Consider the following 72,089-nt stretch of genomic DNA (forward strand, 5'->3'; position numbering starts at 1 on the left):
TCTGAGTACAGATAATGTATAGATGTGACCTGCAGTCCTATGTAACACCACAGATAACACAGTGATAACTCTCTGAGTACAGATAATGTATAGATGTGACCTGCAGTCCTATGTAACACCACAGATAACACAGTGATACTCTCTGAGTACAGATAATGTATAGATGTGACCTGCAGTCCTATGTAACACCACAGATAACACAGTGATATCTCTCTGAGTACAGATAATGTATAGATGTGACCTGCAGTCCTATGTAACACCACAGATAACACAGTGATATCTCTCTGAGTACAGATAATGTATAGATGTGACCTGCAGTCCTATGTAGCACCACAGATAACAGTGATAACTCTCTGAGTACAGATAATGTATAGATGTCCCCTGCAGTCCCATGTAACACCACAGATAACACAGTGATAACTCTCTGAGTACAGATAATATATAGATGTGACCTGCAGTCCTATGTAACACCACAGATAACAGTGATAACTCTCTGAGTACAGATAATGTATAGATGTGACCTGCAGTCCTATGTAACACCACAGATAACACAGTGATAACTCTCTGAGTACAGATAATATATAGATGTGACCTGCAGTCCTATGTAGCACCACAGATAACAGTGATAACTCTCTGAGTACAGATAATGTATAGATGTCCCCTGCAGTCCTATGTAACACCACAGATAACACAGTGATAACTCTCTGAGTACAGATAATATATAGATGTGACCTGCAGTCCTATGTAACACCACAGATAACACAGTGATAACTCTCTGAGTACAGATAATGTATAGATGTGACCTGCAGTCCTATGTAACACCACAGATAACACAGTGATAACTCTCTGAGTACAGATAATATATAGATGTGACCTGCAGTCCTATGTAACACCACAGATAACAGTGATAACTCTCTGAGTACAGATAATGTATAGATGTGACCTGCAGTCCTATGTAACACCACAGATAACACAGTGATAACTCTCTGAGTACAGATAATATATAGATGTGACCTGCAGTCCTATGTAACACCACAGATAACAGTGATAACTCTCTGAGTACAGATAATGTATAGATGTGACCTGCAGTCCTATGTAATACCACAGATAACACAGTGATAACTCTCTGAGTACAGATAATGTATAGATGTGACCTGCAGTCCTATGTAACACCACAGATAACAGTGATAACTCTCTGAGTACAGATAATGTATAGATGTGACCTGCAGTCCTATGTAACACCACAGATAACAGTGATATCTCTCTGAGTACAGATAATGTATAGATGTGACCTGCAGTCCTATGTAACACCACAGATAACAGTGATAACTCTCTGAGTACAGATAATGTATAGATGTGACCTGCAGTCCTATGTAACACCACAGATAACAGTGATAACTCTCTGAGTACAGATAATGTATAGATGTGACCTGCAGTCCTATGTAACACCACAGATAACACAGTGATATCTCTCTGAGTACAGATAATGTATAGATGTGACCTGCAGTCCTATGTAACACCACAGATAATGTATAGATGTGACCTGCAGTCCTATGTAACACCACAGATAACAGTGATAACTCTCTGAGTACAGATAATGTATAGATGTGACCTGCAGTCCTATGTAACACCACAGATAACAGTGATAACTATCTGAGTACAGATAATGTATAGATGTGACCTGCAGTCCTATGTAACACTACAGATAACAGTGATAACTCTCTGAGTACAGATAATGTATAGATGTGACCTGCAGTCCTATGTAACACTATAGATAACAGTGATAACTCTCTGAGTACAGATAATGTACAGATGTGACCTGCAGTCCTATGTAACACCACAGATAACAGTGATAACTCTCTGAGTACAGATAATGTATAGATGTGACCTGCAGTCCTATGTAACACCACAGATAACACAGTGATAATTCTCTGAGTACAGATAATGTATAGATGTGACCTGCAGTCCTATGTAACACTATAGATAACAGTGATAACTCTCTGAGTACAGATAATGTATAGATGTGACCTGCAGTCCTATGTAACACCACAGATAACACAGTGATAACTCTCTGAGTACAGATAATGTATAGATGTGACCTGCAGTCCTATGTAACACCACAGATAACACAGTGATAACTCTCTGAGTACAGATAATGTATAGATGTGACCTGCAGTCCTATGTAACACCACAGATAACACAGTGATAACTCTCTGAGTACAGATAATGTATAGATGTGACCTGCAGTCCTATGTAACACCACAGATAACAGTGATATCTCTCTGAGTACAGATAATGTATAGATGTCACCTGCAGTCCTATGTAACACCACAGATAACAGTGATAACTCTGAGTACAGATAATGTATAGATGTGACCTGCAGTCCTATGTAACACCACAGATAACAGTGATAACTCTCTGAGTACAGATAATGTATAGATGTGACCTGCAGTCCTATGTAACACCACAGATAACAGTGATAACTCTCTGAGTACAGATAATGTATAGATGTGACCTGCAGTCCTATGTAACACCACAGATAACACAGTGATAACTCTCTGAGTACAGATAATGTATAGATGTGACCTGCAGTCCTATGTAACACCACAGATAACAGTGATAACTCTCTGAGTACAGATAATGTATAGATGTGACCTGCAGTCCTATGTAACACCACAGATAACAGTGATAACTCTCTGAGTACAGATAATGTATAGATGTGACCTGCAGTCCTATGTAACACCACAGATAACACAGTGATAACTCCCTGAGTACAGATAATGTATAGATGTGACCTGCAGTCCTATGTAAGACCACAGATAACACAGTGATAACTCTCTGAGTACAGATAATGTATAGATGTGACCTGCAGTCCTATGTAACACCACAGATAACAGTGATAACTCTCTGAGTACAGATAATGTATAGATGTGACCTGCAGTCCTATGTAACACCACAGATAACAGTGATAACTCTCTGAGTACAGATAATGTATAGATGTGACCTGCAGTCCTATGTAACACCACAGATAACACAGTGATAACTCTCTGAGTACAGATAATGTAGATGTGACCTGCAGTCCTATGTAACACCACAGATAACAGTGATAACTCTCTGAATACAGATAATGTATAGATGTGACCTGCAGTCCTATGTAACACCACAGATAACACAGTGATAACTCTCTGAGTACAGATAATGTAGATGTGACCTGCAGTCCTATGTAACACCACAGATAACAGTGATAACTCTCTGAGTACAGATAATGTATAGATGTGACCTGCAGTCCTATGTAACACCACAGATAACAGTGATAACTCTCTGAGTACAGATAATGTATAGATGTGACCTGCAGTCCTATGTAACACCACAGATAACACAGTGATAACTCTCTGAGTACAGATAATGTATAGATGTGACCTGCAGTCCTATGTAACACCACAGATAACAGTGATAACTCTCTGAGTACAGATAATGTATAGATGTGACCTGCAGTCCTATGTAACACCACAGATAACAGTGATAACTCTCTGAGTACAGATAATGTATAGATGTGACCTGCAGTCCTATGTAACACCACAGATAACACAGTGATAACTCCCTGAGTACAGATAATGTATAGATGTGACCTGCAGTCCTATGTAAGACCACAGATAACACAGTGATAACTCTCTGAGTACAGATAATGTATAGATGTGACCTGCAGTCCTATGTAACACCACAGATAACAGTGATAACTCTCTGAGTACAGATAATGTATAGATGTGACCTGCAGTCCTATGTAACACCACAGATAACAGTGATAACTCTCTGAGTACAGATAATGTATAGATGTGACCTGCAGTCCTATGTAACACCACAGATAACACAGTGATAACTCTCTGAGTACAGATAATGTAGATGTGACCTGCAGTCCTATGTAACACCACAGATAACAGTGATAACTCTCTGAGTACAGATAATGTATAGATTAGATAGATAGATAGATATGAGATAGATAGATATGAGATAGATATGAGATAGATGATAGATTGATAAATAGATAGATATGAGATAGATAAATAGATAGATATGAGATAGATAAATAGATAGATATGAGATAGATAAATAGATAGATATGAGATAGATAGATCCGCACTGCACTTTTCGCTGTACACACAATTTTGCTCCATCATCCAACTTGCACATTCTAAGTAACTTGGATGATTTTCTCAGTCCTGCAATAATACAGAATATAGCAGCAATCTGGGAGGGGGGGTGTAGTTGTTAACCCCTTTAGTGCCCGCTCATTAAGGACATTCAGCCCCCTCCCCCCTCTCGCCGTTACACGCTACACACAACAGTGAAACCGAGCGAAATCTGTCAAATATTTAATTAATGTACAAAAGATCCCAGAACGGGAGAACACAACGGCAGCACGGAGACCCCCGAACAACTCCCCCTCTGATAAGTAATTAGTATAAATAGTTAAAAAAATTGTTCTATTGAAATGTTTTTACATTTACAAAAATAAATGACTCCTTAGAATAGAATAGTAACAAAAAATAAGAAAAAACAAACAGAAAAGGTGACTTTTCCAATTCTGTTCCGTCCTCCTCCGTATAGGACGACCTGCAAATCCCTGACAGAAAGTTATTGTCTCCAGGAAATATAGAAGGATTTCTAAACAAAAAAACTATAAAAAGCCATAAAATTCTGATGAAAAAGTTAGAAAATGTTGTTGAAAAAGTTTACTATCTCGTGTGTCTCAACTAAAACTAGAAAAGGCTGAATATAATAATATAGATGTAATAAGGAGCAAACAATCTGGAAAACGTAAGAATCACCAGATGTCGCCTTGTTACATTTAAGTTTATTTTATAAGTTTTTCTATAATGATACAATTTACATTCTCTTCTAACGATTACGGAAAGTCTAATAAATCCCCGAGGAAGCTGCCGGATCGTCACACAGAGGACGCCGCGCCTGTCACAGGAGCTTTTTCCATATTGTCGATTTTTTTAAACAAATTTTTATATAAAATTTCAATTTCCTTCAATATTTTAATTTACCAAATTGAACAGAATTAAACCCAATGAATAAAATTCGAGAACAAATGAAATTCCGTCAATGTGTCTTTATTTCATGTGCTGAGATAGAAATATCTGAACGAATCCTCAATTAAATAGAGATGAAAAAAACAGAAGAAAAAAAATACAACGAGGGCGAAGAGGAAATCCAGAAAATATTTCTCCTCACAAACTCCCTAAACAAACAAACAGAAAATAACATTCTCCCCATATGGAAACAAGGTTACAATGTGCTTCATTGACTGAAAGAAATTCCAAATTGAAAATTCCAAATTGAAATAAAAAAAAAAATTTGCTAAATTTGTTTTTGTTTTTTTTGTAACAATAGTTTAACACAAAAAAAAACATGTAAAAACTCTGGATTTATCTTTAAGACTTTTCTCTTTTATTTTGTAACATTTACCACAGTCAGACCTGGAGCAGAATATACAAAAAAAAAATGGACTCTGCTAAATTATTATTATTACTTTTTTTTTTTTTTTTTTAAGATGAAACATTAAAAAACTCTAAGTTTTCAAAACTCAGGCCTCGAAAAAAAAAACGCACAAATCATGGCTCAATATCCATCAGGAATTCCTAAAAACGACCCCGGCTTCTGCTGATTCGGGACACCTGCGTTTGTTACACCTTGACATGAAGCATCGTTTTTCAAAATTCATTTTTATTTTTAGATTTTTTTTTTCTATTTTTTCATTATTTTTTGTTTGCAGAAATAATTCACATTCGCATAAAGAATTTAAATAACATTTGTTTCCCAAGGGTCAATTATAATTTTTTTTTTAATCATTATTATTATAATTATTATTATTTATAAATAAGACCGGTGCATAGAATACAAAGCAGCCCCCAAATATTTCATGAATATATTACTCTGTGGGCCCCGGAGGGTCTCTTAGAATGTACGATTATGACTGAACCTTGTAACAGCATAGATCATTTCTGTAAATCTCTATAAAACAACCCTATGACGTCTCCCATTGATTCCTCTATATAGTGCATTAAGCTTTCAACCCATCCACGGTAATTGACTTAATCATTTAAATATTATTTGCATGCTAATTTACATACAAACTTTTCCTTAAGACTTTTATGTTTTCATTTTTTTTGTTTGTTTTTTTGTGTTTTTTTTTTTACAGAATTTTTTAAGTCACTTAAATCAACAAGCAAAATATAGGCTCAGAAGAGAGAAAAAAAGGCAAATAACCAACTAAATTCTACGATTCTGTACAAATGGACACCTTAAATAATAAAGAATAATAATATAATATACTCTGTCTGGCTCAGGTTCAATTAAATAATAAAATATAGATGAGGGAAAAGGGGACAAGGGAAGTAAAGACTGTTCATTCGCTCAAATCAAATTCGTTTTTTTAGTTTTTTGGAAGTCTCAAGATAGAAAGACATACTTGGTGAATTATTTTGAAATTTTTGTTTTTGTCCCATGTTGTTTTAAGTATTTGTTTCCCGACTGGCATTTTAAGAGAAGGAGTCCAAGGAAAGGGAAGTTAAGACTTTCGAGTGTCTGGATCATTTACAAGATGCACAGTTTTCTCAAAAACAAAAAATAAACAAAAAAGGTTTGTGAACCTGGGAGGAAACAAGCCGAGGAGAAAAGAAAGACAAACGAATGGTACAATCTACATCGTCATGCATCCTTGTCTAGTAGAAAAGGGGACCTCACATTGCCATACATGACCTGCATGCAGGATTTTGCTAAAAAGTCTAGTTTTTGTATTAATACCCATAGAAATTGAGTTCCTTGGATGGTGTCTGGTCGGACGGTTCTTCACCAGTCCTGAAGGTTCTTGTCGTCCTCTTCTTCACTGATCTCCTGGTATTGCTCTGCACGGTTTCGGACTCGGGTCTAACGTATGAATTTGACCAAAAAAATTAAGACTTCAGTTCTGGCTCAAAAAGCAGTCCAGTTATAGAGGAGACATAAGTCCTGCCTAAATAAAAAATAAAATAAATAAAACAACTGTCCATCTCAGTAATATCCTATATACAAGTCACTGTAAGACGTGAGCGGTCACATCAAGGAGCCGGGAGATGTCTCCTACTGTCTGTCCCGATATACGGTGGTGGTGGAGTAAATGCATTGCTGGATACAGTCGATAAATAATGTAGAATTTACTGTATTTGGCTACAAGTTCTTTACCTCTATGTACAAGGAGTCTGGGTGCTCAGGGGGGCACAGAGTTCACATGAAGAAGTCTGCCGAGCCTTTGCCGGGGTTGGGCTGTTGCGGGGACTCTCTGGCTGTGAAGCTTCTGCTTGCCAGCTTCTCGTATTTATCTTTGTACAGATCCCTCTCCTTGGCCAGCCGGGACACCTCTTGTTTAAGTTGTTCCACTTGGCTCTGGAGCTGACACTTCTCTGTCTCCAGGATGTGCCTCTGCTGCACCCTTTTGTACCTGCACGACTGGGCATAGCCTCTGTTCTTTAAGGTCCTTCTCTTCTGCTTGAGACGTATGACCTCTTCCTTGCTGAAGCCCCTCAGCTGCCGGTTGAGCTCTCTCACGGACATGCTGACCAACTGCTCATCGGAGAACCTTTCTTCCAGCCTTAGATGGTGGTGGTTGTGGGTGTGCAGGTGATGGTGAACTTGGTGGTGGTGACCCGATGGTGTCATCTCATCCCCTGGATAATGTTGACCCCTGAAGCCATCGTAGCCTTGGTGGTGGTGGTGATGTGGGTTTCCTATCAAAGCCTCCACGGCATCTTCAGGAGTCAAGTTGAGGGCTTCAGGGTTGATGTGGTGCTGATAATTAGACATCCAGTACAGGTCCTCCAGTTGGGGCTTATTGGCAGCGTTGGGGTTGTTGGGGTTCACGTTGGGTTGCCCCCCAGGACTTGGGGCGCAGAAGCTTGGCGAAGAGGGCACCGAAGAACAAGGGGTGCTGATCGGAGTGGAAGACAATGATCCTGGTGGCAGGCGGTGGCAGAACCTCTCGGCTTCTGGGGGTTCCTTCTTGACCTCAAATTTCATCAGATCGAAATCGTTGACGTACTCAATGGCAAGAGGGCTGTTGGGCAACTCTGCGCTCATAGCCAGATCAGAGGCCATCTCAGTCCATATAAGAGTTGTCACTGTCACTGCTTACAATTTAGGAGCTCCACGCCCCCTAGATGGTGCGTCTGTACCCAACAGCCTGCAGGAGGATGAGCCTTCTTGTGGGATCTGTCAGCAGCTGGCTACTACACTCCAGTCACAGCCCCCAGCCCCTCCGTTCTGATAGGGGGGTGCAGGCAATGGGATAAAGTCTTCTGCAGGGTCCAGGTGATGAGATGTGGGGTGCTGCAGGATCCAAGCGATGAGATGTGGGGGGCTGCACAGTCCAGATGATCAGATGAGGAGGGATGCAGGGTCTTGAGCGGTGGTTAAAGCTGACTATCAGGAAGTTTGCAGAACAGGGTCAGCTCTGCTGCATGCTCCTCTGGTCACCCTCCAGTCCAGGCTTTAAGATCAGGGCTCTGCAGATTCTCTCTCTCTCTCTCTTGTTTAGAAGGAAAGTTGCTTCTCCTGAAGTTTGCAGAGCAGCATGTGTGCATGTGCTACTCTGCTCAGCTGCATGCTCTGCTGTTCTGCATGCTCTGCTGGGTGTCGTGCATGCTCTGTGTGCTCTGCTGCATGCTCTGCTCTCTCAGGACCGTGTATACTGACAGCATCTGCCGCCTGCTCAGCCTCCCCAGCCCCTGGTTGCTGTTTGCAGGGTCGCAGCCTACGCTTCTTCTGAAGGCTCTTAGGAGCACTCTGCCCTTTAACAAGGCAACATGCCTGGCCACACCCTCTTAGGTGTGGGGATCCCGGGCCTGGCCAATCACAGCCCCCCATAGTACTTTACATTTACATATCAGTGTAGAAGGGGCTGTCAATCTCCCGGAGGGAACAGCTGGAAGGAGAAAAGAAGAGCAGGGGCCCTCTAGTGGCTGCAGGCTGGTACTGCGCATGCACAGGTAGAACCCAGGATTATCCTCCTCCTCATCATCATCATCCATAGTTCCTTTACACTCCCCTATCAGCCAGAGCCGCCTGATTCATGAATACAATGACAGTATTACAGTGAAGACTGACACTGGGGAAGATAGGGAACAATGTGACTCTACATAACAAAACTAAGGGCACTGCAATGGCGGTCCTCATGAGTTGTCAGTGGGAGCCTAAATGCACGACTATGCAAGGGATTTGGAGCATTGCATCAGAAAATGGAGCTCTGACTGCTCTAATACATAGAAAGGACTCACCAGGGTTGGGCCGCTCACCCCACAGGGATCAGTCTATCCTGGTTCTGGGGTCCCCGGGCCCCTACGTTGCTCTCTGGGCTCACCCTACAGGCATTGGTCTATCCTGGTTCTGGGGTCCGCGGGCCCCTACGTTGCTCTCTGTGCTCACCCGGCAGGCATTGGTCTATCCTGGTTCTGGGGTCCGCGGGCCCCTACGTTGCTATCTGTGCTCACCCTGCAGGCATTTGTCTATCCTTGTTCTGGGGTCCGCGGGCCCCTACGTTGCTATCTGTGCTCACCCTGCAGGTATTGGTCTATCCTGGTTCTGGGGTCCGCGGGCCCTTACCCTGCTATCTGTGCTCACCCTGCAGGTATTGGTCTATCCTGGTTCTGGGGTCCGCGGGCCCCTACCTTGCTCTCTGTGCTCCCCCTCATCGTACGGTTCGCTTGTTGTTTTCTGTCTGATAAGAGGGTCGAGGGTCCAGACGCCTAGAGCCATTGTTGACCAAGTAAATATTGAGACGTCTCGGGTTATAGACGATAAATTCTTCTTATCTCCCTGTTCTTCAGACCCCAGAGGTGTCACCGGGGGCAAAAACTTACTTCATCCCTCTCCGCAGTCTTTAACCCCTTCCTGGCGTCGCTGTTGGGCATTATTTCCCGTAACCAGTTATACGCATACGGCGCAGAGGTTTAACCCCTTAGATATGATGGTCAATACCATCTCACCTTCTATGCCAGTGTTTCCCAACCAGACTTACTCCAGCTGTTGCAGAACTACAACTCCCAGCATGCCCAGACAGCTGTTGGCTGTCCGGGCATGCTAGGAGTTGTAGTTTTGCAACAGCTGGAGGCGTCCTGATAGGAAATTACTGCAAATATCCTAGGTTTTCAAACTGTGGACCTCAAACTGTTGCAAAACTACAACTCCCAGCATGCCCGGACAGCCAACCCCTGTTCTTTTTTTCAATTCTTCTCAATGATAAAACTAGGAGAAAGTTTTTCCATATATTATATGTACCAAAATGGTGACATAAAAAATACAACTCCTCCTGCAAAAACTTCACCAGTACAATAAAACATAATGGTGCAAAAAGAGAGAAAAAGTACAGCGTCCTGAAACCCAAAACAGGCCACGTCCTCAAGGGGTTAAAAAAAAAGTCTTAAAACCAAAAGAGATGGCGGACGTGGAGATCTCACGCCGATCAGATGAACGATCAAAACAGTCGCCACCGCGAGGAAAATCACAGAGAAAAGGACGAGAGCAAAATATTCTGAGAAGAAAGTAATAAAATAGTAATAAAAGAGTAATAAAAGAGTACCAAATAGTAATAGGATAAGAAACACAGAAACAAAACACACAGCAGCACAGTAAGAGTATAAAATACACAGCATAATTATAGATATAATAGTATCACATAATAGTATAATATCCATATAGTATAGTAACAATAAATAGCAGCACAGTGTAGTAGTAATAGTATCATATAATAGTATAATATCCATACAGTATAGTAATAATATATAGCAGCACAGTGTAGTAGTAATAGTATCATATAATAGTATAATATCCATATAGTATAGTATAGTAATAATATATAGCAGCACAGTGTAGTAGTAATAGTATCACATAATGGTATAATATCCATATAGTATAGTAATTATATATAGCAGCACAGTGTAGTAGTAATAGTATCATATAATGGTATAATATCTATATAGTATAGTAATAATATATAGCAGCACAGTGTAGTAGTAATAGTATCATATAATAGTATAATATCCATACAGTATAGTAATAATATATAGCAGCACAGTGTAGTAGTAATAGTATCATATAATAGTATAATATCCATACAGTATAGTAATTATATATAGCAGCACAGTGTAGTAGTAATAGTATCATATAATAGTATAAGATCCATATAGTATAGTAATTATATATAGCAGCACAATGTAGTAGTAATAGTATCATATAATAGTATAATATCCATATAGTATAGTAATTATATATAGCAGCACAGTGTAGTAGTAATAGTATCATATAATAGTATAATATCCATACAGTATAGTAATAATATATAGCAGCACAGTGTAGTAGTAATAGTATCATATAATAGTATAATATCCATACAGTATAGTAATTATATATAGCAGCACAGTGTAGTAGTAATAGTATCACATAATAGTATAAGATCCATATAGTATAGTAATTATATATAGCAGCACAATGTAGTAGTAATAGTATCATATAATAGTATAATATCCATATAGTATAGTAATTATATATAGCAGCACAGTGTAGTAGTAATAGTATCATATAATAGTATAATATCCATACAGTATAGTAATAATATATAGCAGCACAGTGTAGTAGTAATAGTATCACATAATGGTGTAATATCCATATAGTATAGTATAGTAATAATATATAGCAGCACAGTGTAGTAGTAATAGTATCATATAATAGTATAATATCCATACAGTATAGTAATTATATATAGCAGCACAGTGTAGTAGTAATAGTATCATATAATAGTATAATATCCATATAGTATAGTAATAATATATAGCAGCACAGTGTAGTAGTAATAGTATCATATAATACTATAATATCCATATAGTATAGTAATAATATATAGCAGCACAGTGTAGTAGTAATAGTATCATATAATAGTATAATATCCATATAGTATAGTAATAATATATAGCAGCACAGTGTAGTAGTAATAGTATCATATAATAGTATAATATCCATACAGTATAGTAATTATATATAGCAGCACAGTGTAGTAGTAATAGTATCATATAATAGTATAATATCCATACAGTATAGTAATAATATATAGCAGCACAGTGTAGTAGTAATAGTATCACATAATAGTATAATATCCATACAGTATAGTATAGTAATAATATATAGCAGCACAGTGTAGTAGTAATAGTATCATATAATAGTATAATATCCATATAGTATAGTAATAATATATAGCAGCACAGTGTAGTAGTAATAGTATCATATAATAGTATAATATCCATACAGTATAGTAATTATATATAGCAGCACAGTGTAGTAGTAATAGTATCATATAATAGTATAATATCCATACAGTATAGTAATAATATATAGCAGCACAGTGTAGTAGTAATAGTATCACATAATAGTATAATATCCATACAGTATAGTAATTATATATAGCAGCACAATGTAGTAGTAATAGTATCATATAATAGTATAATATCCATATAGTATAGTATAGTAATAATATATAGCAGCACAGTGTAGTAGTAATAGTATCATATAATAGTATAATATCCATACAGTATAGTAATAATATATAGCAGCACAGTGTAGTAGTAATAGTATCACATAATGGTGTAATATCCATATAGTATAGTATAGTAATAATATATAGCAGCACAGTGTAGTAGTAATAGTATCATATAATAGTATAAGATCCATACAGTATAGTAATAATATATAGCAGCACAGTGTAGTAGTAATAGTATCATATAATAGTATAATATCCATATAGTATAGTAATAATATATAGCAGCACAGTGTAGTAGTAATAGTATCACATAATGGTATAATATCTATATAGTATAGTAATAATATATAGCAGCACAATGTAGTAGTAATAGTATCATATAATAGTATAATATCCATACAGTATAGTAATTATATATAGCAGCACAGTGTAGTAGTAATAGTATCACACAGTAATATTGTAATATCCACAGATAATTTTATAGAGAATAGTATAGTATCATAGGATACAGTATAGTAATAGTATCATAGGATACAGTATAAAGTATAGTAATAGTATCATAGGATACAGTATACAATATAGTAATAGTATCATAGGATACAGTATACAGTATAGTAATAGTATCATAGGATACAGTATACAGTATAGTAATAGTATCATAGGATACAGTATAGTAATAGTATCATAGGATACAGTATACAGTATAGTAATAGTATCATAGGATACAGTATACAGTATAGTAATAGTATCATAGGATACAGTATACAGTATAGTAATAGTATCATAGGATACAGTATACAGTATAGTAATAGTATCATAGGATACAGTATACAGTATAGTAATAGTATCATAGGATACAGTATACAGTATAGTAATAGTATCATAGGATACAGTATAGTAATAGTATCATAGGATACAGTATACAATATAGTAATAGTATCATAGGATACAGTATACAATATAGTAATAGTATCATAGGATACAGTATAGTAATAGTATCATAGGATACAGTATACAGTATAGTAATAGTATCATAGGATACAGTATACAGTATAGTAATAGTATCACAGGATACAGTATACAGTATAGTAATAGTATCATAGGATACAGTATACAGTATAGTAATAGTATCATAGGATACAGTATACAGTATAGTAATAGTATCATAGGATACAGTATACAATATAGTAATAGTATCATAGGATACAGTATACAGTATAGTAATAGTATCATAGGATACAGTATACAATATAGTAATAGTATCATAGGATACAGTATACAGTATAGTAATAGTATCATAGGATACAGTATACAGTATAGTAATAGTATCATAGGATACAGTATACAGTATAGTAATAGTATCATAGGATACAGTATACAGTATAGTAATAGTATCATAGGATACAGTATACAGTATAGTAATAGTATCATAGGATACAGTATACAGTATAGTAATAGTATCATAGGATACAGTATACAGTATAGTAATAGTATCATAGGATACAGTATACAGTATAGTAATAGTATCATAGGATACAGTATACAGTATAGTAATAGTATCATAGGATACAGTATACAGTATAGTAATAGTATCATAGGATACAGTATAGTAATAGTATCATAGGATACAGTATACAGTATAGTAATAGTATCATAGGATACAGTATAGTAATAGTATCATAGGATACAGTATACAGTATAGTAATAGTATCATAGGATACAGTATACAGTATAGTAATAGTATCATAGGATACAGTATACAATATAGTAATAGTATCATAGGATACAGTATACAATATAGTAATAGTATCATAGGATACAGTATACAGTATAGTAATAGTATCATAGGATACAGTATACAGTATAGTAATAGTATCATAGGATACAGTATACAGTATAGTAATAGTATCATAGGATACAGTATACAGTATAGTAATAGTATCATAGGATACAGTATACAGTATAGTAATAGTATCATAGGATACAGTATACAGTATAGTAATAGTATCATAGGATACAGTATACAGTATAGTAATAGTATCATAGGATACAGTATACAGTATAGTAATAGTATCATAGGATACAGTATACAGTATAGTAATAGTATCATAGGATACAGTATACAGTATAGTAATAGTATCATAGGATACAGTATACAGTATAGTAATAGTATCATAGGATACAGTATACAGTATAGTAATAGTATCATAGGATACAGTATACAGTATAGTAATAGTATCATAGGATACAGTATACAGTATTGTAATAACATATAGCAGCACAGTGTAGTAGTAATAGTATCACACATAATAGTATAATACCCATAGTGCACAGTAGTTATAACATGTAGCAGCACATTAACAATGTTATATATACAGATATAATAGTAATAGTATAATAGGATACTGTATACAGTATAGTAATAACATATAGCAGCACAGTAAGAGTATCACACAGTAATATTCTAAAGTACACAGCATAATAATATAGAGAATAGTATAGTAATAGTATTACATAATAGTAAAATATCCATAGGATACAGTATAGTAATAACATATAGCAGCACAGTAATGGTATAATATCCATATAGTATAGTAATAACATATAGCAGCACAGTAATGGTATAATATCCATACAGTATAGTAATAACATATAGCAGCACAATAATGGTATAATATCCATATAGTATAGTAATAACATATAGCAGCACAGTGCAGTATAAACAGTATCATATAATAGTACAATATCTATAGGATACAGTATAGTAATAACATATAGCAGCACAATAATGGTATAATATCCATATAGTATAGTAATAACATATAGCAGCACAGTAATGGTATAATATCCATACAGTATAGTAATAACATATAGCAGCACAATAATGGTATAATATCCATATAGTATAGTAATAACATATAGCAGCACAGTGCAGTATAAACAGTATCATATAATAGTACAATATCTATAGGATACAGTATAGTAATAACATATAGCAGCACAATAATGGTATAATATCCATATAGTATAGTAATAACATATAGCAGCACAATAATGGTATAATATCCATATAGTATAGTAATAACATATAGCAGCACAGTGTAGTATAAACAGTATCATATAATAGTACAATATCTATAGGATACAGTATAGTAATAACATATAGCAGCACAGTGTAGTATAAACAGTGTCATATAATAGTACAATATCTATAGGATACAGTATAGTAATAACATATAGCAGCACAGTAATAGTATAATATCCATACAGTATAGTAATAACATATAGCAGCACAATAATGGTATAATATCCATATAGTATAGTAATAACATATAGCAGCACAATAATGGTATAATATCCATATAGTATAGTAATAACATATAGCAGCACAATAATGGTATAATATCCATATAGTATAGTAATAACATATAGCAGCACAATAATGGTATAATATCCATATAGTATAGTAATAACATATAGCAGCACAATAATGGTATAATATCCATATAGTATAGTAATAACATATAGCAGCACAGTAATAGTATAATATCCATACAGTATAGTAATAACATATAGCAGCACAATAATGGTATAATATCCATATAGTATAGTAATAACATATAGCAGCACAGTAATGGTATAATATCCATACAGTATAGTAATAACATATAGCAGCACAGTAATGGTATAATATCCATATAGTATAGTAATAACATATAGCAGCACAGTAATGGTATAATATCCATACAGTATAGTAATAACATATAGCAGCACAGTAATGGTATAATATCCATATAGTATAGTAATAACATATAGCAGCACAGTAATGGTATAATATCCATATAGTATAGTAATAACATATAGCAGCACAATAATGGTATAATATCCATATAGTATAGTAATAACATATAACAGCACAATAATGGTATAATATCCATATAGTATAGTAATAACATATAGCAGCACAGTAATAGTATAATATCCATACAGTATAGTAATAACATATAGCAGCACAGTGCAGTATAAACAGTATCATATAATAGTACAATATCTATAGGATACAGTATAGTAATAACATATAGCAGCACAGTAATGGTATAATATCCATACAGTATAGTAATAACATATAGCAGCACAGTAATGGTATAATATCCATATAGTATAGTAATAACATATAGCAGCACAGTAATAGTATAATATCCATACAGTATAGTAATAACATATAGCAGCACAATAATGGTATAATATCCATATAGTATAGTAATAACATATAGCAGCACAATAATGGTATAATATCCATATAGTATAGTAATAACATATAGCAGCACAATAATGGTATAATATCCATATAGTATAGTAATAACATATAGCAGCACAGTAATGGTATAATATCCATACAGTATAGTAATAACATATAGCAGCACAGTAATGGTATAATATCCATATAGTATAGTAATAACATATAGCAGCACAGTAATGGTATAATATCCATACAGTATAGTAATAACATATAGCAGCACAATAATGGTATAATATCCATATAGTATAGTAATAACATATAGCAGCACAGTAATGGTATAATATCCATACAGTATAGTAATAACATATAGCAGCACAGTAATGGTATAATATCCATATAGTATAGTAATAACATATAGCAGCACAGTGCAGTATAAACAGTATCATATAATAGTACAATATCTATAGGATACAGTATAGTAATAACATATAGCAGCACAGTAATGGTATAATATCCATATAGTATAGTAATAACATATAGCAGCACAGTAATAGTATAATATCCATACAGTATAGTAATAACATATAGCAGCACAGTGCAGTATAAACAGTATCATATAATAGTACAATATCTATAGGATACAGTATAGTAATAACATATAGCAGCACAATAATGGTATAATATCCATATAGTATAGTAATAACATATAGCAGCACAATAATGGTATAATATCCATATAGTATAGTAATAACATATAGCAGCACAGTGCAGTATAAACAGTATCATATAATAGTACAATATCTATAGGATACAGTATAGTAATAACAAATAACAGCACAATTCAATAGAGAACACTATAGTAACCGTATATTATGAGAGGAATTATTAGAGTAATAATAGAGAAGCAAAATACTATGTATATTGTATAGTAACAACATACAGCAGTAGGGGGTAGGAGTAAACATAACATAACTATTAGACCCCGTTCACACCTGTATTAAGAAGATAAAATAACCCCTGGTGCAAAACACAGAAGAAGAAGGTGGAGAGAAGATGTTCTGGACCCGGCTCTATGGGCTACAAATCCTGATACCAAATACCAAGCGATAAACAGAAGAGGGAATGAGGCCTAAAGTGTAATATCCATGTAGGTATAATATATAGAATAGGTCAGCACATCATTATAGTATCATACAGTATAGTAAATATACAGCAGCACAGTGTGGCGGTAGTATAAAATAATAACAATCTTTATATAAAGTAAAGACATTATAGGGATCAGCAAAGTACGGTAATAGTAATTATTAGTATAGTCATAGTTACATAGTAATAGTATAGTAATAGTTACATAGTAATAGTATAGTAATAGTTACATAGTAATAGTATAGTAATAGTTACATAGTAATAGTATAGTAATAGTTACATAGTAATAGTATAGTAATAGTTACATAGTAATAGTATAGTAATAGTTACATAGTAATAGTATAGTAATAGTTACATAGTAATAGTATAGTAATAGTTACATAGTAATAGTATAGTAATAGTATAGTAATAGTATAGTAATAGTTACATAGTAATAGTATAGTAATAGTTACATAGTAATAGTATAGTAATAGTTACATAGTAATAGTATAGTAATAGTATAGTAATAGTATAGTAATAGTTACATAGTAATAGTATAGTAATGTGAATTCGGGTAGAAAAACAGACATGGTGCACATCTACAATCTTGTATAATGATCTGATTGCTTCTCAGCATAATATCAAAAACTAACAGGTTGTTACTATACATTTTTGATCAAAAAGTACAAGCCCACTCGCCACGTCAAGGCCACCTATTTTGAGTGGGTCCCTAACGTCCCTAGCATAAAATGGCGCAGCACCGAGCGGCGACCACCACCGCCGCGACACCAATGCCCACAGTGGGGAGCGACCCACCGGCAGAGCGGCCCCAATGCCACTCAAACCAGTCTTTGGGCCGCACCCCCCCGCAGACACGGCGCCACGGCAGTAACGGACACCGCACAGCACCACACCAGTGTGAACAAGGTGTAATGGCTCACTTACCATGCTCTCCCAGTCAGACTGGGAGGCTGCTAGGAAAGTAATAGTTACATAGTAATAGTATAGTAATAGTTACATAGTAATAGTATAGTAATAGTTACATAGTAATAGTATAGTAATAGTTACATAGTAATAGTAAAGTAATAGTTACATAGTAATAGTATAGTAATAGTTACATAGTAATAGTATAGTAATAGTTACATAGTAATAGTATAGTAATAGTTACATAGTAATAGTATAGTAATAGTTACATAGTAATAGTATAGTAATAGTTACATAGTAATAGTAAAGTAATAGTTACATAGTAATAGTATAGTAATAGTTACATAGTAATAGTATAGTAATAGTTACATAGTGATAGTATAGTAATAGTTACATAGTAATAGTATAGTAATAGTTACATAGTAATAGTATAGTAATAGTTACATAGTAATAGTATAGTAATAGTTACATAGTGATAGTATAGTAATAGTTACATAGTAATAGTATAGTAATAGTTACATAGTAATAGTAAAGTAATAGTTACATAGTAATAGTATAGTAATAGTTACATAGTAATAGTATAGTAATAGTTACATAGTAATAGTATAGTAATAGTTACATAGTGATAGTATAGTAATAGTTACATAGTAATAGTATAGTAATAGTTACATAGTAATAGAATAGTAAGAATTACATAGTAATAGTATAGTAATAGTTACATAGTAATAGTATAGTCATAGTTACATAGTAATAGTATAGTAATAGTTACATAGTAATAGTATAGTAATAGTTATATAGTAATAGTATAGTAATAGTTACATAGTAATAGTATAGTAATAATTACATAGTAATAGTATAGAAATAATTACATAGTAATAGTATAGTAATAATTACATAGTAATAGTATAGTAATAATGATATAGTAATAGTATAGTAATAGTTATATAGTAATAGTATAGTAATAATTACATAGTAATAGTGTAGTAAGGGTTACATAGTAATAGTATAGTAATAATGATATAGTAATAGTTATATAGTATAGTAATAATTATATAGTAATAGTATAGTATAATATTGATACAGCATAGTAATAACATACAGAACCTCCATATAGTACTAAACACAGACTCCATAGTCATAGTATAATATCATTATAGTAATAGTATAGAGAAAATAGTAATAAAATCACAGAGCAATGGTGTCATGTTCAGGAGAACAGTAAAGCAATTATATCACATAGTGCAAGTATAATATCCATGTAATGTTATATAGTCAGGAGGAGATAATAGTCCAGTAACAGTGTATAGATAGTAATGGTTATATAACATAGTGACATCGCAGTATAGTCAGAGTATTATAGGACTGGAGAGTTCGAGCATTTCCCAATATAATAAACCATTGCAGAGTGCAGGACTAGAGAGAAGAACAGTGATAGTGCAGTCTAGTGGTGGGAGAGAAGAGCAATAGGGATAGTAATAGTGCAGTACAGTGCTGTAATACTGTAATATAATCATAGTATAAAGAACTATAGATTATTGGGCAATACAGTGATGTAATAGTGTTATATAATGATAGTATAAAATATTATAGATAATAGTACAGTACAGTGCTGTAATACCGTAATATAATGACAGCATAAAGTATTATAGATAATAGTGCAGTACAGGCTGTAATACCGTAATATAATCATAGTATAAAGAACTATAGATTATTGGGCAATACAGTGATGTAATAGTGTTATATAATGATAGTATAAAATATTATAAATAATAGTGCAGTACAGTGCTGTAATACCGTAATATAATGACAGCATAAAGTATTATAGATAATAGTACAGTACAGTGCTATAATACCGTAATATAATGATAGTAAAAAGTATTATAGATAATAGTGCATCACAGGCTGTAAAACAGGACGGCAGTGAAGAAGCATTAAAAAGCTATAGAGAAAAATGAAAAATATGTAAAAAAATCCGATAAAATCTGCAAGAATAGAGACAGAAATACTCATTGCCAAAGAGAGTAAAACTATCCCCAAAATGTTCTTTAACTATATAAATAGCAAAAAGGTCAAAAATGAAAGTGATGGCGCTTTAAAAAATGATGAGGAAGAAATTATAAATGGGGATCAAGAAAAAGCAAATATACTAAACCAATTCTTCTCCACTGTATTCACTGAGGTAATGAAATGCCAGGTGAAATACAGCGAGATAAGGTAAACTCCTCTTTACAGGTCACCTGTCTAACCCAGGAAGAAGTACAGGTCACCTGTCTAACCCAGGAAGAAGTACAGGTCACTTGTGTAACCCAGGAAGAAGTACAGGTCACCTGTCTAACCCAGGAAGAAGTTCAGTGCCGCCTACAAAAAATCAAAATAGACAAATCATCAGGTCCAGATGGCATTCACCCCCTTGTAAGTAATGTAATAGACAGACCCCTATTTCTAAGGCTAAGTTTCCACTTGTTTTTTTTTCTGGCAGTTTTTGGAAAACTGCCACTGTGTTTTTTGAGCCAAAGTGTAAGTCCTTCATTTATATGTCCTATTCCTTTTGAATACACTTCTTGCTTTGGCTCAAAAACTGTCAGGAAAGAGGACAGTGCGCTGTGTATAGTAAATAACACAATAGAGGACAGTGCACTGTTACAAATGGATCTGGATAGGTTGGAGGTTTGGGCTGGGAAGTGGCAGATGAGGTTCAACACTGATAAATGTAAGTTAATGCACATGGGGGAGAAAAATCCGGGCTGGGATTATGTATTAAATGGGAGAACACTTGGGATGACTGACATGGAAAAGGATTTGGAGTCTTAGTTAACAGTTAATTTAGCTGTAGTGACCAGTGTCAGGCAGCTGCTGCCAAGGCATATAAAATCATGGGGTGCATCAATAGGGGCATAGATGCCCACGATAAGGAAATAATTCTACCGCTGTACTAATCACTAGTCAGACCACACATAGAATACTGTGTACAGTACTGGTCAGACCACACATAGAATACTGTGTACAGTACTGGTCAGACCACACATAGAATAGTGTGTACAGTACTGGTCAGACCACACATAGAATACTGTGTACAGTACTGGTCAGACCACGCATAGAATACTGTGTACAGTACTGGTCAGACCACACATAGAATACTGTGTACAGTACTGGTCAGACCACGCATAGAATACTGTGTACAGTACTGGTCAGACCACACATAGAATACTGTGTACAGTACTGGTCAGACCACACATGGAATACTGTGTACAGTACTGGTCAGACCACACATAGAATACTGTGTACAGTACTGGTCAGACCACACATAGAATACTGTGTACAGTACTGGTCAGACCATACATGGAATACTGTGTACAGTACTGGTCAGACCACACATAGAATACTGTGTACAGTACTGGTGAGACCACACATAGAATACTGTGTACAGTACTGGTCAGACTACACATAGAATACTGTGTACAGTACTGGTCAGACCACACATAGAATACTGTGTACAGTACTGGTCAGACCACACATAGAATACTGTGTACAGTACTGGTCAGACCACACATAGAATAGTGTGTACAGTACTGGTCAGACCACACATAGAATACTGTGTACAGTACTGGTCAGACCACACATAGAATACTGTGTACAGTACTGGTCAGACCACGCATAGAATACTGTGTACAGTACTGGTCAGACCACACATAGAATACTGTGTACAGTACTGGTCAGACCACACATGGAATACTGTGTACAGTACTGGTCAGACCACACATAGAATACTGTGTACAGTACTGGTCAGACCACACATAGAATACTGTGTACAGTACTGGTCAGACCATACATGGAATACTGTGTACAGTACTGGTCAGACCACACATAGAATACTGTGTACAGTACTGGTGAGACCACACATAGAATACTGTGTACAGTACTGGTCAGACTACACATAGAATACTGTTTACAGTACTGGTCAGATCACACATAGAATACTGTTTACAGTACTGGTCAGATCACACATAGAATACTGTGTACAGTACTAGTCAGACCACACATAGAATACTGTGTACAGTACTAGTCAGACCACCCATGGAATACTGTGTACAGTACTGGTCAGACCACACATGGAATACTGTGTACAGTACTGATCAGACCACACATGGAATACTGTGTACAGTACTGGTCAGACCACACATAGAATACTGTGTACAGTACTGGTCAGACCACACATAGAATACTGTGTACAGTACTGGTCAGACCACACATGGAATACTGTGTACAGTACTGGTCAGACCACACATGGAATACTGTGTACAGTACTGGTCAGACCACACATAGAATACTGTGTACAGTACTGGTCAGACCACACATAGAATACTGTGTACATTACTAGTCAGACCACACATATAATACTGTGTACAGTACTGGTCAGACCACACATAGAATACTGTGTACAGTACTAGTCAGACCACACATAGAATACTGTGTACAGTACTGGTCAGACCACACATAGAATACTGTGTACAGTACTGGGCAGACCACACATAGAATACTGTGTACAGTACTGGGCAGACCACACATAGAATACTGTGTACAGTACTGGTCAGACCACACATAAAATACTGTGTACAGTACTGGTCAGACCACACATAGAATACTGTGTACAGTACTGGTCAGACCACACATAGAATACTGTGTACAGTACTGGGCACCAGTGTACAAGAAAGATATAGTGGAGCTGGAGAGGGTCCAAAGACGGGCAACCAGGATAATACGGGGAATGGGAGGACTACAGGACCCAGAAAGATTATCAGAATTAGCGTTATTTAGTTTAGAAAATAGAAGGCTTAGGGGAGACCTAATAACTATGTATAAATATATCAGGGGACAGTACAGAGATCTCTCCATGATCTATTTATACCCAGGACTGTATATATAACAAGGAGGTGACCTAATAATATATATAATATATCAGAACAGTACAGAGATCTCTCCATGATCTATTTATACCCAGGACTGTATATATAACAAGGAGGTGACCTAATAATATATATAATATATCAGGACAGTACAGAGATCTCTCCATGATCTATTTATACCCAGGACTGTATATATAACAAGGAGGTGACCTAATAATATATATAATATATCAGGACAGTACAGAGATCTCTCCATGCTCTATTTATACCCAGGACTGTATATATAACAAGGAGGTGACCTAATAATATATATAATATATCAGGACAGTACAGAGATCTCTCCATGATCTATTTATACCCAGGACTGTATATATAACAAGGAGGTGACCTAATAATATATATAATATATAAGGACAGTACAGAGATCTCTCCATGATCTATTTATACCCAGGACTGTATATATAACAAGGAGGTGACCTAACAATATATATAATATATCAGGACAGTACAGAGATCTCTCCATGATCTATTTATACCCAGGACTGTATATATAACAAGGAGGTGACCTAATAATATATATAATATATCAGGACAGTACAGAGATCTCTCCATAAACTATTTATACCCAGGACTGTATATATAACAAGGAGGTGACCTAATAATATATATAATATATCAGGACAGTACAGAGATCTCTCCATGATCTATTTATACCCAGGACTGTATATATAACAAGGAGGTGACCTAATAATATATATAATATATCAGGACAGTACAGAGATCTCTCCATGCTCTATTTATACCCAGGACTGTATATATAACAAGGAGGTGACCTAATAATATATATAATATATCAGGACAGTACAGAGATCTCTCCATGATCTATTTATACCCAGGACTGTATATATAACAAGGAGGTGACCTAATAATATATATAATATATAAGGACAGTACAGAGATCTCTCCATGATCTATTTATACCCAGGACTGTATATATAACAAGGAGGAGACCTAATAATATATATAATATATCAGGACAGTACAGAGATCTCTCCATAAACTATTTATACCCAGGACTGTATATATAACAAGGAGGTGACCTAATAATATATATAATATATCAGGACAGTACAGAGATCTCTCCATGATCTATTTATACCCAGGACTGTATATATAACAAGGAGGTGACCTAATAATATATATAATATATCAGGACAGTACAGAGATCTCTCCATGATCTATTTATACCCAGGACTGTATATATAACAAGGAGGTGACCTAATAATATATATAATATATCAGGACAGTACAGAGATCTCTCCATGATCTATTTATACCCAGGACTGTATATATAACAAGGAGGTGACCTAATAATATATATAATATATCAGGACAGTACAGAGATCTCTCCATGATCTATTTATACCCAGGACTGTATATATAACAAGGAGGTGACCTAATAATATATATAATATATCAGGACAGTACAGAGATCTCTCCATGCTCTATTTATACCCAGGACTGTATATATAACAAGGAGGTGACCTAATAATATATATAATATATCAGGACAGTACAGAGATCTCTCCATGATCTATTTATACCCAGGACTGTATATATAACAAGGAGGTGACCTAATAATATATATAATATATAAGGACAGTACAGAGATCTCTCCATGATCTATTTATACCCAGGACTGTATATATAACAAGGAGGTGACCTAACAATATATATAATATATCAGGACAGTACAGAGATCTCTCCATGATCTATTTATACCCAGGACTGTATATATAACAAGGAGGTGACCTAATAATATATATAATATATCAGGACAGTACAGAGATCTCTCCATAAACTATTTATACCCAGGACTGTATATATAACAAGGAGGTGACCTAATAATATATATAATATATCAGGACAGTACAGAGATCTCTCCATGATCTATTTATACCCAGGACTGTATATATAACAAGGAGGTGACCTAATAATATATATAATATATCAGGACAGTACAGAGATCTCTCCATGCTCTATTTATACCCAGGACTGTATATATAACAAGGAGGTGACCTAATAATATATATAATATATCAGGACAGTACAGAGATCTCTCCATGATCTATTTATACCCAGGACTGTATATATAACAAGGAGGTGACCTAATAATATATATAATATATAAGGACAGTACAGAGATCTCTCCATGATCTATTTATACCCAGGACTGTATATATAACAAGGAGGAGACCTAATAATATATATAATATATCAGGACAGTACAGAGATCTCTCCATAAACTATTTATACCCAGGACTGTATATATAACAAGGAGGTGACCTAATAATATATATAATATATCAGGACAGTACAGAGATCTCTCCATGATCTATTTATACCCAGGACTGTATATATAACAAGGAGGTGACCTAATAATATATATAATATATCAGGACAGTACAGAGATCTCTCCATGATCTATGTATACCCAGGACTGTATATATAACAAGGAGGTGACCTAATAATATATATAATATATCAGGACAGTACAGAGATCTCTCCATGATCTATTTATACCCAGGACTGTATATATAACAAGGAGGTGACCTAATAATATATATAATATATCAGGACAGTACAGAGATCTCTCCATGATCTATTTATACCCAGGACTGTATATATAACAAGGAGGTGACCTAATAATATATATAATATATCAGGACAGTACAGAGATCTCTCCATGATCTATTTATACCCAGGACTGTATATATAACAAGGAGGTGACCTAATAATATATATAATATATCAGGACAGTACAGAGATCTCTCCATGCTCTATTTATTGTAAGAGCAGTGAGACTGTGGAATTCTCTGCCTGAGGAGGTGTCATGGTGAACAGTGTAAAAGAATATAAAAGGGTCTAGATGCATTTTTGGAGAATAATAACATTACAGGTTATGTATATTAGATTTATAGGGACAGAATGATGATCCAGGGATTTATTCTGATATTTGGAGTCGGGAAGGAATTTTTACCTCTAGTATGAGTGTTTTTTGCCTCCTCTGGATCAACTCCGTAGGGACTCATTAGGGTTATAGGTTGAACTTGATGGACTCTGGTCTTTTTTCAACCTTATGAACTATGTTACTATGTTACTGTGATATAATGATATCATAAAGTATTATAGATAATATTAAAGTACAGGCTGTAATACCGTAATATAATAATAGCATAAAGTATTCTATATAATAGTACAGTACAGGCTGTAATACTATTATAGTATAAAGTAATATATATATATATATATATATATATATATATATATATATATATGTGTATATATAAAAGTAGAAAAGCGCAGCACTCCTCCAGTACGTGAAAAAAAGTGGATTTATTTGCTCACATGTAAAGCAGCAACGTTTCTGTCCGACTATAGGACCATTTTCAAGCTTTAAAATGGTCCTATAGTAGGACAGAAATGTTGCTGCTTTACATGTGAGCAAATAAATCCACTTTTTCTCACGTACTGGAGGAGTGCTGCGCTTTTCTACTTTTATACTACGAGGACTCTGATCAAGTCTGGGCGCTGGCACCCCATATGGATTGGGATAAGTAGTGCTGCAATACCATTTTGTGTGTATATATATATATATATATATATATATATATATTAGTGCTTTCTAGTACAAGGGGGGAAGAGCATCTGGGATGAAGAGTAATAGTGCATCCTAATAACAGTGCATTACAGGGCTGTCATAGTGTAACATAATAAAGGGTATAAAGTAATATATACAGTTTAATAGTGCAAAATAGTAATATCCCAGTACAGTGATATAGAAAAGGCTGTGATAGTGTAGCGTAATGATGGTATAAAGTTATATATATATATATATATATATATATATATATATATATATATATATGCAATGGATAAAGGCAGCACACCACGATAATGTAATCCAAAAACTGTGAATTTATTCCATGATGTAAAAAACAACGTTTCGCCGAAACGTTGTTTTTCACATCATGGAATAAATTCACAGTTTTTGGATTACATTATCGTGGTGTGCTGCCTTTATCCATTGCATATTCAGTAAGAACCGGAGCACCGAGGTTCAATAGGCCTGCACCCATTCCACTATTCTGGATGTGCTGCTTTTTATGGACTTTCTATATATATATATATATATATATATATATATATATATATATAGATCACAAACATAGACCGCAGCACACCAGATTAACGTGAAGTGGTATTTATTCCAACCAACGGATTATATATATATAATAGTGCAGTACATTGATATAGTACAGTGCCATATAATGTAAATATTAAGTAATATATAATAGTGCAGAATAGTTGTATAGGCTCCTGTATATGTGTGTATATATATATATATATATATATATATATATATATAATAGTGCAGTACATTGATATAGTAAAGTAAGTGCCATATAATGTAAATATTAAGTAATATATAATAGTGCAGAATATTTGTATAGGCTCCTGTATATGTGTGTGTGTATATATATATATATAATAGTGCAGTACATTGATATAGTACAGTGCCATATAATGTAAATATTAAGTAATATATAATAGTGCAGAATATTTGTATAGGCTCCTGTATATGTGTGTGTGTGTATATATATATATATATATAATAGTGCAGTACATTGATATAGTACAGTGCCATATAATGTAAATATTAAGTAATATATAATAGTGCAGAATATCTGTATATGTGTGTATATATATATATTCCTGTAGTAGATGCAGAGATTTCTACAAACATGTAGGACACAGAATGTCTGCGGGGAATCTGTCCCGTATGCGTTCTCGCTAACTGCACCATAAATGTATAAAATATTATAGTCACAGTATAGAGGGATAGCAGTATATAAAATACTATGGTAATAGTGCAATATAGTAATAAAACTAAAACAGTAAAGCAGAGACCTGGTATAAAGCAGTAAAGAGTATTAATACCCATCTAACAGAGGGGCACACGGGGGATATCCTCAGATTAGGACCCACCCAGAGGTTGTTTAACTTCTCACAGTTGATGATTTGTCACAATGGTTTACAGCCCTGGCCAAAGTTCTCCAACCAGTTGCCAAACTACAACTTCCAGCATGCCCTGACAGCCTTTAGCTGTAACGAAATGCTGGGAGTTGTAGTTTTGCAACCTCATAGACCAGTGGTCTTCAACCTACAGACCTCCAGATGTTGCAAAACTACAACTCCCAGCATGCCCGGACAGCCAACGGCTGTCCGGGCATACTGGGAGTCGAAGTTTTGCAAAAGGGGAGCCTTGATTTACCTTTCATGATCAGTGTGGATCCTCTGGAGGAGGCAGACAGGTGTTTGGCTGTCCGGGCATGCTGGGAGTTGTAGTTTTGCAACATCTGGAGGTCCACAGGTTGGAGACCACTGTCGTAGACAATGCTGTCTGGATCCCACAACTGATTTGTGATGTGTACAGCAAATAAAAGACACTGTAACAGAACATAGTGAAAGAAAACTGTGCTGACAAAAGCCTCACTGCACCGATACACTGTAACAACATTTTAGGAGCTGGTCAGAGGACTGCACTGACACACTGAAACAAACAAAATTTTTGCTTTTTTTGGAGAGGACTCTCTGCACTAATACATTGTAGCAAACTGTCACCTGTGCAAAGTATTGGAAGAGAAGGGGCTTCTTATTGAGCCTTCCCATTCACTGGCAGCAAGCAGAGATCCTGAAAATGTCGGTAAAGCGTAAACACAAAAGAGAGTTGTAGAACTTTTCGTAAACTTTCCCCCAATGTGACCGATGGATTGTGGATAATTTTGCGGTCACGTTATTGGATTCATTACATTTTGGGGACTTATCCTATAAGCTCCATGGACCATATAATGTACGGGAGATTTCCTGGTGACTATTCTAATCCAGGCCAGTCCATTGGCAGGTGGGTCTCACCCATTAGGGGCCCCTGCCTGGTATACGGCCGGTTCAGGGAGGGTTCAGCACCTGCGGGCAGCAGTGTTGGGGCAGTAGCCTGCGGGGCTGACATAATATGTTGTATCCACATTAATCTCCATGTGTAACAGGAGACGCAGCGCACAGTCCGGGCGACCAGATGAGGATTATACACAGAGATTTAACCAGGGGCCCAACAACCAAATCCCCAAAAAATCTCATCCTATATACTGTACAGTCCTCATATATACAGCATGACATCATTATCTCCTGGTGATGTCATCAGACAGGTAAGTGCAGCTTATACAATAAGGTCCTGGGGTTTACACCTACAGCAATATGAGAAATGAAGAGAAAGGAATCAGATCAACACATAAGCAACACAAAAGAATGGAAGAAGGTCATGTGATGGGATAGAGTAACGTAAAGTGAACCTCACACCATAAGAATGCTATCTAATCTGAAAGCATCATCATATAGAGCAGGAGGAGCTGAGCAGATGATATATATAATACAGTACAATCTGCAGGTATCATGTTATAGAGCAGGAGGAGCTGAGCAGATGATATATACAATACAGTACAATCGGCAGGTAACATGTTATAGAGCAGGAGGAGCTGAGCAGATGATATATACAATACAATCGGCAGGTATCATGTTATAGAGCAGGAGGAGCTGAGCAGATGATATATACAATACAGTCTGCAGGTATCATGTTATAGAGCAGGAGGAGCTGAGCAGATGATATATACAATACAGTACAATTTGCAGGCATCATGTTATAGAGCAGGAGGAGCTGAGCAAATTATATATATAATACAGTACAATCTGCAGGTATCATGTTATAGAGCAGGAGGAGCTGAGCAGATGATATATACAATACAGTATAATCTGCAGGTATCATGTTATAGAGCAGGAGGAGCTGAGCAGATGATATATACAATACAGTATAATCTGCAGGTATCATGTTATAGAGCAGGAGGAGCTGAGCAGATGATATATACAATACAGTACAATCTGCAGGTAACATGTTATAGAGCAGGAGGAGCTGAGCAGATGATATATACAATACAGTACAATCTGCAGGTATCATGTTATAGAGCAGGAGGAGCTGAACAGATAATATATACAATACAGTACAATCTGCAGGTATCATGTTATAGAGCAGGAGGAGCTGAACAGATAATATATACAATACAGTACAATCTGCAGGTATCATGTTATAGAGCAGGAGGAGCTGAACAGATAATATATACAATACAGTACAATCTGCAGGTATCATGTTATAGAGCAGGAGGAGCTGAGCAGATGATATACACAATACAGTACAATCTGCAGGTAACATGTTATAGAGCAGGAGGAGCTGAGCAGATGATATATACAATACAGTATTGTATATATCATCTGCTTAGCTCCTCCTGCTCTATTACATGATACCTGCAGATTGTACTGTATTGTATATATCATCTGCTCAGCTCCTCCTGCTCTATAACATGTTACCTGCAGATTGTACTGTATTATATATCTTCTGCTCAGCTCCTCCTGCTCTATAACATGATACCTGCAGATTTTACTGTATTGTATATATCATCTGCTCAGCTCCTTCTGCTCTATTACATGATACCTGCAGATTGTACTGTATTGTATATATAATCTGATCAGCTCCTCCTGCTCTATAACATGATACCTGCAGATTGTACTATATTGTATATATCATCTGCTCAGCTCCTTCTGCTCTATAACATGTTACCTGCAGATTTTACTGTATTGTATATATCATCTGTTCAGCTCCTCCTGCTCTATAACATGATACCTGCAGATTGTACTGTATTGTATATATCATTTGCTCAGCTCCTCCTGCTCTATAACATGATACCTGCAGATTGTACTGTATTGTATATATCATTTGTTCAGCTTCTCCTGCTCTATAACATGTTACCTGCAGATTGTACTGTATTGTATATATCATCTGCTCAGCTCTTCCTGCTCTTTAACATGATACCTGCAGATTGTACTGTATTGTATATATTATCTGTTCAGCTCCTCCTGCTCTGTAACATTATACCTGCAGATTGTACTGTATTGTATATATCATCTGCTCAGCTCCTCCTGCTCTATAACATGATACCTGCAGATTGCGCTGTATTGTATATATCATCTGCTCAGCTCCTCCTGCTCTATAACATGATACCTGCAGATTGTACTGTATTGTATATATCATCTGCTCAGCTCCTCCTGCTCTATAACATGTTACCTGCAGATTGTACTGTATTATTTATATAATTTGCTCAGCTCCTCCTGCTCTATAACATGATACCTGCAGATTGTACTGTATTGTATATATCATCTGCTCAGCTCCTCCTGCTTTATGACATGATACCTGCAGATTGTACTGTATTGCATATATCATCTGCTCAGCTCCTCCTGCTCTATAACATGATACCTGCAGATTGTACTGTATTGTATATATCATCTGCTCAGCTCCTCCTGCTCTATAACATGATACCTGCAGATTGTACTGTATTATATATATAATTTGCTCAGCTCCTCCTGCTCTATAACATGATACCTGCAGATTGTACTGTATTGTATATATCATCTGCTCAGCTCCTCCTGCTCTATAACATGATACCTGCAGATTGTACTGTATTATATATATAATTTGCTCAGCTCCTCCTGCTCTATAACATGATGCCTGCAAATTGTACTGTTGTCACGATTCAGCTGGCAGGAGGTGGATCCTCTGTGCCAGAGAGGGATTGGCGTGGACCGTGCTAGTGGACCGGTTCTAAGTTACTACTGGTATTCACCAGAGCCCGCCGCAAAGCGGGATGGTCTTGCAGCGGCGGTAGTAACCAGGTCGTATCCACTAGCAACGGCTCGACCTCTCTGACTGCTGAAGATAGGCGCGGTACAAGGGAGTAGACAAGAGCAAGGTCGGACGTAGCAGAAGGTCGGGGCAGGCAGCAAGGATCGTAGTCAGGGGCAACGGCAGGAGGTCTGGAACACAGGCTAGGAACACACTAGGAAACGCTTTCACTGGCACAATGGCAACAAGATCCGGCAAGGAAGGGAAGGGGAAGTGAGGTTAAATAGGGAAGTGCACAGGTGAATGACTGATTAGACCCACTGCGCCAATCAGCGGCGCAGTGGCCCTTTAAATCGCAGAGACCCGGCGCGCGCGCGCCCTAGGGAGCGGGGCCGCGCGCGCCAGGACAGGACCGACGGAGAGCGAGTCAGGTACGGGAGCCGGGGTGCGCATCGCGAGCGGGCGGCACCCGCATCGCGAATCGCATCCCGGCTGGGGGCGGTATCGCAGCGCACCCGGTCAGTAGATCTGACCGGGGCGCTGCAGTAGCGAGGATGTTGCGAGCGCTCCGGGGAGGAGCGGGGACCCGGAGCGCTTGGCGTAACAGTGCCCCCCCCCCCTTGGGTCTCCCCCTCTTCTTGGAGCCTGGGAACCTGAGGAGCAGACTTTTGTCTAGGATGTTGTCCTCAGGTTCCCAGGATCTCTCTTCAGGTCCACAGCCCTCCCAATCAACCAAAAAGAACCTTTTTCCTCTGACCGTCTTGGAGGCCAGTATCTCCTTCACTGAGAAGACGTCAGAAGAACCGGAAACAGGAGTGGGAGAAACAAGCTTGGGAGAGAAACGGTTGATGATGAGTGGTTTAAGAAGAGAGACATGAAAGGCATTAGGAATACGAAGAGAAGGAGGAAGAAGAAGTTTGTAAGAGACAGGATTAATTTGGCACAAGACTTTGAAAGGACCAAGATGGCGTGGTCCCAGTTTGTAACTGGGGACACGAAAGCGGACATATTTAGCGGAGAGCCATACCTTGTCTCCGGGAGCAAAAATGGGGGGAGCTCTTCTTTTCTTATCGGCAAACTTTTTCATGCGAGATGAAGCCTGTAAAAGAGAATTTTGGGTCTCTTTCCATATGGTGGAAAGATCACGAGTCACTTCATCCACAGCGGGCAAACCAGAGTACAAGGGAATAGGGAGGGGGGGAAGAGGGTGACGGCCGTACACCACGAAAAATGGGGATTTAGCAGAAGATTCAGAGACTCTAAAGTTGTACGAGAATTCGGCCCAAGGTAGAAGATCTGCCCAGTCATCCTGGCGGGAGGAAACAAAATGCCATAAATAGTCACCCAGGACCTGGTTAATTCTTTCTACTTGCCCATTGGATTGAAGATGATAAGCAGAAGAGAAGTTTAATTTAATCTTGAGTTGTTTACAGAGAGCCCTCCAGAATTTAGACACGAATTGGACGCCTCTATCCGAGACGATCTGCGTGGGCAAACCGTGAAGACGAAAAATGTGTACAAAAAATTGTTTTGCCAACTGAGGCGCTGAAGGAAGACCAGGAAGAGGAATAAAATGTGCCATCTTGGAAAATCGATCAACGACCACCCAAACAACAGTGTTGCCACGGGATGGGGGTAAGTCTGTAATAAAGTCCATACCAATCAGAGACCAAGGCTGTTCGGGGACAGGCAGAGGGTGAAGGAGACCAGCAGGCTTCTGGCGAGGAGTCTTATCCCGGGCACAGACAGTACAGGCCCGCACAAAATCCACAACATCTGTTTCCAGAGTCGGCCACCAATAGAAACGAGAGATGAGTTGCAAGGACTTTTTGATGCCCGCATGGCCTGCGAGGTGGGAGGAGTGACCCCATTTGAGAATCCCGAGACGCTGGCGTGGAGAAACAAAGGTCTTCCCTGGAGGAGTTTGCCTGATGGAGGCTGGAGAAGAGGAGATCAGACAGTCAGGAGGAATGATGTGTTGCGGAGAGACCTCTACTTCCGAGGCATCCGAGGAACGAGAGAGGGCATCGGCCCTAATGTTCTTGTCGGCAGGGCGAAAATGAATTTCAAAGTTAAAACGGGCAAAGAACAACGACCACCTGGCCTGGCGAGGATTCAGCCGTTGGGCAGACTGGAGATAGGAGAGATTCTTGTGATCGGTGAAAATGATAACTGGAAATTTTGATCCCTCCAGCAGATGCCTCCATTCCTCAAGTGCCAATTTAATGGCCAGTAGTTCTCGATCCCCGATGGAGTAGTTCCTCTCCGCCGGAGAGAAGGTCCTAGAAAAAAAACCACAAGTAACAGCATGCCCGGAAGAATTTTTTTGTAGAAGGACCGCTCCAGCTCCCACTGAGGAGGCATCAACCTCCAATAGGAAGGGTTTAGATGGGTCAGGTCTGGAGAGCACGGGAGCAGAAGAAAAGGCAGACTTGAGCCGTTTAAATGCGTCTTCCGCTTGAGGAGGCCATGACTTAGGATTGGCATTCTTCTTGGTTAAAGCTACGATAGGAGCCACAATAGTGGAAAAATGTGGAATAAATTGTCTGTAATAATTGGCGAACCTCAAAAAACGTTGGATAGCACGGAGTCCGGAGGGGCGTGGCCCATCTAAGACGGCAGAGAGTTTATCTGGGTCCATTTGTAGTCCCTGGCCAGAGACCAAGTATCCTAGGAAAGGAAGAGATTGACATTCAAACAGACATTTCTCCATTTTGGCATAGAGTTGATTGTCTCGAAGTCTCTGAAGAACCATGCGGACATGCTGGCGATGTTCTTCTAAGTTGGCAGAAAAAATCAGAATATCGTCCAGATACACAACAACACAGGAATATAAGAGATCACGAAAAATGTCATTAACAAAGTCTTGGAAGACGGCAGGGGCGTTGCACAGGCCAAAGGGCATGACTAGATACTCAAAGTGTCCATCTCTGGTGTTAAATGCAGTTTTCCATTCGTCCCCCTCCCTGATGCGGATGAGATTATAAGCACCTCTTAAGTCCAGTTTGGTAAAGATGTGGGCACCTTGAAGACGATCAAAGAGTTCTGAGATAAGAGGTAGGGGGTAGCGGTTCTTTACCGTGATTTTATTAAGTCCGCGGTAATCAATGCAAGGACGTAGGGAGCCATCTTTTTTGGACACAAAGAAAAATCCAGCTCCGGCAGGAGAGGAGGATTTGCGGATAAACCCCTTTTTTAAATTTTCCTGGATGTATTCAGACATAGCAAGAGTCTCTGGGGCGGACAGAGGATAAATTCTGCCCCGGGGTGGAGTAGTGCCCGGGAGGAGGTCAATAGGACAGTCATAAGGCCTGTGAGGAGGTAAAGTCTCAGCTTGTTTTTTGCAAAATACGTCTGCATAGTCCATATAAGCCTTAGGGAGACCGGTTACAGGGGGAACCACAGGGTCACGGCAGGGAGTACTGGGAACCGGTTTAAGACAGTCCTTGAAACAAGAAGTACCCCAGCTCTTGATCTCTCCTGTGGACCAATCAAGGGTTGGGGAATGGCGTTGAAGCCACGGTAGTCCAAGGAGAATTTCGGAAGTGCAATTGGAGAGGACCAAAAACTCAATTTTTTCGTGATGAGGTCCGATGCACATTAGGAGGGGTTCCGTGCGGTAACGCACGGCACAGTCCAATCTTTCATTGTTAACACAATTGATGTAGAGGGGTCTGGCGAGACTGGTCACTGGGATGTTAAACCTGTTGATGAGAGAGGCCAAAATAAAATTTCCTGCAGATCCGGAATCCAAGAAGGCCTTAGTGGAGAAGGAGAAGGCAGAGGCAGATATCCGCACAGGCACAGTAAGGCGTGGAGAAGCAGAGTTAACATCAAGAACTGTCTCACCTTTGTGCGGAGTCAGCGTACGTCTTTCCAGGCGGGGAGGACGGATAGGACAATCCTTCAGGAAGTGTTCGGTACCGGCACAGTACAGGCAGAGATTCTCCATGCGGCGTCGTGTCCTCTCTTGAGGTGTCAAGCGAGACCGGTCAACTTGCATAGCCTCCACGGCGGGAGGCACAGGAACGGATTGCAGAGGACCAGAGGAGAGAGGAGCCGGGGAGAGAAACCGCCTCGTGCGAACAAAGTCCATATCCTGGCGGAGCTCCTGACGCCTTTCGGAAAAACGCATGTCAATGCGAGTGGCAAGATGGATGAGTTCATGCAGGTTAGCAGGAATTTCTCGTGCGGCCAGAACATCTTTAATGTTGCTGGATAGGCCTTTTTTAAAGGTCGCGCAGAGGGCCTCATTATTCCAGGATAATTCGGAGGCAAGAGTACGGAATTGGATGGTGTACTCGCCAACAGAAGAATTACCCTGGACCAGGTTCAGCAGGGCAGTCTCAGCAGAAGAGGCTCGGGCAGGTTCCTCAAAGACACTTCGAATTTCCGAGAAGAAGGAGTGTATAGAGGCAGTGATGGGGTCATTGCGGTCCCAGAGCGGTGTGGCCCATGACAGAGCTTTCCCAGACAGAAGGCTGACTACGAAAGCCACCTTAGACCTTTCAGTAGGAAACTGGTCCGACATCATCTCCAAGTGCAGGGAACATTGTGAAAGAAAGCCACGGCAAAACTTAGAGTCCCCATCAAATTTATCCGGCAAGGATAGTCGTAGGCCGGAAGCGGCCACTCGCTGCGGAGGAGGTGCAGGAGCTGGCGGAGGAGATGATTGCTGAAGCTGTGGTAGTAGCTGCTGTAGCATCACGGTCAGTTGAGACAGCTGTTGGCCTTGTTGCGCTATCTGTTGTGACTGCTGGGCGACCACCGTGGTGAGGTCAGCGACAACTGGCAGAGGTACTTCAGCGGGATCCATGGCCGGATCTACTGTCACGATGCCGGCTGGCAGGAGGTGGATCCTCTGTGCCAGAGAGGGATTGGCGTGGACCGTGCTAGTGGACCGGTTCTAAGTTACTACTGGTATTCACCAGAGCCCGCCGCAAAGCGGGATGGTCTTGCAGCGGCGGTAGTAACCAGGTCGTATCCACTAGCAACGGCTCAACCTCTCTGACTGCTGAAGATAGGCGCGGTACAAGGGAGTAGATAAGAGCAAGGTCGGACGTAGCAGAAGGTCGGGGCAGGCAGCAAGGATCGTAGTCAGGGGCAACGGCAGGAGGTTTGGAACACAGGCTAGGAACACACTAGGAAACGCTTTCACTGGCACAATGGCAACAAGATCCGGCAAGGAAGGGAAGGGGAAGTGAGGTTAAATAGGGAAGTGCACAGGTGAATGACTGATTAGACCCACTGCGCCAATCAGCGGCGCAGTGGCCCTTCAAATCGCAGAGACCCGGCGCGCGCGCGCCCTAGGGAGCGGGGCCGCGCGCGCCGGGACAGGACCGACGGAGAGCGAGTCAGGTACGGGAGCCGGGGTGCGCATCGCGAGCGGGCGCCACCCGCATCGCGAATCGCATCCCGGCTGGGGGCGGTATCGCAGCGCACCCGGTCAGTAGATCTGACCGGGGCGCTGCAGTAGCGAGGATGTTGCGAGCGCTCCGGGGAGGAGCGGGGACCCGGAGCGCTCGGCGTAACAACTGTATTGTATATATCATCTACTCAGCTCCTCCTGCTCTATAACATGATACCTGCAGATTGTACTGTATTGTATATATCATCTGCTCAGCTCCTCCTGCTCTATAACATGATACCTGGAGATTGTACTGTATTATATATATAATTTGCACAGCTCCTCCTGCTCTATAACATGTTACCTGCAGATTGTACTGTATTATATATATAATTTGCTCAGCTCCTCCTGCTCTATAACATGATGCCTGCAAATTGTACTGTATTGAAAATATCATCTGCTCAGCTCCTCCTGCTCTATAACATGATACCTGCAGATTGTACTGTATTGTATATATCATCTGCTCAGCTCCTCCTGCTCTATAACATGTTACCTGCAGATTGTACTGTATTATTTATATAATTTGCTCAGCTCCTCCTGCTCTATAACATGATACCTGCAGATTGTACTGTATTGTATATATCATCTGCTCAGCTCCTCCTGCTTTATAACATGATACCTGCAGATTGTACTGTATTGCATATATCATCTGCTCAGCTCCTCCTGCTCTATAACATGATACCTGCAGATTGTACTGTATTGTATATATCATCTGCTCAGCTCCTCCTGCTCTATAACATGATACCTGCAGATTGTACTGTATTATATATATAATTTGCTCAGCTCCTCCTGCTCTATAACATGATACCTGCAGATTGTACTGTATTATATATATCATCTGCTCAGCTCCTCCTGCTCTATAACATGATACCTGCAGATTGTACTGTATTATATATATAATTTGCTCAGCTCCTCCTGCTCTATAACATGATGCCTGCAAATTGTACTGTATTGTATATATCATCTACTCAGCTCCTCCTGCTCTATAACATGATACCTGCAGATTGTACTGTATTGTATATATCATCTGCTCAGCTCCTCCTGCTCTATAACATGATACCTGCAGATTGTACTGTATTATATATATAATTTGCTCAGCTCCTACTGCTCTATAACATGTTACCTGCAGATTGTACTGTATTATATATATAATTTGCTCAGCTCCTCCTGCTCTATAACATGATGCCTGCAAATTGTACTGTATTGAAAATATCATCTGCTCAGCTCCTCCTGCTCTATAACATGATACCTGCAGATTGTACTGTATTGTATATATCATCTGCTCAGCTCCTCCTGCTCTATAACATGTTACCTGCAGATTGTACTGTATTGTATATATCATCTGCTCAGCTCCTCCTGCTCTATAACATGATACCTGCAGATTGTACTGTATTGCATATATCATCTGCTCAGCTCCTCCTGCTCTATAACATGATACCTGCAGATTGTACTGTATTGTATATATTATCTGCTCAGCTCCTCCTGCTCTATAACATGTTACCTGCAGATTGTACTGTATTATATATATCATCTGCTCAGCTCCTCCTGCTCTATAACATGTTACCCTCAGATTGTACTGTATTGTATATATCATCTGCTCAGCTCCTCCTGCTGTATAATATGATGCCAATATATTAGATAACGTTCCTATGGTAACAGTTATGTTCAAACTTAACAATTGCCCCACATTTGGAGTATCTGCGGACATGCTGGCAGGATGGTATTCAGATGTATACCTCAGAGTATCTTTGCCAGGTCCATTAAGTGCGGGGGAGACACTGTATTCTAATAGTGACTATGTTCAGTCCGCCTGCACTGCAGAGTCCTAGATAATCAGGGTTTATGGTTCCTAATGGACTATATGTTGTCACTTGGAGACCATGCGGGTACGTCTCCTGACGCAGCGGCGTACCATTCTACCAGTATGCCAACTTATACCACAAATATAAGGTATTTAGGTGTGAACAGAGCCTTAGGGGATGCAGCAGAGGGGGATACTGAAGCACCACAATATATTAAAGGGGCTCTCTGATTTCTAAGAGTTGTCTGATGACAGGGAGTCCCAATGCTGCGATCAGCGGTTATATCAATGGGCGGAACAGGTCATGAACAGGAATCACAGCCACAGTCTGGTCTCAGATGAGGGTCCTGAATGCAGACCCCTCTACTCACCCACTTTTTGGAGGAAGCATCTCTGCAGGTCCATGCTTGACCTCTTAAAATGAAGGAAGATTTAAAGGGGTACTCCACTGGAAAACATTTTTTTTTAAATCAACTGGTGCCAGAAAGTTAAACAGATTTTTAAATGACTTCTATTAAAAAATCTTAATCCTTCAAGTACTTATCAGCTGCTGTATGATCCACAGGAAGTTCTCTTCTTTTTGAATTTCCTTTCTGTCTGACCACAGTGCTCTCTGCTGACACCTCTGTCCATGTCAGGAACTGTCCAGCAGGAGAGGTTTGCTATGGGGGATTTGCTTCTACTCTGGACAGTTCCTAAAATGGACAGAGGTGTCAGCAGAGAGAACTGTGGTCAGACAGAAAGGTAATTCAGAAAGAAAAGAATTTCCTCTGTAGTATACAGCAGCTGATAAGTACTGGAAGGATAAAGATTTTTTAATAGAGGTAATTTACAAATCTTTTTAACTTTCTGGCACTAGTTGATTTAGAATTTTTTTTCCAGTGGAGTACCCCTTTAATAGCCCAAAAAGGAACATGCCCCATCTGTAGGCAGCGGTATTCGGGATGGTGCTATGTTCTAACATTGACTTGCTGCTACCTCCAATAGGTGGCACCGGAGAGTACACTGAATTATTATAATATATCCGTATCATAACTTACCACATATAGATACAATGTATCACACACAACTATGATAACACTGCTGGGCTATTACCAGACATAGATACATTGTATCACACATGACTATGATAACACTGCTGGGCTATTACCAGACATAGATACATTGTATCACACACGACTATGATAACACTGCTGGACTATCACCAGACATAGATACATTGTATCACACATGACAATGAGAACACTGCTGGGCTATTACCAGACATAGATACATTGTATCACACATGACTATGATAACACTGCTGGACTATTACCAGACATAGATACATTGTATCACACACGACTATGATAACACTGCTGGACTATCACCAGACATAGATACATTGTATCACACATGACAATGAGAACACTGCTGGATTATTACCAGACATAGATACACTGTATCACACATGACTATGATAACACTGCTGGATTATTACCAGACATAGATACATTGTATCACACATGACTATGATAACACTGCTGGACTATTACCAGACATAGATACATTGTATCACACACGACTATGATAACACTGCTGGACTATTACCAGACATAGATACACTGTATCACACATGACTATGATAACACTGCTGGATTATTACCAGACATAGATACATTGTATCACACATGACTATGATAACACTGCTGGACTATTACCAGACATAGATACACTGTATCACACATGACTATGATAACACTGCTGGATTATTACCAGACATAGATACATTGTATCACACATGACTATGATAACACTGCTGGACTATTACCAGACATAGATACACTGTATCACACATGACTATGATAACACTGCTGGACTATTACCAGACATAGATACATTGTATCACACATGACTATGATAACACTGCTGGACTATTACCAGACATAGATACATTGTATCACACATGACTATGATAACACTGCTGGACTATTACCAGACATAGATACACTGTATCACACATAACTATGATAACACTGCTGGGCTATTACCAGACATAGATACATTGTATCACACATGACTATGATAACACTGCTGGACTATCACCAGACATAGATACATTGTATCACACACGACTTTGATAACACTGCTGGACTATTACCAGACATAGATACACTGTATCACACATGACTATGATAACACTGCTGGATTATTACCAGACATAGATACATTGTATCACACATGACTATGATAACACTGCTGGACTATTACCAGACATAGATACATTGTATCACACATGACTATGATAACACTGCTGGACTATTACCAGACATAGATACATTGTATCACACATGACTATGATAACACTGCTGGACTATTACCAGACATAGATACACTGTATCACACATGACTATGATAACACTGCTGGGCTATTACCAGACATAGATACATTGTATCACACATGACTATGATAACACTGCTGGACTATCACCAGACATAGATACATTGTATCACACACGACTTTGATAACACTGCTGGACCATTACCAGACATAGATACACTGTATCACACATGACTATGATAACACTGCTGGATTATTACCAGACATAGATACATTGTATCACACATGACTATGATAACACTGCTGGACTATTACCAGACATAGATACATTGTATCACACACGACTATGATAACACTGCTGGACTATTACCAGACATAGATACATTGTATCACACACGACTATGATAACACTGCTGGACTATTACCAGACATAGATACATTGTATCACACATGACTATGATAACACTGCTGGGCTATTACCAGACATAGATACATTGTATCACACATGACTATGATAACATTGCTGGACTATTACCAGACATAGATACACTGTATCACACATGACTATGATAACACTGCTGGACTATTACCAGACATAGATACATTGTATCACACATGACTATGATAACACTGCTGGACTATTACCAGACATAGATACATTGTATCACACATGACTATGATAACACTGCTGGACTATTATCAGACATAGATACATTGTATCACACATGACTATGATAACACTGCTGGACTATTACCAGACATAGATACATTGTATCACACATGACTATGATAACACTGCTGGACTATTACCAGACATAGATACACTGTATCACACATGACTATGATAACACTGCTGGGCTATTACCAGACATAGATACATTGTATCACACATGACTATGATAACACTGCTGGACTATCACCAGACATAGATACATTGTATCACACACGACTTTGATAACACTGCTGGACCATTACCAGACATAGATACACTGTATCACACATGACTATGATAACACTGCTGGATTATTACCAGACATAGATACATTGTATCACACATGACTATGATAACACTGCTGGACTATTACCAGACATAGATACATTGTATCACACACGACTATGATAACACTGCTGGACTATTACCAGACATAGATACATTGTATCACACACGACTATGATAACACTGCTGGACTATTACCAGACATAGATACATTGTATCACACATGACTATGATAACACTGCTGGGCTATTACCAGACATAGATACATTGTATCACACATGACTATGATAACATTGCTGGACTATTACCAGACATAGATACACTGTATCACACATGACTATGATAACACTGCTGGACTATTACCAGACATAGATACATTGTATCACACATGACTATGATAACACTGCTGGACTATTACCAGACATAGATACATTGTATCACACATGACTATGATAACACTGCTGGACTATTATCAGACATAGATACATTGTATCACACATGACTATGATAACACTGCTGGACTATTACCAGACATAGATACATTGTATCACACATGACTATGATAACACTGCTGGACTATTACCAGACATAGATACACTGTATCACACATGACTATGATAACACTGCTGGACTATTACCAGACATAGATACATTGTATCACACATGACTATGATAACACTGCTGGACTATTACCAGACATAGATACATTGTATCACACACGACTATGATAACACTGCTGGACTATTACCAGACATAGATACATTGTATCACACATGACTATGATAACACTGCTGGACTATTACCAGACATAGATACACTGTATCACACATGACTATGATAACACTGCTGGACTATTACCAGACATAGATACATTGTATCACACATGACTATGATAACACTGCTGGACTATTACCAGACATAGATACATTGTATCACACACGACTATGATAACACTGCTGGACTATTACCAGACATAGATACATTGTATCACACATGACTATGATAACACTGCTGGACTATTACCAGACATAGATACACTGTATCACACACGACTATGATAACACTGCTGGATTATTACCAGACATAGATACATTGTATCACACGACTATGATAACACTGCTGGACTATTACCAGACATAGATACATTGTATCACACACGACTATGATAACACTGCTGGACTATTACCAGACATAGATACTTTGTATCACACACGACTATGATAACACTGCTGGACTATTACCAGACATAGATACATTGTATCACACATGACTATGATAACACTGCTGGACTATTACCAGACATAGATACATTGTATCACACACGACTATGATAACACTGCTGGACTATTACCAGTCATAGATACATTGTATCACACGACTATGATAACACTGCTGGACTATTACCAGACATAGATACATTGTATCACACATGACTATGATAACACTGCTGGACTATTATCAGACATAGATACATTGTATCACACACGACTATGATAACACTGCTGGACTATTACCAGACATAGATACATTGTATCACACATGACTATGATAACACTGCTGGACTATTACCAGTCATAGATACACTGTATCACACATGACTATGATAACACTGCTGGACTATTACCAGACATAGATACATTGTATCACACGACTATGATAACACTGCTGGACTATTACCAGACATAGATACATTGTATCACACATGACTATGATAACACTGCTGGGCTATTACCAGACATAGATACATTGTATCACACATGACTATGATAACACTGCTGGACTATTACCAGACATAGATACATTGTATCACACATGACTATGATAACACTGCTGGGCACCGGACTGTTCACACCCACAACATCGATAACATTTGAGCCTTATTTCCCCAGCCATGTGTAGGGGCCGGGCTGAGCAGACAGATGGGAAAATCCCTGAAGGGGTGTGAAGGAGCTGGAAAGGGTTAAGTGCGCCGGCGTCCAGTGTGTTTACTGCCCGTAGTGGAGTGTGCCACCTGTTGCTGCGAGGCCTGTGCCCTGTCCACACATAGAGGTTCTGACGCAATGTAACCGGATCCGCGCTCTACTCTCCGCTGCCGGTTACCAAGAAAAGCCCTCGGTGTTGTCACACACTCCGGGGGGCAGCTGCGCTCCAGAACTCCACTTACATCTCCATGTTCCCAAAACTGAGAGGGATCAGCGAGCCGACAACCACTTATATTTACAAATTAGACTGTCACCGATGACCTGACATTGAGGCTCATCGAAACGTCCATCAAGCGCCGGCGAACGCGGAAAATGGCTAAATAAGGAAGCCGCCAGTATTCCACATTATAGAGGCATTAGTCAGATCCCAATGATAACGCTCTGCATTCCTTATTATAGATCAATTATGTACACAATGAATGCTGTTACTGGAGATAATCCTTCCCTTCAGAGGCTATAGGCTAATGTCTATGGAACATCAGATCTACAGGGAGACGAATGGTATTAAACAGCATCTTAGTGTTATGCAAGGAAGGTTCCAGTCCAGGTACCTGGTGGTCCAAAGGAATTAAAGGGGTACTCCACCCATAGATATCTTATCCGCTATGCAAAGGATAGGGGATAAGATGTCTGATCGCGGGGGTCCCTGGCAATGCAGGAGCTGGAGGATCGTGATGTCACGGTCCACCCCATCAATACAAGTCTATGGGAGGGGGCGTGGCGGTCGCGGGCGTGGCGGATGTCATGAGGGGGTGGGGCCGTGACATCACGATCCTCCGATGCTGCGGGAGAGATGGCGGGGGTTCCCGATCAGACATCTTATCCCCTATACTTTGGATAGGGGATAAGATGTCTAAGGGTGGAGTACCCCTTTAATGTCTGTATGCCTGGTGGTCTATGGCAGCAAAGGTTTTAGTGTTGGCATTCATGGTCATCTAGGGCAGTTATAGGGTTAATGTCAATACACCTGGTGGTCTGGGGAGGTGAGGGGAGTTATTTCCAGTGTCCCTGGTGTTTTAGGGCAGAGTTCATGTCCAATTCTCTCCTTATGAGGCAGTGGAAGGGTTAATGCTGCATACCCAGGGTCAATATGTTACTCATACTCGAGCCTCCATTGTGGTCCTGGCTGTAACTTACTGTTGCCTCCCGGTGCAAAGAGCGAATAGATAGTAGATCCCCATAGATGATGTCTATGTGTAAGTGGATCCCCATAGATGATGTCTATGTATAAGTTGATCCCAATAGATGATGTCTATGTATAAGTGGATCCCAATAGATTATGTCTATGTATAAGTGGATCCCCATAGATGATGTCTATGTATAAGTGGATCCCCATAGATGATTTTATGTATAAGTGGATCCCCATAGATGATGTCTATGTATGACTGGATCCCAATAGATGCTGCCTATGTATGAGTGGATCCCCATAGATGTCTATGTATAAGTGGATCCCCATAGATGATGTCTATGTATAAGTGGATCCCCATAGATGATGTCTATGTATAAGTGGATCCCAATAGATGATGTCTATGTATAAGTGGATCCCCATAGATGATGTCTATGTATAAGTGGATCCCCATAGATGATGTCTATGTATAAGTGGATCCCCATAGATGATGTCTATGTATAAGTGGATCCCCATAGATGATGTCTATGTATAAGTGGATCCCCATAGATGATGTCTATGTATAAGTGGATCCCAGTAGATGCTGTCTATGTATGAGTGGATCCCCATAGATGATGTCTATATATAAGTGGATCCCCATAGATGATGTCTATGTATAAGTTGATCCCTACAGATGATGTCTATGTATAAGTGGATCCCAGTAGATGCTGTCTATGTATAAGTGGATCCCCATAGATGATGTCTATGTATAAGTGGATCCTCATAGATGATGTCTATGTATAAGTGGATCCCCATAGATGATGTCTATGTATAAGTGGATCCCAATAGATGATGTCTATGTATAAGTGGATCCTCATAGATGATGTCTATGTATAAGTGGATCCCAATAGATGATGTCTATGTATAAGTGGATCCCAATAGATGATGTCCATGTATAAGTGGATCCCTATAGATGATGTCTATATATAAGTGGATCCCAGTGGATGCTGCCTATATATAAGTGGATCCCCATAGATGATGTCTATGTATAAGTGGATCCTCATAGATGATATCTATGTATAAATTGATCCCCAGAGATGACGTCTATGTATAAGTGGATCCTCATAGATTATGTCTATGTATAAGTGGATCCCAATAGATGATGTCTATGTATATAAGTGGATCCTCATAGATGATGTCTATGTATAAGTGGATCGCAATAGATGATGTCTATGTATAAGTGGATCCCAATAGATGATGTCTATGTATAAGTGGATCCCCATAGAGGATGTCTATGTATAAGTGGATCCCCATAGATGATGTCTTTTTTTATAACTTTTTTTTTTATTAAAGAATTTTTCTTTAAAACAGATATTTGAGAATAAAATTATATAGAATAATAGAGTAATTACATATTAATAAGACCAGGTTACAATATGATAACATAGATCCGGCTGTAAAGATGTTGTAAAGTCCAGATGACGTCTATGTATAAGTGGATCCTCATAGATTATGTCTATGTATAAGTGGATCCCCACAGATGATGTCTATGTATAAGTGGATCCCCATAGATGATGTCTATGTATAAGTGGATCCTCATAGATGATGTCTATGTATAAGTGGATCCCAATAGATGATGTCTATGTATAAGTGGATCCCAATAGATGATGTCCATGTATAAGTGGATCCCTATAGATGATGTCTATATATAAGTGGATCCCAGTGGATGCTGCCTATATATAAGTGGATCCCCATAGATGATGTCTATGTATAAGTGGATCCTCATAGATGATGTCTATGTATAAATTGATCCCCAGAGATGACGTCTATGTATAAGTGGATCCTCATAGATTATGTCTATGTATAAGTGGATCCCAATAGATGATGTCTATGTATATAAGTGGATCCTCATAGATGATGTCTATGTATAAGTGGATCGCAATAGATGATGTCTATGTATAAGTGGATCCCAATAGATGATGTCTATGTATAAGTGGATCCCCATAGAGGATGTCTATGTATAAGTGGATCCCCATAGATGATGTCTTTTTTTATAACTTTTTTTTTTATTAAAGAATTTTTCTTTAAAACAGATATTTGAGAATAAAAGTACATAGAATAATAGAGTAATTACATATTAATAAGACCAGGTTACAATATGATAACATAGATCCGGCTGTAAAGATGTTGTAAAGTCCAGATGACGTCTATGTATAAGTGGATCCTTATAGATGATGTCTATGTATAAGTGGATCCCCACAGATGATGTCTATGTATAAGTGGATCCCCATAGATGATGTCTATGTATAAGTGGATCCTCATAGATGATGTCTATGTATAAGTGGATCCCAATAGATAATGTCTATGTATAAGTGGATCCTCATAGATTATGTCTATGTATAAGTGGATCCCAATAGATGATGTCTATGTATAAGTGGATCCCAATAGATGATGTCTATGTATAAGTGGATCCCCATAGATGATGTCTATGTATAAGTGGATCCCCATAGATGATGTCTATGTATAAGTAGATCCCCATAGATGATGTCTATAAGTGGATCCCCATTGATGATGTCTATGTATAAGTGGATCCCAATAGATGCTGTCTATGTATAAGTGGATCCCCATAGATGCTGTCTATATATAAGTGGATCCCCGTAGATGATGTCTATGTATAAACGGATCCCCATAGATGATGTCTTGAGAGTCACAGTGGCAAAGTTCATGTAGGGGCACAGTGGCATAATTAATTCTGGGGGCACAGTGGAATTATTAAAGGAGAACTCCAGAATGGAAAAATTGTCCCCCATACTGCCGGCAGTAAAAAAATAAATAGACAAAAATCTTCCTTCACTCCCTTCCTGCCTCCGGTAACCCACTCCGGTCTCCACCTCCATCCTCTTCCTGGTTGCCGGTGGTCGGGGAGTCATACTGCACCTGCTGCCGGGGCCGAAAATGCAGTATGACTCACCGACCACCAGCAACCAGGAAAAGGATCGCAGCGGAGACCAGAGCCGGTTACCGGAGGCACCGGGGGAGTGAAGGAAGGTATGAACATCTTTATTTTTTTATTGCCGGCACTATGGAGGACAACTTTTCTATTCTGGAGTCCTCCTTTAATTCTGGGGGCACAGCAGCATCATTAATTCTGGGGGCACAGCGGCATAACTAATTCTGGGGGCACAGTGGCATCAGTCATTCTGGGGGCAAAACAGCATAACTAATTCTGGGGGCACAGCGGCATCATTAATTCTGGGGAAATAGCGTCATAATTAATTCTGTGTGGCACAGTGGCATCATTAATTCTGGGGGCACAGCGGCATCATTAATTCTGGGGGCACAGTGGCATCATTCATTCTGGGGGCACAGTGGCATAACTAATTCTGGGGAAACAGTGGCATAATTAATTCTGTGCGGCACAGTAGCATCATTAATTCTGGGGGCACAGCGGCATCATTAATTCTGGCGGCACAGCGGCATCATTAATTCTGGGGGCACAGCGGCATCATTAATTCTGGGGGCACAGCGGCATAACTAATTCTGGGGAAACAGTGGCATAATTAATTCTGTGTGGCATCATTAATTTGGGGGGCACAGCAGGATCCTTAATTCTGGGGGCAGAGTGGCATCATTAATAATGGGGGGCACAGCAGGATCATTAATTCTGGGGGCACAGCATCATTAATTCTGGGGGCACAGTGGCATCACTAATTCTGTGCGGCACAGCAGCATCATTAATTCTGGGGGCAGAGTGGCATCATTAATCATGGGGGCACAGCAGGAACCTTCATTCTGGGGGCACAGCATCATTAATTCTGGGGGCACAGTGGCATCACTAATTCTGTGCGGCACAGCAGCATCATTAATTCTGGGGGCACAGTGGCATCCTTAATTCTGGGGGCACAGTGGCATCCTTAATTCTGGGGGCATAGTGGCATAATTAATTCTGGGGGCATAGTGGCATCATTAATTCTGGGGGCATAGTGGCATCATTAATTCTGGGGCACAGTGGAATCAATTAATTGGGGCACAGAGGTACAATTAGTCAGTACAGGGCACAGTGTTTGTTGATAAAAAATGTGGGGGCATAGCGTGTGGCAATAATATTGCAGGGGAATAGCGTGTGGCAGTATTATATTCAGGGGTACAGTGTGTGGCAGTATTATATTCAGGGGTACAGTGTGTGGCAGTATTATATTCAGGGGTACAGTGTGTGGCAGAATTATTTTCAGTGATACAGTGTGTGGCAGTATTATATTCAGGGTGTACAGTGTGTGGCAGTATTATATTCAGGGGTACAGTGTGTGGCAGTATTATATTCAGGGGTACAGTGTGCGGCAGTATTATATTCAGGGGTACAGTGTGCGGCAGTATTATATTCAAGGGTACAGTGTGTGGCAGTATTATATTCAGAGGATACAGTGTGTAGCAGTATTATATTCAGAGGATACAGTGTGTGGTAGTATTATATTCAGGGGTACAGTGTGAGGCAGTATTATATTCAGAGGGTGCAGTGTGTGGCAGTATTATATTAAGGGGCACAGTGTGCGGCAGTATTATATTCAGAGGGTACAGTGTGTGGCAGTATTATATTCAGGGGTACAGTGTGTGGTAGTATTATATTCAGAGGGTGCAGTGTGTGGCAGTATTATATTAAGGGGCACAGTGTGTGGTAGTATTATATTCAGAGGATGCAGAGTGTGGCAGTATTATATTTAGGGGTACAGTTTGTGGCAGTATTATACTCAGGGGTACAGTGTGTGGCAGTATTATATTCAGGGGTACAGTGTGTGGCAGTATTATATTCGAGGGTACATCGTGTGGCAGTATTATATTCAGGGGTACAGTGTGTGGCAGTATTATATTCAGAAGTACATTGTGTGGCAGGATTATATTCAGGGGTACAGTGTGTAGCAGTATTATATTCAGGGGTACAGTGTGTGGAAGAATTATTTTCAGTGGTACAGCATGTGGCAGTATTATATTCAGGGGTACAGTGTGTGGCAGTATTATATTCAGAGGGTACAGTGTGTGGCAGTATTATATTCAAGGGTACAGTGTGTGGCAGTATAATATTCAGGGGTACAGTGTGCGGCAGTATTATATTCAGAGGGTACAGTGTGTGGCAGTATTATATTCAGAGGGTACAGTGTGTGGCAGTATTATATTCAGAGGATGCAGTGTGTGGCAGAATTATATTCAGGGGTACAGTGTGAGGCAGTATTATATTCAGAGGGTGCAGTGTGTGGCAGTATTATATTCAGGGGTACATCGTGTGGCAGGATTATATTCATGGGTACAGTGTGTAGCAGTATTATATTCAGGGGTACAGTGTGTGGCAGAATTATTTTCAGTGGTACAGCGTGTGGCAGTATTATATTCAAGGGTACAGTGTGCGGCAGTATTATATTCAGGGGTACAGTGTGTGGTAGTATTATATTCAGGGGTACAATGTGTGGCAGTATTATATTCAGGGGTACAGCGTGTCACAGTATTATATTCAGGGGTACAGTGTGCGGCAGGATTATATTCAGGGGTACAGTGTGTGGCAGTATTATATTCAGGGGTACAGTGTGTGGCAGTATTATATTCAGAGGGTACAGTGTGTGGCAGTATTATATTCAAGGGTACAGTGTGTGGCAGTATAATATTCAGGGGTACAGTGTGCGGCAGTATTATATTCAGAGGGTACAGTGTGTGGCAGTATTATATTCAGAGGGTACAGTGTGTGGCAGTATTATATTCAGAGGATACAGTGTGTGGTAGTATTATATTCAGGGGTACAGTGTGAGGCAGTATTATATTCAGAGGGTGCAGTGTGTGGCAGTATTATATTCAGGGGTACAGTGTGTGGCAGTATTATATTCAGGGGTACAGTGTATAGCATGATTATATTCAGGGGTACAGTGTGCGGCAGTATTATATTCAGGGTGCAGTGTGTGGTAGTATTATATTCAGGGGTACAGTGTGTGGCAGGATTATATTCAGGGGTACAGTGTGTGGCAGTATTATATTCAGGGGTACAGTGTGTGGTAGTATTATATTCAGGGGTACAGTGTGTGGCAGTATTATATTCAAGGGTACAGTGTGTGGCAGTATTATATTCAGGGGTACAGTGTATAGCATGATTATATTCAGGGGTACAGTGTGCGGCAGTATTATATTCAGGGTGCAGTGTGTGGTAGTATTATATTCAGGGGTACAGTGTGTGGCAGTATTATATTCAGGGGTACAGCGTGTGGCAGTATTATATTCAGGGGTACAGTGTGTGGCAGTATTATATTCAGGGGTACAGTGTGTGGCAGTATTATATTCAGGGGTACAGTGTGTGGTAGTATTATATTCAGAGGGTGCAGTGTGTGGCAGTATTATATTAAGGGGCACAGTGTGTGGTAGTATTATATTCAGAGGATGCAGTGTGTGGCAGTATTATATTCATGGGTACAGTTTGTGGCAGTATTATACTCAGGGGTACAGTGTGTGGCAGTATTATATTCAGGGGTACAGTGTGTGGCAGTATTATATTCAGGGGTACATCGTGTGGCAGTATTATATTCAGGGGTACAGTGTGTAGCAGTATTATATTCAGGTGTACAGTGTGTGGCAGAATTATTTTCAGTGGTACAGCGTGTGGCAGTATTATATTCAGGGGTACAATGTGTGGCAGTATTATATTCAGGGGTACAGCGTGTGGCAGTATTATATTCAGGGGTACAGTGTGCGGCAGGATTATATTCAGGGGTAAAGTGTGTGGCAGTATTATATTCAGGGGTACAGTGTGTGGCAGTATTATATTCAGAGGGTACAGTGTGTGGCAGTATTATATTCAAGGGTACAGTGTGTGGCAGTATAATATTCAGGGGTACAGTGTGCGGCAGTATTATATTCAGAGGGTACAGTGTGTGGCAGTATTATATTCAGAGGGTACAGTGTGTGGCAGTATTATATTCAGAGGATACAGTGTGTGGTAGTATTATATTCAGGGGTACAGTGTGAGGCAGTATTATATTCAGAGGGTGCAGTGTGTGGCAGTATTATATTCAGGGGTACATCGTGTGGCAGGATTATATTCAGGGGTACAGTGTGTGGCAGTATTATATTCAGGGGTACAGTGTGCGGCAGGATAATATTCAGGGGTACAGTGTGTGGCAGTCTTATATTCAGAGGATACAGTGTGTGGCAGTATTATATTCAGGGGTACAGTGTGTGGCAGTATTATATTCAGGGGTACAGTGTGTGGCAGTATTATATTCAGGGGTACAGTGTATAGCATGATTATATTCAGGGGTACAGTGTGCGGCAGTATTATATTCAGGGTGCAGTGTGTGGTAGTATTATATTCAGGGGTACAGTGTGTGGCAGTATTATATTCAGGGGTACAGCGTATGGCAGTATTATATTCAGGGGTACAGTGTGTGGCAGTATTATATTCAGGGGTACAGTGTGTGGCAGTATTATATTCAGGGGTACAGTGTATAGCATGATTATATTCAGGGGTACAGTGTGCGGCAGTATTATATTCAGGGGTACAGTGTGTGGTAATATTATATTCAGGGGTACAGTGTGTGGCAGTATTATATTCAGGGGTACAGCGTGTGGCAGTATTATATTCAGGGGTACAGTGTGCGGCAGGATTATATTCAGGGGTACAGTGCGTGGCAGTATTATATTCAGGGGTACAGTGTGTGGCAGTATTATATTCAGAGGGTACAGTGTGTGGCAGTATTATATTCAGGGGGACAGTGTGTGGCAGCATTATATTCAGGGGTACAGTGTGCGGCAGTATTATATTCAGGGGTACAGTGTGTGGCAGTATTATATTCAGAGGGTACAGTGTGTGGCAGTATTATATTCAGAGGATACAGTGTGTGGTAGTATTATATTCAGGGGTACAGTGTGAGGCAGTATTATATTCAGAGGGTGCAGTGTGTGGCAGTATTATATTCAGGGGTACATCGTGTAGCAGTATTATATTCAGTGGTACAATGTGTGGCAGTATTATATTCAGGGCTACAGTGTGCGGCAGTATTATATTCAGAGGGTACAGTGTGTGGCAGTATTATATTCAGGGGGTATAGTGTGTGGTAGTATTATATTCAGAGGATGCAGTGTGTGGCAGTATTATATTCAGGGGTACAGTGTGTGGCAGTATTATATTCAGGGGTACATCGTGTGGCAGGATTATATTCAGCGGTACAGTGTGTGGCAGTATTATATTCAGGGGTGCATCGTGTGGCAGGATTATATTCAGGGGTACAGTGTGGGGCACTGTTGTATTTAGGGGTACAGTGTGTGGCAGTATTATATTCAGGGGTACAGTGTGGGGCACTATTATATTCAGGGGTACAGTGTGTGGCAGTATTATATTCAGGGGTACAGTGTGTAGCAGTATTATATTCAGGGGTACAGTGTGTGGCAGTATTATATTCAGGGGTACATCGTGTGGCAGGATTATATTCAGGGGTACAGTGTGTAGCAGTATTATATTCAGGGGTATAGTGTTTGGTAGTATTATATTCAGGGGTACAGTGTGTGGCAGTATTATATTCAGAGGTACATCGTGTGGCAGGATTATATTCAGGGGTACAGTGTGTGGTAGTATTATATTCAGGGGTACAGTGTGTGGTAGTATTATATTCAGGGGTACAGTGTGTGGCAGTATTATATTCAGGGGTACAGTGTATAGCATGATTATATTCAGGGGTACAGTGTGCGGCAGTATTATATTCAGGGTACATCGTGTGGCAGGATTATATTCAGGGGTACAGTGTGTGGCAGTATTATATTCAGGGGTACAGTGTGTGGTAGTATTATATTCAGGGGTACAGTGTGTGGCAGTATTATATTCAGGGTTACAGTGTATAGCATGATTATATTCAGGGGTACAGTGTAAGGTAGTATTATATTCAGGGTGCAGTGTGTGTGGCAGTATTATATTCAGGGGTACAGTGTGTGGCAGGATTATATTCAGGGGTACAGTGTGTAGCAGCATTATATTCAGGGGTACAGTGTGTGGCAGTATTATATTCAGGGGTACAGTGTATAGCATGATTATATTCAGGGGTACAGTGTATAGCATGATTATATTCAGGGGTACAGTGTGCGGCAGTATTATATTCAGGGTGCAGTGTGTGGCAGTATTATATTCAGGGGCACATTGTGTGGCAGGATTATATTCAGGGGTACAGTGTGTGGCAGTATTATATTCAGGGGTACAGTGTGTGGCAGTATTATATTAGGGGTACAGTGTGTAGCTGTATTATATTCAGGGGTACAGTGTGTGGCAGTATTATATTCAGGGGTACAGTGTGTGGCAGTATTATATTAGGGGTACAGTGTGTAGCTGTATTATATTCAGGGGTACAGTGTGTGGCAGCATTATATTCAGGGGTACAGTGTATGGCAGTATTATATTCAGGGGTACAGTGTGTGGCAGTTTTCAGGTCATACATCCTCCACACTTCAGTCACTCCTTTGCTCTTTCCTCCATGGCTCTGAGGACGCTATTTGTGAACCAGGCCTTAGCGTTCAGCTCGGACCTTCACCAGACAGCAAACCTGGATAAGCGGACCCTCACTAAAAATAGCTGAGTACCCCTGCCATAGATGATGTCTATTTATAAGTGGATCCCCATAGATGATGTCTAGAGATGAGCGAACTTACAGTAAATTCGATTTGTCACGAACTTCTCGGCTCGGCAGTTGATGACTTTTCCTGCATAAATTAGTTCAGCTTTCAGTTGCTCCGGTGGGCTGGAAAAGGTGGATACAGTCCTAGGAAAGAGTCTCCTAGGAATGTATCCACCTTTTCCAGCCCACGGGAGCACCTGAAAGCTGAACTAATTTATGCAGGAAAAGTCATCAACTGCCGAGCCGAGAAGTTCGCGACGAATAGAATTTACTGTAAGTTCGCTCATCTCTAATGATGTCTATGTATAAGTGGATCCCTATAGATGATGTCTATGTATAAGTGGATCCCTATAGATGATGTCTATGTATAAGTGGATCCCAATAGATGATGTCTATGTATATAAGTGGATCCTCATAGATGATGTCTATGTATAAGTGGATCCCTATAGATGATGTCTATGTATAAGTGGATCCCAATAGATAATGTCTATGTATAAGTGTATCCCCATAGATGATGTCTATATATTAGTGGATCCCCATAGATGATGTCTATGTATAAGTGTATCCCAATAGATAATGTCTATGTATAAGTGGATCCTCATAGATGATGTCTATATATTAGTGGATCCCCATAGATGATGTCTATGTATAAGTGGATCCCCATAGATGATGTCTATGTATAAATTGATCCCCATAGATGATGTCTATGTATAAGTGGATCCCAATAGATTATGTCTATGTATAAGTGGATCCCCATAGATGATGTCTATATATTAGTGGATACCCATAGATGATGTCTATGTATAAGTGTATCCCCATAGATGATGTCTATGTATAAGTGGATCCCAATAGATAATGTCTATGTATAAGTGGATCCCCATAGATGATGTCTATATATTAGTGGATCCCCATAGATGATGTCTATGTATAAGTGGATCCCCATAGATGATGTCTATGTATAAATTGATCCCAATAGATTATGTCTATGTATAAGTGGATCCCCATAGATAATGTCTATGTATAAGTGGATCCTCATAGATGATGTCTATATATTAGTGGATCCCCATAGATGATGTCTATGTATAAGTGTATCCCAATAGATAATGTCTATGTATAAGTGGATCCTCATAGATGATGTCTATATATTAGTGGATCCCCATAGATGATGTCTATGTATAAGTGGATCCCCATAGATGATGTCTATGTATAAATTGATCCCCATAGATGATGTCTATGTATAAGTGGATCCCAATAGATAATGTCTATGTATAAGTGGATCCCCATAGATGATGTCTATATATTAGTGGATCCCCATAGATGATGTCTATGTATAAGTGTATCCCCATAGATGATGTCTATGTATAAGTGGATCCCAATAGATAATGTCTATGTATAAGTGGATCCCCATAGATGATGTCTATATATTAGTGGATCCCCATAGATGATGTCTATGTATAAGTGGATCCCCATAGATGATGTCTATGTATAAATTGATCCCAATAGATTATGTCTATGTATAAGTGGATCCCCATAGATAATGTCTATGTATAAGTGGATCCCTATAGATGATGTCTATGTATAAGTGGATCCCCATAGATGATGTCTATGTATAAGTGGATCCCCATAGATGATGTCTATGTATAAGTGGATCCCCATAGATGATGTCTATGTATGAGTAGATCACCAGTAGATCTTCATCCAGTTTCAGGGTATGATAACTTATGACTTACAGGCCCAGAGATGGGTGAACTGTAACTGGGGAAAAGTTCACATCCTAATCCCTCAGGTCAGGAGCCGGTCTGACATAGATATGAATTATGATATATTGTGGGCCAGCTGTGGGGCCGGGGGCCCTAACACCCACCTAACATGTGTCCTGGCCACCTGAAGAACATAAACTGGGAGACTGAGACCACCAGGGGCAATATAGAATATGGGACCAAGATTTAAAAAAGCAGTGTTTCCAAACAAGGGTGCCTCCAGCTGTTGCAAAACTACAACTCCCAGCATGCCCAGACAGCCATTGGCTGTCCGGGTATGCTGGGAATTGTAGTTTTGCAACAGCTGGAGGTGCTCTGTTTGGGAAACACTGGAATAAAGTATTCACACCCCCACCTCCTTATCATAAAGTTATTGCATGGTGCAATTATATATAATATGTTTCAGCATAATTTGGGAATGGCTGAGATATTTGGATTAAACTTGGTACGTATGTTACTTATATGTCAAATAAACTTCAGGAATCTCCCGATACCGGTACTTTACCATGATTTGGGCCGGCAATAGGATGTTTAAAACTCCCGGGCAATCTCCACACCCCAAGAGAAACACAGATCAGGAGATGAAACAAAAGTCCAATGCAATGGGACTTTCAAAACATTTCCTGATTGTGTTATTCTCAGCTGCGGAGATTGCCCAGGAGTTTTAAACATGGAACAATGTCATGGTAAAGTATGATTTAACTGTCCGGCAGGCAGGTGCAGATAATAGTGTGAAGGCAGGGAGAGGGATGGAGCTTAAAGGGGTACTCCGGTGGAAAAACATTTTTTTTTCTTTTTTAAATCAACTGGTGGCAGAAAGTTAAACATATTTGTAAATTACTTCTAATAAAAAATCTTAATCCTTCCTGCATTTATTAGCTGCTGAATACTACAGAGGAAATTCTTTTCTTTTTGGAATGCTCTCTGATGACATCATGAACACGCTGCTCTCTGCTGATGTTATTATAATAATAAGTCTTTACTTATTGTTGTACTTGGTGGGATTTGAACCCAAGGCCCCAGCACTGCAAGGCAGCAGTGCTAACCACTGAGCCACCATGCTGCCCTTAGTATACATCTGCTATGCACGGTTGCTAAAATGGACAGAGATGTCGGCAGAGAGCACTGTGCTCGTGATGTCATCAGTGTTCCAAAAAGAAAGGAATTTCCTCAGTAGCATTAAACAGCTAATAAGTGCTGGAAGGATTAAGATCTTTTAATAGAAGTAATTTACCAATATGTTTAACTTTCTGGCACCAGTTGATTTAAAAATGGAAAAAAAAATATTTTACCCACCAGAGTACCCCTTTAACCCCTTAAGGATCGGGGGGTTTTCCGTTTTTGCACTTTCATTTTTTGCTCCTTGCCTTTAAAAAATCATAACTCTTTCAATTTTGCACCTAAAAATCCATATGATGCTTATTTTTTGCGCCACCAATTCTACTTTGTAATGACGTCAGTCATTTTGCCCAAAAATCTACGGTGAAACGGAAAAAAAAATCATTGTGAGACAAAATTGAAAAAAAAAACGCTGTTTTGTAACTTTTGGGGGCTTCCGTTTCTACATAGTAAATTTTTCGGTAAAAATGACCCCTTCTCTTTATTCTCTAGGTCCATACGATTATAATGACCCCCTACTTATATAGGTTTGATTTTGTCGTACTTGTGGAAAAAATCATAACTACATGCAGGAAAATTAATACGTTTATAACTTAAATTAATACGTTTATAACTTTTTTATTTTTCCGTGTATGGGGCGGTATGAGAGCTCATTTTTTTCGCCGTGATCTGAAGTTTTTAACGGTACCATTTTTGCATTGATAGGACTTTATTGATATAAAAAGTGACCAAAAATGCACAATTTTGGACTTTGGAATTTTTTTGCGTGTACGCCATTGACCGTGTGGTTTAATTAACAATATATTTTTATAATTCGGACATTTCCGCACATGGTGATACCACATATGTTTATTTTTATTTACACTGTGTTTTTTTTTTTTTTTTTATGGGAAAAAGGGGGTGATTCAAACTTTTAATAGGGGAGGAGTTAAATGATCTTTATTCACTTTTTTTTGCAGTGTTATAGCTCCCATAGGGACCTATAACACTGCACACACTGATCTCTTATACTGATCATTGTTATCCCATAGGAGACTATAACACTGCACACACTGATCTCTTATACTGATCATTGTTATCCCATAGGGACCAATAACACTGTACACACTGATCTCTTATACTGATCATTGTTATCCCATAGGGACCTATAACACTGCACACACTGATCTCTTATACTGATCATTGTTATCCCATAGGAGACTATAACACTGCACACACTGATCTCTTATACTGATCATTGTTATCCCATAGGGACCAATAACACTGTACACACTGATCTCTTATACTGATCATTGTTATCCCATAGGGACCAATAACACTGTACACACTGATCTCTTATACTGATCATTGTTATCCCATAATAGCCCATAACACTGCACACACTGATCTCTAATGCTGATCACTGTTATCCCATAGGGACCTATAACACTGCACACACTGATCTCTAATACTGATCATTGTTATCCCATAGGGACCTATAACACTGCACACACTGATCTCTTATACTGATCATTGTTATCCCATAGGGACCTATAACACTGCACACACTGATCTCTTATACTGATCATTGTCATCCCATAGGGACCAATAACACTGTACACACTGATCTCTTATACTGATCATTGTTATCCCATAGGGACCAATAACACTGTACACACTGATCTCTTATACTGATCATTGTTATCCCATAGGGACCAATAACACTGCACACACTGATCTCTTATACTGATCATTGTTATCCCATAGGGACCTATAACACCGTACACACTGATCTCTTATACTGATCATTGTTATCCCATAGGGACCAATAACACTGTACACACTGATCTCTTATACTGATCATTGTTATCCCATAGGGACCAATAACACTGCACACACTGATCTCTTATACTGATCATTGTTATCCCATAGGGACCAATAACACTGTACACACTGATCTCTTATACTGATCATTGTTATCCCATAGGGACCAATAACACTGTACACACTGATCTCTTATACTGATCATTGTTATCCCATAGGGACCAATAACACTGCACACACTGATCTCTTATACTGATCATTGTTATCCCATAGGGACCTATAACACTGCACACACTGATCTCTCATGCTGATCACTGGCGTGTATTAACACGCCTGTGATCAGTGTTATCGGCGCTTAACTGCTCCTGCCTGGATCTCAGGCACGGAGCAGTCATTCGTCGATCGGACACCAAGGAGGCAGGTAAGGTCCCTCCTGGTGTCCTGTAAGCTGTTCGGGACGCCGCGATTTCCCTGCCGCGGTCCCGAACAGCCCAACTAAGCAGCCAGGATAGTTTCACTTTCACTTCAGACGCGGCGGTCAGCTTTGATCGCCGCGTCTGAAGGGTTAATACAGGGCATCACCGCGATCGGTGATGTCCTGTATTAGCCGTGGGTCCCTGCCGTTAATAGCCACCGGGACCGACCCGATATGCTGCGGGGACACCGTGTGACCCCACAGCATATCGCGGGAGCCGGCGGAGGACGTAAATATATGTCCTTCGTCGTTAAGTGGTAAATAGAAATAATTTACAAATCTGTTTAACTTTCTGGAGACAGTTGATATGTAAAAACAATTTTTTTCTGGATAATCCCTTTAATACGGAGTGAGAGGGGACGAGGCCGATGGGGAGAGAAGATTTATTGGGGGGGGGGGAGAAGACATCAGTGCAGGAGTGGGAGGAATGCAGAACGAGCAGCCTATAACTGCTGGGGCTTCAGGAGATTGGGAAAGCTGGTTGGCACACAGTATGCATGAAACCCAGCTTTCCCAAAGAGCTCCATTATGGCTTCTTTACTAGACAGATATTCTCTTCAGGAGACTGGGAAAGCTGGGAAAATACCTGGATGATAATAAAGATAGGGCTTTTCTCATATGGGGATCAGTTCTAGGATCTAGGATTTTTTAACACATTAAGGACAAAGGGCGTTCCTGTACACCCTCGTCCCGCTCCCCTTCAATGACGCGGGCTCAGGACCTGCATGCGCATCATAGCGGGCTGGTCCGGGTGGCTACCAGATCACCGATCACCATGAGGCCCAGCATTAAACATACTAAAATAAAACCTATATAAATTAGGTATCCTTGTAACCGTATGGACCTACAGAATAAAGAAAAGGGATCATTTTTACTGAAAAGTGCACTGCGTAAAATCCGAAGCCCCCAAAAGTTGCAAAATGGCATTTTTTATTTTTTTTTTCAATTGTGCCCCACAAATATTTTTTTCTGGTTTTGCCGTAGATTTTTTTGTGAAATGATTGATGTAATTACAAAGTAAAATTGGTGGCGCAAAAAAACAAACAAGCCCCTATCTAGGTCTGGAGGTGGAAAATTTAAAGTGTTACGATTTTTAGAAGGTGAGGAGTAGAGATGAGCGAACTTACAGTAAATTCGATTCGTCACGAACTTCTCGGCTCGGCGCGCCGAGCCGAGAAGTTCGTGACGAATCGAATTTACTGTAAGTTCGCTCATCTCTAGTGAGGAGGAAAAAACTAAAATGCAAAAATGAGAAAACTCGGTCACCGATCGCCCCCTATGAGCGGCCATTGCTCCAACCTTTTGTTCCTCTGGTTATTTTTTTCCAGACTGTTTATGTGGTAGTGCGATGAGCGGCGCAGGGAAGGCGCAGTGCCCAGAAGAGTTGACATAGGAGCACCTGGAGCCGGGGTTGTCCGAGGAGACGCTGGCAGCTATTTTAGACCCAGCAGCAAGTGGATCTATATGATTTAATTGAGTGGATTAACACAGAGATCTGGTATCAGCGTGCCATGACACCCCCTGAAGGACAGTTTGAGGAGTCCACCCCCCACCCCCCATCCTGAATACACAGAGCAGGGACCTCGGGGTCAGTAGCATTCCCTGACTGTCGCCAGCAGCTGCCCCTACAGGCATGGAAATGAGACATTAAAGGATTAGGGGAGGACGGCAGCGTCCAGGGGTTCTGTGCCGCTCTCCTTTCGGCAGGCGGATATATTTGGACTGCATTCCTCAGGTGCCATTCTCCTGGGTGCCTGCTGCACCGCCGGGGGGTGAGTGCTCCGAGGCTGTGGGCTTACTCACTGGAGGGAGAGTGACATAACCAGTTGCGGGGTTGGAGTGTCTAACACTGGCATCATTCATACAAATATAGATAACATGGGGGGGGGGGGGGGGGACAGGTTCAGATTGGGGCCTGTCTAGTGCTGTGGGGACTGCGCTTCCACCTGACATAGGAAGGGGGCATTTATTTACCAAACACCATCAATGTCTGATAGGAGATAATCAGTACAGCTATATATATATATACAGTGATCCCTCAACTTACAATGGCCTCAGCATACAATAGTTTCAACATATAATGGTATTCTGGACCATTGTAAGTTGAAACCAGGCTCAACATACAATGTACGGACAGTCCAGATCTGTGAAACGTGTCAATGGCTGGAAGAACCGACCAATCAGAATGAGTATTCACCTGTATTACTGAAGTGAATGCACTGACTGGTGTCTGGTAGCGCCTCCTACAGTACAGGGAGGTATTATATGTTCTGTACTCTTTACCCATATTACTGAAGTGTATGCACTGACTGGTGTCTGGTAGCGCCTCCTACAGTACAGGGAGGTATTACATGTTCTCTCTACTCTTTACCTGTATTACTGAAGTGTATGCACTGACTGGTGTCTGGTAGCGCCCCTACAGTACAGGGAGGTATTACATGTTCTGTACTCTTTACCTGTATTACTGAAGTGTATGCACTGACTGGTGTCTAGTAGCACCCCCTACAGTACAGGGAGGTATTACATGTTCTATATTCCTTACCTGTATTACTGAAGTGTATGCACTGACTGGTGTCTGGTAGCGCCTCCCTACAGTACAGGGAGGTATTACATGTTCTGTACTCTTTACCTGTATTACTAGTGAAGTGTATGCACTGACCGGTGTCTGTTTGCGCCCCCTACAGTACGGGAGGTATTACTGAAGTGTATGCACTGACTGGTGTCTGGTAGCGCCCCCTACAGTACAGGGAGGTATTACATGTTCTGTACTACTCTTTACCTGTATTACTGAAGTGTATGCACTGACTGGTGTCTGGTAGCGCCCCCTACGGTACAGGGAGGTATTACATGTTCTGTACTCTTTACCTGTATTACTGAAGTGTATGCACTGACTGGTGTCTGGTAGCGCCCCCTACAGTACAGGGAGGTATTACATGTTGTGTACTCTTTACCTGTATTACTGAAGTGTATGCACTGACTGGTGTCTGGTAGCGCCCCCTACAGTACAGGGAGGTATTACATGTTCTGTACTCTTTACCTGTATTACTGAAGTGTATGCACTGACTGGTGTCTGGTAGCGCCCCCTACAGTACAGGGAGGTATTACATGTTCTGTACTCTTTACCTGTATTACTGAAGTGTATGCACTGACTGGTGTCTGATAGCGCCCCCTACAGTACAGGGAGGTATTACATGTTCTGTACTCTTTACATCTATTACTGAAGTGTATGCACTGACTGGTGTCTGGTAGCGCCCCCTACAGTACAGGGAGGTATTACTTGTTCTGTATTCTTTACCTGTATTACTGAAGTGTATGCACTGACTGGTGTCTGGTAGTGCCCCCTACAGTACAGGGAGGTATTACATGTTCTGTACTCTTTACCGGTATTACTGAAGTGTATGCACTGACTGTTGTCTGGTAGCGCCCCCTACCGTACAGGGAGGTATTACATGTTCTGCACTCTTTACCTGTATTACTGAAGTGTATGCACTGACTGGTGTCTGGTAGTGCCCCCTATAGTACAGAGAGGTATTATATGTTCTGTACTCTTTACCTGTATTACTGAAGTGTATACACTGACTGGTGTCTGGTAGCGCCCCCTACAGTACAGGGAGGTATTACATGCTCTGTACTCTTTACCTGTATTACTGAAGAGTATGCACTGACTGGTGTCTGGTAGTGCCCCCTAAAGTACAGAGAGGTATTACATGTTCTGTACTCTTTACCTGTATTACTGAAGTGTATGCACTGACTGGTGTCTGGTAGCGCCCCCTACAGTACAGGGAGGTATTACATGTTCTGTATTACTGAAGTGTATGCAGTGACTGGTGTCTGGTAGCGCCCCCTACAGTACAGGGAGATATTACATGTTCTGTACTCTTTACATGTATTACTGAAGTGTATGCACTGACTGATGTCTGGTAGCGCCCCCTACACTACAGGGAGGTATTACATGTTCTGTACTCTTTACCTGTATTACTGAAATGTATACACTGACTGGTGTCTGGTAGCGCCCCTACAGTACAGGGAGGTATTATATGTTCTGTACTCTTTACCTGTATTACTGAAGTGTATGCAGTGACTGGTGTCTTGTAGCGCCCCCCACAGTACAATGAGGTATTACATGTGCTGTACTCTTTACCTGTATTACTGAAGTGTATGCACTGACTGGTGTCTGGTAGCGCCCCCTACAGTACAGGGAGGTATTACATGTTCTGTACCTGTACCAGGGTTAGCTGCTCCTTTGGACACCAGGTGAGGGAGGCTCCATGTTACTTTTTTAGGACATTGCGTGTTCTGTACAGGACCCCGAAGAAGCTCCTGTCCTCTACATAGACCAGTGTTTCCCAAGCGGGGTGCCCCCATCTGTTGCAAAACTACAACTCCAAGCATGTCATGCCAGCTGTGTTACCTATGGATAACTATATGTCATGCCAGCCGTGTTACCTATGGATAACTATATGTCATGCCAGCCGTGTTACCTATGGATAACTATATGTCATGCCAGCCGTGTTACCTATGGATAACTATATGTCATGCCAGCCGTGTTACCTATGGATAACTATATGTCATGCCAGCCGTGTTACCTATGGATAACTATATGTCATGCCAGCCGTGTTACCTATGGATAACTATATGTTATGCCAGCCGTGTTACCTATGGATAACTATATGTCATGCCAGCCGTGTTACCTATGGATAACTATATGTCATGCCAGCCGTGTTACCTATAGATAACTATATGTCATGCCAGCCGTGTTACCTATAGATAACTATATGTCATGCCAGCCGTGTTACCTACGGATAACTATATGTCATGCCAGCCGTGTTACCTATAGATAACTATATGTCATGCCAGCTGTGTTACCTATAGATAACTATATGTCATGCCAGCCGTGTTACCTATGGATAACTATATGTCATGCCAGCCGTGTTACCTATGGATAACTATATGTCATGCCAGCCGTGTTACCTATGGATAACTATATGCCATGCCAGCTGTGTTACCTATGGATAACTATATGTCATGCCAGCTGTGTTACCTATGGATAACTATATGTCATGCCAGCCGTGTTACCTATGGATAACTATATGTCATGCCAGCCGTGTTACCTATGGATAACTATATGTCATGCCAGCCGTGTTACCTATGGATAACTATATGTCATGCCAGCCGTGTTACCTATGGATAACTATATGTTATGCCAGCCGTGTTACCTATGGATAACTATATGTCATGCCAGCCGTGTTACCTATGGATAACTATATGTCATGCCAGCCGTGTTACCTATAGATAACTATATGTCATGCCAGCTGTGTTACCTATAGATAACTATATGTCATGCCAGCCGTGTTACCTACGGATAACTATATGTCATGCCAGCCGTGTTACCTATAGATAACTATATGTCATGCCAGCTGTGTTACCTATAGATAACTATATGTCATGCCAGCCGTGTTACCTATGGATAACTATATGTCATGCCAGCCGTGTTACCTATGGATAACTATATGTCATGCCAGCCGTGTTACCTATGGATAACTATATGTCATGCCACCTGTGTTACCTATGGATAACTATATGCCATGCCAGCTGTGTTACCTATGGATAACTATATGTCATGCCAGCCGTGTTACCTATGGATAACTATATGTCATGCCACCTGTGTTACCTATGGATAACTATATGTCATGCCAGCTGTGTTACCTATGGATAACTAAATGTCATGCCAGCTGTGTTACCTATGGATAACTATATGTCATGCCAGCTGTGTTACCTATGGATAACTATATGTCATGCCAGCCGTGTTACCTATATATAACTATATGTCATGCCAGCCGTGTTACCTATGGATAACTATATGTCATGCCAGCCGTGTTACCTATGGATAACTATATGTCATGCCAGCCGTGTTACCTATGGATAACTATATGTCATGCCAGCCGTGTTACCTACGGATAACTATATGTCATGCCAGATGTGTTACCTATGGATAACTATATGTCATGCCAGCTGTGTTACCCAAAGATAACTATATGTCATGCCAGCTGTGTTACCTATGGATAACTATATGTCATGCCAGATGTGTTACCTATGGATAACTATATGTCATGCCAGCTGTGTTACCCAAAGATAACTATATGTCATGCCAGCCGTGTTACCTATGGATAACTATATGTCATGCCAGCTGTGTTACCTATAGATAACTATATGCCATGCCAGCTGTGTTACCTATAGATAACTATATGTCATGCCAGCCGTGTTACCTATAGATAACTATATGCCATGCCAGCTGTGTTACCTATAGATAACTATAAGTCATGCCAGCTGTGTTACCTATAGATAACTATATGTCATGCCAGCTGTGTTACCTATAGATAACTATAAGTCATGCCAGCTGTGTTACCTATAGATAACTATATGTCATGCCAGCTGTGTTACCTATAGATAACTATATGTCATGCCAGCCGTGTTACCTATAGATAACTATATGTCATGCCAGCTGTGTTACCTATAGATAACTATAAGTCATGTCAGCTGTGTTACCTATGGATAACTATATGTCATGCCAGCTGTGTTACCTATGGATAACTATATGTCATGCCAGCTGTGTTACCTATATATAACTATATGTCATGCCAGCTGTGTTACCTATGGATAACTATATGTCATGCCAGCTGTGTTACCTATATATAACTATATGTCATGCCAGCTGTGTTACCTATGGATAACTATATGTCATGCCAGCTGTGTTACCTATATATAACTATATGTCATGCCAGCTGTGTTACCTATGGATAACTATATGTCATGCCAGCTGTGTTACCTATGGATAACTATATGTCATGCCAGCTGTGTTACCTATATATAACTATATGTCATGCCAGCTGTGTTACCTATGGATAACTATATGTCATGCCAGCTGTGTTACCTATGGATAACTATATGTCATGCCAGCCGTGTTACCTATGGATAACTATATGTCATGCCAGCCGTGTTACCTATGGATAACTATATGTCATGCCAGCCGTGTTACCTATGGATAACTATATGTTATGCCAGCCGTGTTACCTATGGATAACTATATGTCATGCCAGCCGTGTTACCTATGGATAACTATATGTCATGCCAGCTGTGTTACCTATAGATAACTATATGTCATGCCAGCCGTGTTACCTACGGATAACTATATGTCATGCCAGCCGTGTTACCTATAGATAACTATATGTCATGCCAGCTGTGTTACCTATAGATAACTATATGTCATGCCAGCCGTGTTACCTATGGATAACTATATGTCATGCCAGCCGTGTTACCTATGGATAACTATATGTCATGCCAGCCGTGTTACCTATGGATAACTATATGTCATGCCACCTGTGTTACCTATGGATAACTATATGTCATGCCAGCTGTGTTACCTATGGATAACTAAATGTCATGCCAGCTGTGTTACCTATGGATAACTATATGTCATGCCAGCTGTGTTACCTATGGATAACTATATGTCATGCCAGCCGTGTTACCTATATATAACTATATGTCATGCCAGCCGTGTTACCTATGGATAACTATATGTCATGCCAGCCGTGTTACCTATGGATAACTATATGTCATGCCAGCCGTGTTACCTATGGATAACTATATGTCATGCCAGCCGTGTTACCTACGGATAACTATATGTCATGCCAGATGTGTTACCTATGGATAACTATATGTCATGCCAGCTGTGTTACCCAAAGATAACTATATGTCATGCCAGCTGTGTTACCTATGGATAACTATATGTCATGCCAGATGTGTTACCTATGGATAACTATATGTCATGCCAGCTGTGTTACCCAAAGATAACTATATGTCATGCCAGCTGTGTTACCTATAGATAACTATATGTCATGCCAGCGGTGTTACCTATAGATAACTATATGCCATGCCAGCTGTGTTACCTATGGATAACTATATGTCATGCCAGCTGTGTTACCTATAGATAACTATATGCCATGCCAGCTGTGTTACCTATAGATAACTATATGTCATGCCAGCCGTGTTACCTATAGATAACTATATGCCATGCCAGCTGTGTTACCTATAGATAACTATAAGTCATGCCAGCTGTGTTACCTATAGATAACTATAAGTCATGCCAGCTGTGTTACCTATAGATAACTATATGTCATGCCAGCTGTGTTACCTATAGATAACTATATGTCATGCCAGCCGTGTTACCTATAGATAACTATATGTCATGCCAGCTGTGTTACCTATAGATAACTATAAGTCATGTCAGCTGTGTTACCTATGGATAACTATATGTCATGCCAGCTGTGTTACCTATGGATAACTATATGTCATGCCAGCTGTGTTACCTATATATAACTATATGTCATGCCAGCTGTGTTACCTATGGATAACTATATGTCATGCCAGCTGTGTTACCTATATATAACTATATGTCATGCCAGCTGTGTTACCTATGGATAACTATATGTCATGCCAGCTGTGTTACCTATAGATAACTATATGTCATGCCAGCTGTGTTACCTATATATAACTATATGTCATGCCAGCTGTGTTACCTATGGATAACTATATGTCATGCCAGCTGTGTTACCTATGGATAACTATATGTCATGCCAGCTGTGTTACCTATATATAACTATATGTCATGCCAGCTGTGTTACCTATGGATAACTATATGTCATGCCAGCTGTGTTACCTATATATAACTATATGTCATGCCAGCTGTGTTACCTATGGATAACTATATGTCATGCCAGCTGTGTTACCTATGGATAACTATATGTCATGCCATCTGTGTTACCTATGGATAACTATATGTCATGCCAGCTGTTTTACCTATGGATAACTATATGTCATGCCAGCTGTGTTACCTATGGATAACTATATGTCATGTCAGCTGTGTTACCTATGGATAACTATATGTCATGTCAGCCGTGTTACCTATGGATAACTATATGTCATGCCAGCCGTGTTACCTATGGATAACTATATGTCATGCCAGCCGTGTTACCTATGGATAACTATATGCCATGCCAGCTGTGTTACCTATGGATAACTATATGTCATGCCAGCTGTGTTACCTATGGATAACTATATGTCATGCCAGCTGTGTTACCTATAGATAACTATATGTCATGCCAGCCGTGTTACCTATAGATAACTATATGTCATGCCAGCCGTGTTACCTACGGATAACTATATGTCATGCCAGCCGTGTTACCTATAGATAACTATATGTCATGCCAGCCGTGTTACCTATAGATAACTATATGTCATGCCAGCCGTGTTACCTATGGATAACTATATGTCATGCCAGCCGTGTTACCTATGGATAACTATATGTCATGCCAGCCGTGTTACCTATGGATAACTATATGCCATGCCAGCTGTGTTACCTATGGATAACTATATGTCATGCCAGCCGTGTTACCTATGGATAACTATGTCATGCCAGCCGTGTTACCTATGGATAACTATATGTCATGCCAGCCGTGTTACCTATGGATAACTATATGTTATGCCAGCCGTGTTACCTATGGATAACTATATGTCATGCCAGCCGTGTTACCTATGGATAACTATATGTCATGCCAGCCGTGTTACCTATAGATAACTATATGTCATGCCAGCTGTGTTACCTATAGATAACTATATGTCATGCCAGCCGTGTTACCTACGGATAACTATATGTCATGCCAGCCGTGTTACCTATAGATAACTATATGTCATGCCAGCTGTGTTACCTATAGATAACTATATGTCATGCCAGCCGTGTTACCTATGGATAACTATATGTCATGCCAGCCGTGTTACCTATGGATAACTATATGTCATGCCAGCCGTGTTACCTATGGATAACTATATGTCATGCCAGCCGTGTTACCTATGGATAACTATATGTCATGCCAGCCGTGTTACCTACGGATAACTATATGTCATGCCAGATGTGTTACCTATGGATAACTATATGTCATGCCAGCTGTGTTACCCAAAGATAACTATATGTCATGCCAGCTGTGTTACCTATGGATAACTATATGTCATGCCAGATGTGTTACCTATGGATAACTATATGTCATGCCAGCTGTGTTACCCAAAGATAACTATATGTCATGCCAGCCGTGTTACCTATGGATAACTATATGTCATGCCAGCTGTGTTACCTATAGATAACTATATGCCATGCCAGCTGTGTTACCTATAGATAACTATATGTCATGCCAGCCGTGTTACCTATAGATAACTATATGCCATGCCAGCTGTGTTACCTATAGATAACTATAAGTCATGCCAGCTGTGTTACCTATAGATAACTATATGTCATGCCAGCTGTGTTACCTATAGATAACTATAAGTCATGCCAGCTGTGTTACCTATAGATAACTATATGTCATGCCAGCTGTGTTACCTATAGATAACTATATGTCATGCCAGCCGTGTTACCTATAGATAACTATATGTCATGCCAGCTGTGTTACCTATAGATAACTATATGTCATGCCAGCCGTGTTACCTATAGATAACTATATGTCATGCCAGCCGTGTTACCTATAGATAACTATATGTCATGCCAGCCGTGTTACCTATAGATAACTATATGTCATGCCAGCCGTGTTACCTATAGATAACTATATGTCATGCCAGCTGTGTTACCTATAGATAACTATATGTCATGCCAGCCGTGTTACCTATAGATAACTATATGTCATGCCAGCTGTGTTACCTATAGATAACTATAAGTCATGTCAGCTGTGTTACCTATGGATAACTATATGTCATGCCAGCTGTGTTACCTATGGATAACTATATGTCATGCCAGCTGTGTTACCTATATATAACTATATGTCATGCCAGCTGTGTTACCTATGGATAACTATATGTCATGCCAACTGTGTTACCTATATATAACTATATGTCATGCCAGCTGTGTTACCTATGGATAACTATATGTCATGCCAGCTGTGTTACCTATATATAACTATATGTCATGCCAGCTGTGTTACCTATGGATAACTATATGTCATGCCAGCTGTGTTACCTATGGATAACTATATGTCATGCCAGCTGTGTTACCTATATATAACTATATGTCATGCCAGCTGTGTTACCTATGGATAACTATATGTCATG

The 72,089-nt window shown here is 39.6% G+C and overlaps 1 protein-coding gene across 1 annotated transcript; it reads right to left on the bottom strand.

Moving 5' to 3' along the window:
• Positions 1-5,111: 5,111 nt before the first annotated feature.
• MAFA (MAF bZIP transcription factor A) lies at positions 5,112-8,784 on the bottom strand. Its single transcript, XM_056522896.1, has one exon. It carries the CDS (start codon positions 8,134-8,136, stop codon positions 7,270-7,272), a length of 867 nt encoding a protein of 288 aa, XP_056378871.1. The 5' UTR covers positions 8,137-8,784; the 3' UTR covers positions 5,112-7,269.
• Between the last annotated feature and the right edge of the window lie 63,305 nt (positions 8,785-72,089).

The sequence above is a fragment of the Hyla sarda genome, chromosome 5, assembly GCF_029499605.1.
Source record: "Hyla sarda isolate aHylSar1 chromosome 5, aHylSar1.hap1, whole genome shotgun sequence".
In the NCBI taxonomy this organism is placed as follows: domain Eukaryota; kingdom Metazoa; phylum Chordata; class Amphibia; order Anura; family Hylidae; genus Hyla; species Hyla sarda.

Bases quoted from the DNA above. Each gene is read 5' to 3' on its own strand.
- MAFA (XM_056522896.1), bottom strand. From the start codon at position 8,136: ATGGCCTCTGATCTGGCTATGAGCGCAGAGTTGCCCAACAGCCCTCTT.